Genomic DNA, 72,089 nt, shown 5'->3' on the forward strand with positions numbered 1-72,089 from the left:
GTTTTAAATGAGACTTGGCTGCATTTGCCACTAGTAGCTCACCAGAAGATTGGTCCTAAGGACCGTCATAGCTGCAAGGTGCAACAGGGTCCTCCACAAAGAGCAGGGCTGATGCCAGACGTGAAAGGGTAGCTAAGGCCACCCAGTCCTGCAGTAACTACCACCAGTGCAGCCCTTGGCTGAGCAGCGGGCCAGTGGATCGACCTTCTCCCTCAGCACATTAAACCTGCTCTGCAGCAGAAACAAATGGTGTAAAGAGTATCCCTTTTGTTTCCAAGAATGTACTTATGTTAATATGCAGGGGAGAAAATATCCTTGTATGGGTTCTCAGAGACGGTTCCACCATTTCAGAGCTGCATTTGATCCTGGGTTTTCATGACACACAGGTAGCAACACAGTTTCAGAGGCCAGTTTCCCTCTAAGTCTGCAGTATGCCGCAATGGCATCTACTATCTGTTGGTTTTGCAGATATGCTGAGATCTGTTCAAGCCAAATCCATGGAGAAAAAAATCAATTCTGTTTTAGACAAAGTCCTCCTGCCCAACAAACCTATTAACAACCAAGCAGCATCAGGAAGCTGAATGCTTGCATTGTACAGACTGGTTCAAAGGGTCTGCTCAGGTATTAGTAGTTTGATGTGTACTTTTAAGTGCCTATCACTGATTGATATTTTATTTCTGTGCCATCAATACTGATATTACAGATTTCTAAGGGGTAAGAAAACTAGTTAAGAAAGAAGTCTTTCAGGCACAAGCGATGTAAGTGTCAGTATATAGTATACACAGGATATAAACCATAAGGAAAATGTCTTTAGGAAGCAAAAGATCTGCAGGACTCCCACAAGTGGGTGGCTTAGGAAGAGCTAAGAAGCTCAAAGGCACAGAAGAAAATGCATCTTTTTACAAGTCTACAGCAGAAAATGAGCATTGGACAGAAAAGGATCTTCCCAGTTTCAAATCCACACTCCTCTTTGCAGTCATGTTGTACTCTCTTACTCAAGTGCCAAGATACTAGTTCATTTTAAAACAAGTAGGCAGCCACTGGCCTGGCTACTTCAAGAGCGAAATTAGAAATGCTAACTATGGCCTTTAGCTTTAGCAGTCAATGTATGTGATCTTACCTTGGGGGGCCACTGCTCAAGGAAGGGAGTTCAAATGAGAAGTTAACAGTATCGTGTCTGTCAAGAGTGGGAAAGCAATGCAAAGCACCTGCGGGTCAATGCAGAACATACGGTTGCACCAAAGCCACTGCCCTTCCTCTTGCAAGCAGAGTGTCAAAACACTTCATTAGTGTTTGCCAGAGTTTGCAGAAAGCCTGAAGAACTGTGTAAGTTACCGTGATCAGCAAAACACAGCAGCAGCTCCAGACCTTTCTGGGAAGTACCTCTGGCACCAAACAGAAAGCTAAGAAGTCCCAAAACATATTTGAGGACAAGAAGGATCTGCTTTAATCATTAAGTCCAACCTGTCATGTTCCCAGGCAACCAAGTCATACAATCCCGTTTCACAGGCTGAACAAGCATTCATCTTCAGATGAGCTGGAGCACTTGCCCCAAGGCCATTCCCAAATCTCTGTCGCCTGAGAATCTAAAAGGGGCTTCTGATGCCCAACCTCTCAGTCTGTGTGTCTCTGTGCTTGCAGCAGCTCGGTCCATTAAAGTTAAGCATTCTCATCCCTCTCCCAAGCAGCATATACACAACTAACAGTCACTCCCCTTTCAGCCTGTATCATGCTAGGATAACTCATCTCAGCTGAGCTCATCTCCTCTCGTCATCCTTGCCCCAAGTCGAAAACCCTTCCCTGCTCCTGTTCCCATCTGACTTCCCTGATCTCCAACCCAGCCAGTCTGCCAAAGCAAAAGGAGCTACAGAAAGGAGACTGTGTCTTCCACTACAGAGATGAAGTTGGGAGGTGGACAGACATCTACAAAGCCACCAGATGCTGGGGTGGTTACACCGGCCAATATAATCTTGGAGAAGTCCGTCCATCACAGAATATTTTAGCGTCACACAGTGCAGATAATTTCAGGAATTTTTCTCTTAAGCTGGGCCAGATGATTACTGCTCTCATCGCAGGCATTTTGGAAATGAGTTACACAAGCAGTCTGGATCTAGATTGCAGGGCATACATTTCTTTTGTACTTAATGTACAAAGCCCCAGCTAAAAGAGCTGTGCAGGTCAGCAGTTCAGGTTTCTTCTTTTCTTTCTTTTTTTTTTTTTTTTTTTTCTTTTTTCCTTCTCCTGTTTTTGTAATATTGGAGACATCAGTTAAAAATAACTATCTAAACCCACTGTGGCAAGTGAGTGTCCCTCACTCAGCACTTCCAGGTGAACCTCTAACATGCTCTATCCAAGTGTGTGCACCAAGCCTGCATGCGCATTGGGCCGCGTGTGCCCAGCCTGCTAACCTGAGCCGCCCCCCAGCACCGTTGAGCGCTGGGTTTGCAGGAAGGACAGCACACAAGGAGCTTCATGCAGGGCTTCACATAGTGCCAACAGCGGGTGGCAGAGCAGTGCTGTGCACCCAGGGGTGGCATGGCGACTAAGAGATTTTGCACAGGAACCCACCACTGGGGCCTATGTCTTGCCATCCAGAAGATCCCCTTCCTCACTCTGCTTTGACTAACAGCAACGCTTGGGTAATCAGTCTCGTTAGGCAGATACTAACCCTACTGAGCCCTTTCTCCTTCCCTGGGCCCCTAGATCAGTTCCCAAGGCTGGACAGGAATTTGTGGTGGAGTATAGAAATAAATACGGGCTTTCCAAGACCTAGATTGCCACCCTGCCTCCCTTTCTCCCCCAAGACTGCGGTTAATTAGCCAAAGGACTAGCGAGACAGGGCTGGCCCTCATGGATTCTCCTTTGAGAGAGTTTCCACAGGACAAAAACAGGATCCCTAGAAATGCAGGGGTTCAAATTAAGAAGGTGGCCAAGAATCCTTGCCCTTGGCTTTATTCCACTGCTACTTGAAGTACCTTTTGGAGGGATTTCAAACCCATTTATGCATTCGTGCTGGTTTGATTGCACTCAGGCATTTGCAATCAGTATTTATTCTAATTTGAACAAGCGTTTTTCTGAATGGTAGTAAGGCGAGATCACATCTCAGGTCGTCATCCTGCTTACAGAAAAATACATTTAAAAAACCCAAGATCAGCACTGAGTAGATTGTTTAGAAAATCATTTTTGGTTCAGAAGGTAATCATCTATATTGGATGCTACGTTTATTTGCTAAAAAGAAAATAAAATGGAGTTTGGGAGCTCTCGTGTCTATAAAAAGAATACTTTTCCTGGCATTTATAAATATTAATATGGAACACTGGTGGAGAACAATACATAACAATAATGAGAATCACCAAATCCCATCATTTTTGACATTGTCATATCAACAGCTTAAGGATTAGCAGGTGAACTTTAAACATATTGCTTCCAAATAATAATAATAACAGTAATGATAATAATATCAGAAAGGAAAAAAAAAACCTTACTGCATTATATATTCTTGATGGCTTTCTTCTTCTAATAGGGTTTACAGGATCATTGCTGTGAACGTTTGGATGACGTGCTTAAAAAATTAACCTGAGAAAGGAGGAGGTCTTCTTATCTCTTTCCATTCTTGCAAAGCTTTGCTTAGCCTAGTCTTTGTTTCCTGCTAACCCCTGGCATTGACAGTGTCAAAGGCCTATCAACTAATACCCTAATTTTGGCAGGATTTTATATATGCATATGTCTATTCACGTCTGCAAATGTTGCGTGTGCATGTGCACATATATGCATAAACTGAAGCAGTGTTTTAAAAGATAAAGTTACACCAGGTGTCAATTTTCACACCCCTTTGCTAAATACATATGGTAGGAAAGGATGCCACAATTTCATCGAAAATCCAAGCTATTCAGATCTAATCACTGCTTAAGCTGTGGCTTTATTCAAATCTGGATCACCAATAAGGCTCGAGATGTAAATGAAGTGCAAAGAGAAATAAAGCAAAGAGGGGGAAAAAAATCTATGATAGCCCTTTCCTTCAGCCATTTGATTCCCGGGTCTTATCAGGCAATTAATGCATACTAAAACTTTGGTGGCAGCCTCAGTTTCACAGACCTAAGAGCTACAGCAAGTCCCAAGCATTAGCCAAACAAAACACAGTTTCGGCAGCCTTAATATGAGTCTGAAAAAAGGTCAAAATAGACAGGCTTTACAGAATAAATCCTGAAGATCCATTCTAATTTCCACTCAAGGATCTTTTAAGCAGTTCTTGGATGCTCTTTATGGTACTTTGATCCAAGCATAGTTTCATTAAAACTTTGTGGCTTGGTATTTTTAAACCTGATAGCTTCACTAAACTAGTTCTCAAAATGTTAGCTAAGCCGCTATGCATAAAACTACTTTACTGTCATGGTGTCTTCTAATATCACCTAAGTACAGGCTGTTGCAATTTTGAAAATGAACCTTTTCTATATTCACTAGATCTCAGCTTGGGAATTTTTGCTTTTGCACTTGAAGGTTGTCTCACATTATAAAGGGAAGGTGCTGCCTTACCCCCTTTCCTCTCCCCCTCCTTGAAACCTAAAACTAAAATTAGCTGCTGTACCTTATTTGTTCTGGAAGCAAGTTACACACTACTTTTATCCACTGTGGTTTCCAATTGCAGGATTAACACTGGATGCTAAAAAAGCAGCCTAGAAAAATAACAAAACATTAAATGGTGGTTTAAAATCCAGTTTAATGATGGCAAGATAAATTCCCTAAAGACCCAGGAAAACAAATGTTACTTCCCACCTTCATAACGTGGCATGTTAATAAGTGGATAAAAAAAACCCTGTGTCTCCAGAGAATGTCCTTTGCTCCCTTGAAAATGGGGATGGCTGAAAGGTTAGGCGACAATTTTCTTCCTTTCGCCTGGCGTTCACAAAAGCCTTGATTTCTCGAGAAGCTTTTGTGGCGAGTTTGCATTGCAGTAGTTAAGAGAATTACAGAAAGATGGTTTCAGAAGAGGCTGGGCTCAGTTTTCAAGAGAAAATATAAACAAAGGATTATTTTTAAAAATAATAATAAAACCGAGGAGATGGGATTTGTGCCTTGCACAGGCGCTCTGTCCGGCTCCGCTCCAGTTCAAGTCAAGGGTCAAACTCCTACTAACTTTAACAGGAACCGTTTGGCCAGTGCTCAGTGCCTTGGAAACAACCCAGCAAAACTTGCAAGGGAGCCCAAGAAATATCTCCCTGGGGCTCCCAGGTAGGAGACCACTTCCGTGCATGGTGGACATCAAAGTGACGTTTACATTAACTCAGGGAGTTTATTCGTACGATCAGGCATGGGTGTGCAACTTCTGTTGGCTGCGTAGTCGCTCCGTATGTTGCAGGGGTACAAAACACCTTCACACTGAGATAAGTGAGCCAGCATCGTGGTCTGATGACAGTTTTAACCAGAGCCCTCGGGTGAGGACCCAAGGCCTTTCTAGGACAGTCTCATCCAGAGTCTCAGCCCAGGATCCCACCCTCCAACCTCCGGCCCTGATACCACCACCAAAAGAGGCAGAAGTGATAACACAGCATTAAACCTTTTAGGGTCCAAAACTCATGAGTTTGGGAAAAAAGAAATGTGCCATCTCCACTTCTTGGGCAAGACTGGCATTTGGCTACCTTAAGGGAAACACTGTAAGAAGACCACCAAATCTGTGCTCTTTCATTCTCCTAGGAGCTTGCTCAGAAAAAAGTCTTCGAATTACCCACTCAGTGAGCAGCCATTCCCCAAGAGTTTGGGGTCAGGCTGCCCCGCTCCTGCCTAGGTCTGCATCACCTGACAGCAACGTTTGGTTGCTTTCACTGCTTCACACACCTCCGACGGGTCAGAGAAAATCCTGTCAACTGAACGTCTGACAAAAGCATCCTGATGTCAGGTATAAAGAATGCCACCTACAGCTTAATGTCTGAAAAAAAACCCTCCGAGTTCGGGCAAACAATGAACGTTTTTGTCTTCTTAATGCCCAGTATGCAATCGAGTGGAAATGCTACTTCCATCCTTAATCTACAAATGAAATTAAAGTTGTTGAAAGACACATGATAAACCAGGATCCTTTGTTTCTTACAGAAGAGGGGAAAAAATTGAAACCACTAAATATTTTAGCAGATTTACTAAATTTCCAATTAAATCTGGAATTATGGCAGAGCCTATATCTCCCTCTCACTCCACCACACACATTTTCTATTCGAATAAAGTAGGTTAGACGCGGCGCTCCCTCCACCCACCCGTCAGAGCAGGAATATTAATGAAGCAGAGCCGTAGCCGGCGCGCTGGACCAGCGGGGATGCTCGGGCATCCATGGGCCCAAGCGGGTGGAACGGCCGGTTTATAGGGCAACGCAGCCCCGGTCATCCTGAGGGAGTCAGATACGCTAGGCAAGAGCACCCTCTGCCCGCTGGCAGGAGGGTCTGGCTCTGTGGATGTGCCCCCCTCCCTGCTCCAGCTCTCCCCCTTCTTCCCTTCGCGGAGGAAAGGTCACGGGAAGCAGCTTACAAGAGACAGATGAGGTGGAGAACAGCTCAGGACCAAGATTGCACGTCAGGGACTCAAAGGCAGGAGCAGAAGAACAGCGCATGGCTCTGCTGCATGCTTTCCCGCTGGTTTTTGTCTCTTGGCTGCATTGTCCCACAGAGCCTCATTCGCGTCAAATTAAAGATAACAGAGAGCCCCTCCCTCACCCCAAGCTCTCCAGCACATGTGGCCGACTTGGCCCAGACCTAGTCACGAAGGCTTGAGAGAGCAGCATGCGCCTGCAGCTCTCTCAAGCTGCTACAATGGATGACTGGTGCTGGCACAGGAGCCTCAAGCCGTGCCGGAGCACATCGCCTGCTTGGGGCTGGCATCCACGCGCGCTGGCCCAGCCTCCAGCAAAGGACACACGAGCCATTCAGCTCACTGGGGTTGGCCTGATCCTGATGGAAATTGGATAGAATTGGGGGATCTGGCAGCTGGCCTTCATGGGAGACTGAGCCATGTTGTGCCATTGCCCGCTCAAGGGAAAGATGGGGATTTCTTCTCACCACTGTTCAAATGATGAGGGACATGTGAACCCCAAGGGTATCACTGGCCCTCGAAGCTGCAACGCAGCAGTGTAACACCAGCTCTAAGAGCAACTGGTTGTACTGAGTCAGGTCATAGATCCACCAGCATGTTGTCCTACCTCCAACACCGGCCACACTTCAGAAATTAGGAGATGAAATAAGGTTAGCACGGAGTGTTTTTTCCCCAGCCATGTCTCAGCGCCCAACAGTTGGTGGTTTAGAGACACCACGAGCCAGGCTTCTCAGTTTAAGACCATATCCTCCTTTATATTTTGGCTCCTTGTCTCCTCTGACATCTCAGATGTTGTCAGCTCATAGACATATGAAAACTGAAGAGGTGAAGGGGGGTGATGGCAGGTACCACCAGCTGTGGTGAGGCTGGGCCATGGGTGTGCACTGTGCTGACGGCCATGCCGGTACTGCCGCTGGCTGCAAAGTCTGACTACAGAACAGAAAGACAGACCAGCCAGAGGACAGCAGTGCAGCTCCCCAAGCGACTTGTCCTTGCATTCCTTTGTGTTCCCTGCAGGCATCTGGGAGACCCAGGTGGTCCCTAGGAACATGGATTTGGGGGGCTGTGACTAACTCTGTCCTCTGTCACTTCACACCTTTTCTTCCCTGCAGCTGTGGGCGACATTGCCCATCATACAGGTAGCATGTGTCTGCACAAAGCTCTGCTCTACACCCCGTGTCCTCCAACATCTCTTTCCATCTGCAGCAACAGGTGAAGAATTTGTTGCAGGCTAAAGCTACATCAGTCCTTCTCCACCTCCCTCAGAAAATAACATGTAATTGTGAAAAATGTTTCCCATAACCTGGTGAAATCTGAGCTCTGGAGGAGACTGGAGGAAACCCACCAGGGTTTCCCCTCTAATTCATAGACTTTGGGGTGAACCAGGACATGGCACTCGCGTCTCCTGTGTATTTTGAGCCTAGTTGTGCTGCTGCCTGTGCCCGTCACTGCCCAGCCAGGCAGGCAGCACAGTGCAGAGGCGCTTCGTGTCCCCAACTCCTCGTGTGCAGTCTGAGCCCGTGGGCCCTCGATGCCCACCTTTTGCACCACTGATGCTTGGTCTCTGCTCTGACTGCGTGTCGTGACTCTAGGGGCAGGCACCCTGGGCTTTCTTCTGCACTCAGGTAGCACCTCGCACAGCAGGATGCAGTTTCTCACGGCCACTGAAACAAAATAATGGAGCAGAAGCTTGCTATTTGCCCTGAGGAGCAGCTAAACCCATGCAAAGTTATAACCAGGATTATTTGTGGCACAGCGCAGTTGAGAATATGGCCCGCAGAAAGAGGTAATCGCACTTATTTGCTTCACTTAAAAACAGTTCAATCGGTCCACTGCAACTTATTCCTGCTGTCTCTATTCATCTTTTCTTCTAGGCAGCCGCCAATTGATACTGCATGTTGTCTTTTAGTGGAATACTTAGCTTGGCTGAGCCCTGAAACATTGTTTTTTGATATTTCAATATTTAGTCTATACATAAGTCTGCATAAGGCCTAGTATTTCATAACTTTATATGCCAAGAGAGTTAAACAGTATTATTTGTTAGTGGTTGGAAAATGCAAATTGCAGCTGCAGAAGGGTTTGCCACCTTGTGTGGGATTTACTACACTGCAGGTGCCACATCTGAGCTGACACCTGCACTCCCTCCATCGCCGGCAGAGAGGAGGAGGCCTTCTGACAGCACGGTTCCTCTACCCTCCGCTCGATCGCTGCGTTAGATAAATCACATGCTGAGGTGCCTGCTGGGGAAACCCACACCTGGTGCCCTGCCAGGAGAGGCAAGGGACGAGACATCCCTTGGGCTGCTGGGGAGAAGGTGCCAAGCTGGAAAGGGGCTCTGCGGGGATGGATCTACAGAGGCATCTTCATGCCCTGCTGCTCCAGCCCACGGAGATGCAGCCAGGAGCCAAGGCTGGATATTGTCCCTGGGGACACTGTGGAGTTTCCTAGCAGACCTGTCCAATAAGGCATTTGGGGGGACTATGGGTTTGCAATGACTGAACGGAGATGAACCATGTTAGCAAAATCCTCATTCTCTCCATCATCTCCCAGCCTGGTGCCTGCAGCTCTGGAGAAGCCCATGAGGCAATTAAACTCATTGTTATTCTGCTTATATTGAATTTCTTTTCTCTAGTAATAAAGGGCAGAGAAGTATATCTACCTGCCCCAACAAGGACCTCAAATCTTATTTGTAGTGATGCATAAAGGTGTGGAACACACTTATGAATAGCCAGTACCTTAATCAAAAATAGTCCTAAGAAACCAAAACTGTTGCTGCATTCAAGCCAATTTTAGGAAATCTCAGTCAAAAGAAATGGGGCAGCATGAAAATTTGGGTGTCATTTGTTTTTAACAAAATATACATTTTGAGAAATGACAGTTTGTATTTTAAAAGGGAACTAACAGAAAAGACGACCAGGTACAAATAACCCAACAGAAAAGGTGACCTGGTCTAATCTATATTGACTTCCTTCCTGCACCCTTAGGTTTTCAACTTGGACATAAAAGAAATCATAATTTCAAGAATTCCCAGTGGGAATTCCTCCTCCTCACCACTGCGTGAGTGGTAGAAATACCCGGCACTGGCAGCCTGGCCTGGATACATTCACAGGAGATGGACAGCCCAAGACACCGGGGAATTCTCCCTGGTTAATGCCAGGGAAAGAGGGAACAAGCTGCAGAGCGAGAAGGTTAGTGCTATATAATGAGAGCCATTTGCCTGAGCAAGGACCCTTGCTCCACAGGCTCGTGGAGGGCAACCAAACTGTTCACACCCAGGGCAGTGGACACAAGCCCTTCTTGTGATGGGCTCAATCATCCTCCAGAGCTTTCACTCCCTCCTAAGAAAGGGATCACCTGCCAGCCAGCTCACACGGCTGGTACTTCTGCAAAATCCCAACACACTGGACGAAACGCCACCAAGGGAAGGGTGAGGACAGCCCCCCCTCCTCCTCAGACCCTCTGCCTCAAATTTCGGGAGTCTCAGGTCTGACCCAGTTTGCAAAGTGGCAACACTTGGCACGCTCCTTCGGGCTGCAGATGCCTGTGGGGCCTGGACACCCACAGCAGCAACCCTGCACATCACCAAGAAGAAGAACAGCCTCTTCCCTGGCATGCTGCCAGGAGCACCCAGCTGTGCTGCCCAGGCCAGAGAGAGGGACCAGCAATGACCTCGGCATGTTCCTCACCTCTGCCAAGTCAAAGATCCTGAGTATTCCTCTGCCCAGGCCTTCGAATATCTGGGCCTAGGAGTCAAGCTCCAAGTCTTACAACAGCAGAAGAGTAAAAACATCCCTCGCCTTTCCCACTCTCCTCCTCTGCCTCATTATAGTTGTGGGTTTCCACTTCTCGACAGTGGAAGTTTGGTAAAAGGTGTGGGAAGCATCTTGATGCATTTGGTGGTCTGGGCCAACCAGATGATGATCATGAAACAGCCTAGGACTGCAGGAGGTCTTGGCTGCTTCCTACTTGTAGCTCCAAGAAGATCTTGGGCCACAGCAGCCTGGCGACTCAAATGATCTTCTCCTACGTTCCTAAAAAAACAGGCCGACAGAGGGCCAAGAGGACTTGCTCCTGCAGATCTTGTAGGCACTACCATAGGTCATGTGATTAAACAGCAGCACGGAGTTTGCAAAGCTGTCAATCCCGTACCTTTCATCAGCAGTTAATTCACTTTAAAAAGGCACACCAACCCTTAAAAGCTTTGGGGCTGCATTTCTCATAGCTGCAATAATACTTACTTACAATATGGACTCTAGCTGCTTTTTATGTAACTGCCGCTCTTAATCAGCTCAGTATTAGCAGCTCTAACCTGCTCTTGCTTGGTTTATTTTTTTTTTCTAAAACAAACATAGTTTTACAATCTCTCTGATTTCCCAGCTTTTATGCTACTCCACTGAGGCGCTTTAAACATCTCATTTATCTCCCATACGTTGGAAAATTACAACCCCCTCCTCTCCAAAACAAACAAGCAAGCAAAAAAACCTCCAGCTAAAAATCTCCACGGTTGGAAAGTGTTGATTTAAACAATGCCCCTGAAACAAGATAGGGAGAAACTAGAACCTGAAACCAGAGTTTCTTCTTGCACAGATTGAACTCTAAGGCTGTTTGCATCAAATGTTGACTTGTTCCAAGGCAGTGCCTATTGCTAGGTTGTGCAACTGGAAGGAAGCAAAGCATAATGTATTTTACATCTTTTGGGGAAGACTGCTGTGGTGCAGCTACTACAGCACAAACTTCCCTCTCCTTCCCCCCTTGCTGCCCGCCTGCACATCTGCAGTCGCGCAAAGGGGGCTGGAGGCAATGCTAATAATTTGAAGTATCAGGCTTTCCCAAAGAGGTTTGGAAAGGAAGCTCCTGTGAGCATTTTTTACGACCTGTATCATTTATGGAAAAAAAAAAAAAAAAAAAAAAAAAAAAAAACACCCTAGTTTAATAGATGATTTAAGGACTATGTTTGTTGATAGTGTTTGCTGAATACAAAGGACTGTACTTAAGGAGAGCATCTACAGAGTCTGCACTAGTCAAAACAATGTTATGCATCAACATCCTATTCCGTTTTGCTAATTGCATAATTCATTGAATACAAATAGTGGCTTTTTTTTTTCTTTTGATATTTTGGGTTACTATGTCTTTTCTTTACCTCTTTCCTACCTAATTTAAGCACAGGTCAGCCCTATTTACGATATAGCATGCGGAACTACAACGGGAAACTTTTTCTTCCCAATTATTGTATATTGCGTTATGTGTAAATAAGCAACTCTCATTTTTGCCATGAATAAAAGGGACAACATATCCTTTCTTAGCATTATCTCCAACCTTTAGCTTTTTCACTCCGCAACGACATTTTTTCCCCCACAAAAGCCGGCGCGAAAACAGCACCAGAAGAAAACTGTACTACAAGACGCATCGCTTCCCTACGAGCGCTCAGTGAGTTTCAGTTTTGTAACTCAAGCTAACCTACAAATGCTGAAATAGTTCACTGTACTTCAACGATCAGACCCAGCGATTTAACACTTCTCACCGGAAAACGTAGAGCAGGCAAGACATGAAAGTCTCCTAGGTGCTGACGGGTGCGTGTTGGGGGGAATAGTTATAAATCTAAAGCCTCCGTTCCAAAATGCAAATAAACACGCATGTTGCTACGTATTTTTTACAGAAGCGATTACAGCCAGCCTTATCAGCGGCGCCGAAGTCGGCAGCGCACACATGACTTACCCGTTGTGCCCTCTGCTGGATGGAGTACACAAGGCAAGCAGTATTATTTCCAATTAATTTTTGGCATCACCACTTGGCATCTGCTTTCGGAATGCAAAGCGTGAAATTTGTAGTAGCAGGTTTAATATTTGATCCAGCCAAAAAAATATTTTTGCTACAAGGACTTACCTTTGGTAGTGTTTTCCTCCCCGCCTCCCCCCCTCGCCCGTGCCGTTTCCGTCGCTGCCGCCGAGCCCTGTTTACGGTCCAAACTGAAAAATCTGCCACCGAACACCATACGTGGCGGGAATAATTTCACGCTGGGCAAAATTTGCTTCATTGCGCATCCTGCAAGAATAATTACTTAGCATAATGCCGCTTAAACTGCATTTCTAGCCGCAAACATTAAGGAAACGGGAAAAGCCTAGCTCCTTTTGGGGGGGGGGGGGCGGGGAAGGGTTTTTTAGGGTCACTAGAGTTCCTCAAAACTAGTGAACACTGGGGATGGCCAGAGGAAAAGGTCCGGCCGCAAGGAGAGCGCTCGTCGCCCGCCCAGCCATCGAGCTGCGCAACCTCCAAGGGAGCCTCCGACCTCCCTTCTCAGCTCCCACAAGGAGAAGAGGAAAATCTTCTCCTGTTCATAGTCCGAATTATTTATATGCCGTTAGTCAGGTCAGTCTCACCTGTAAACCCAAACTTTGCTTACCTAGCAGAACCAAACTGCACTCACCAGTCAGACCCACGAAGAGCAAGAGCTGGTTGACTCAACTCCATTTTAAGGATGGAAACAACGACTAGGTGTGTTTTTTTTTCCCCCCCCAATCAATCTAGTTTTCTTGATTCCAAACCAACAGCTTGAAATCAAGGAGCAAATTTTTTACCTTTTCTCTCCCAAAGGTTGACAAGGAACTTACGAAGAGCCTCTCTTGGGAACCACCTTATTCCGCTCCTTTTTCTTTCGACAGCGCTAGTCGTGCCCCAAAGGATCCCGATGCTCCTCAAGGCCTTTGCGTCTCTTCCTCACCCACATCCGCTCTTCGCTGCATGGAGGAGATGTAGGATTTGAACACAAATTCCCTGATGACTGGTGTGGCGGGGCGGGGGGGGGGGGCAGTTTCGTTCAATCTGGCAAAAGGCAAAAATCTCAGATATGTCAGAAGTTGGAACCAGCAAGATCGCTGTCACAGCCCCCTACCTCGGAGCACACCTCCACCGACTCGAATAAAGTTATCCGCTTTATCCCTGTTCCTTGTTTTTGCCCCTTTTTGAGCTTGGCTTTATTGAAATGTCCAGTTTGAATATAACAGCAGCATCACGAGGCTGCAAGGCTATTCGCTTCAGAGAAAAATGATAAATTTTATGAGAAAATGGTGACAACTTGGACATGCAAGCCCTTCTCCTGGCCTGAAACAGAGGCGACAGATCCTCCCTGGGGAAGCTTTGTGAGCAGCGACGTTCTTCACATGCCATTTCTTTTTTTAAGTGGCTTTTCTGCTAAATCAAAGTCCGAGACAAAAAAGAGCAATAAACGGAAGGCCTCAAAAGCATCCAATGGAGGCAATGCTCCTCTTCCCCTTCTCCTTGCTCTTCCCAGTTCGGCAAGCTGAACCGGTCCCCTGAAGGGACGAGGACGCCGCACTAACGGAGGGAGCGCGGCCCCGGCGTGGCGCGCGGGAAGGTCCTCCTGGAGAGCGAGGCCACCTCAGCTCGAGTTTAACGGCGCCGGCAGCCCCGCGAGATGCTCGACCTCCTCGGCACGGTGATGCTCACAGCTTCCAGAGGAGCCACCAAAAGCAAAGCCAGTCTCGCTTGCGGGGGCTCAGCTAAACCTAAGAGAAAGCCAAAGACTACTTGGTGCCCCCCAAAAACGGTCATTTCTTGCAGAAACTCCCAGTTTACCGCGCCCTGGCAGGGGGAAGGCTGGTCTGGGGCTAGCACCCGCCTCAGCTCTGTCAGGCAGATCCAAATTAAACAGACTTTAGAGGGTACTGACAATGATGTCTTCATTTGATATCATGATCACTGCAGCAGCTTTAGCCGCGTGTTTGCTCATGTAATGATGTGCCAAGCCCTCGTCCTTCCAGCGCTCCCGGCATCCCCTGGAAACGGGACGTGGGCACTGGCGTGGGCTGGGCAGCCGTGAGTGCCAGGGGGCCCAGAAGGTTGTGCCGGCGTCGTGAGCGGGCACGCGGGCTGATCCAGGCGGGGGACCTCATCTGGCGACTTCCCCAACGTCGAGGCTGGGAAATGCGGCGAGAGGATTCAACGCTCTGAACCCCTGAACTAATGTTTTTCAGGCTGTGGTTGGCCATGAGGTTTTCACCTACCAAGCACGAAAGCCTCTTAGGACCTGGCAGAAGTTTTACTCTTTATTCAGCACGTGCAGAAGGGGCAGGAGGGGACAGAGAGCAACAGGTCCATTCAAATATGCGACAGTCAACAAAACCAAAAAGCAACCTACACGAGAACCTGCAAGTACCTCCACACCGAGATATATCCTGGTTATAAATCATTTCTCGCCACGTCCACGGATGAATTCAGGCAGGTCCCCAAGCCCAGGAATCGCCTCCAGGCGCAAGGAAAGCCCAGGACCTCTCTGCTCTGCACACGAGCGGTTGCAAATTGCCAAGAACAACTTTGTTCCCTCGCAAAACATCTTCCACCCTGCCTCTGGAAGACCGGCCCTCGGGTGGGTTTGGGTAACGCGCACACACGATTTCAACTCCGTCTCAGGACCGACTGCGTCGTTTGGAGCATGGCTCCATGATCCGCTCTTAAACAGCGAGTATGTCGCCAATATCTTTATGAAGGGCAAACCCAATTACTTACTGGTCGCCTAATTTTTTTCTTTTTCTTTCCTTTTTTTTTTTTTTTTTTTTTTTTTTAAAAACCACTGCATTGAATCCCGACAGGATTTTTTGGTTTTGTTTTAATGGCAAACCAAGAATTTGCTGATCCTCCCCGTGGCGAAGTTACTTTCAAGTCAGTGAAAGTTCTTGGCCCATGATTAAAAGTCTTTGCCAATTAGCACTCAACAACTTCAATTCATTTTTCCCCCCTGGTTCAAGATGAGTAGGAACCTAATAAGGCTGTGATAAAAGGGCAAAAGGCACCGAGTACCCAAAGGGGATTAATGGGCTCTTCCATTTATTTGTCTTCCTAACAGCTGAACTGTTACAACTATTGACAGTCTTCAAACGGCCCCGCGCTGAACCCTGCCCGCCGCTCCGGGCTCCAGTGGACATCTTCAGATCCCCAGACCCAAGGGGCAAGGGCTTCCCCCTGTGTGATGCCAAAACCAACAAAGCCCCGGGGATCAGGTAATGAAACTTCAGCTTTTCCCCCTTTGAGATTTATTTACTGGCAGCTGACAAGGGGCAAATTCAGCTCGGATTGTGTAGTCAAGGCCCTGTCAAGCCTTCAGAGGCACCCTTATGTCGAATCACCTTCCTGACTGGCATGTCGCTGAAAAGCCCTCGGCGCTGGTCCTTAACAGCTCCCCACATCACAAAGGACACTCCAGACAGATGCCTACATGGCATCCTGCAGCATTTTAAAAGAGAATTAGTGGTTTTAATTATGGTCGTCGGCTGAAAGGAAACCATGCAAGCTCCGCAGGAGACCTTTGATCAAACCCTTTTGCTAGCACAATGCCGCGGAACTGTGACTATTCCTAGCAAGGGGCCTTTTCTCGCTGAATGACTCACCAGTGATCTTTGAATGCAGACAAGTTCCTAGCCCTCCCTCTTCATTAGCGAGCATTTCTATACAGGCCCTATATAGTGTGCGGAGTCTAGGAGCTATACAATTGGGGGGAAAAAAGAATCCCTACAGATTCTGGCCTCTACTTAGGAAGTGCTGAAGGACTCTGAGTGACTTTATTCATTAAAACAGGTTGCTATTAATTAACTGTCATAATAAAATAAAGAACTATTATTTGCATTTCTTAGTGCACTCCCTTTAGTAATATGTATAAAAGATGCTTGTAACAAAAATGAATTTATAAGGGAGGGGGAAAAAACTCCTCAAACCTCTCTCTCTCTCTTTTTTTTTTTTTTTTTTTTAAGGTTTAGGCAGCAGGAGCCTGACTAATTATTAGGCCCGGTTCTGCAAGAGAACAAATAGAGGTAAAACACAAATATGAAAGTAATTAGGAAAATGCAAAATCCTGTTTACTTGGCAACCGATTCATGCAACTGAGACTAACGAAGAGCAAATCAGCTTTGCTTGTTTGATAAACTTAAGAGTGCCACCTAAGAGGAGCTGATAAAAATTAAACTTCTGCCAGCATCCCTCAGCACTGCCTTTCAGCGCACAGGCTTAGAAACATCCATGCAGCTGCTTCGTACAAAAGCACCAGCAAATCTAATTTGAACAGATTCACTGAGAGGAATTTCGTTAACTTCTGCCTCTGTTAAATATTTTCACCTTTGCAATCTGGCATCAGTGATATCTTCAACCTAAACACGCAACATCCCTCCCGCCTCCAATACACACATGTTAACACATCCACAATTCATCGGGACAGAGCGCGTGAATGGAACAAGTCCAACTGTATCTGCTTTCACCCCCTAAAAAGCATCACATTTCCACTACTGTTCACACCTGGGAATGCATTCGTCTGTGGGAAAATTCCTCCCCGGTTTGCATTGCTACGTACTACAAGATATTACGATACGTTACTTGAAGCAGACTGCAGGCTTAGATACTTTTGTGCAGCCCCTCTTTTCTCCCAAGTAGATAGTGGATTCCACAAAAGCTTCCAATTATTTCAAGACTATACAGCCAAGGAGGGGCATCTAATCAAGATAAAGAAAACCCTTGGCTCAGTATATTTGCTTGAATGGATTTTCAATAATGCAGGTAACAAAAGCATTCAAAAATTGGATTCCTAATGCTTTTCTGCTAGGCTGAAGGACCGATTCCGCGAAGGGAGAAGAAAGCCAGCCATGAGAAAGCCCCACGGAGGAATGTATGATATTCTCGCGCTCTGTACAAACACTTCTACAGGAACTGACAAAATGGAAGAGCTTTAAGCGAGGCACGGTCAACCTGAAATGTAGCCGATTACAAAACAAGGAGTTAAACTGACACCTCTGAACTGCTCCTCCTCATCCTCCCCCCTCTGTTTTAGGGGCTGCACAGCCCAGAACTCAGAGATTTAGCTCTTATTACGCATTTCCCATCCGCTATTTGTCTGAGAGTTGTTTACAAACAACCAGGGGAAAATTGCTCTGCAAATCATACTATGCAAATCAGAATGAGAGGAGAAAAATAAAGATCATTCTCTTGTAACCCAGAGACAGAGATTCCTAGACAGAAGCTTGACTTCCATAGAGAGCATCCAATGAAAGTCATTACGGGAGGGGACAAGAGGAGAATACAGATCTAGTGTTAAAGGGATCTATTAAGATTAATAACCAAGTGAGCCCAAATCTGCACGCACGTGGGCAAAGCAGAGATCATACGCGGTGCTCAAACCACAGGCTGACATCCACGTGACCGAGCACACAGATGTGACACCTTCCACTCCTGCACAAATTGTATTTCACTCTTCCAGGCGTCTGGTAACCTTCCAGGAGGTGCTCCTCTATCTTCATCTTCACAGAAGTACCTCTTTTTTTCTCTGAAAATTATACTAATCCAAATGAAATCCTGGATTGGCAGGAATTTTTCTCCTATTTAAAAAAAAAAAAAAAAAAAAAAACACACACAACAAAGAGGCTGAGAACTACAGCTCTAAGTATGAAAAATCTGACAATCACACATTGCCATTAATACTACGAAAGAAGAGTTTAATATCTGTTCTAAGCCTTTGAATGTCATGTCAATCAACAAAACATCTTGAAAGACAGACATGTTATTTCAGATCACCTGAAAATGGAATGGGCCAAATCTTGCACAATTAAGTTCATGGGAACTGAGTCTTCAGGATGGCTGGAAAAGCAGGATGGATACATGCCTTTTTTTTTTTTTTTTTTTTTTTTTTTTTTTTTTTTTTTTTTTTTAAGCCCCCTACAAGTTCTAGAAGTTCTAGAATTGAAGTTCTGACCTCTCCGCTACTGGACATGGCAAAGGAGAAGAGCATTACTGGCTTGCATACTAAGAGGCCACAGCATTGGCACTGTGAACCACACGGAAGCAATCCGCTGACCAAGCTGTTCTCCTTTCCCCAGCGCAGGACCTCAGCACCGCAGCCTCTCCGCCAGACTGATACAGCCCAGGAGATGCCGTACTACTGCCCATGGCATCACAGTGGTCTGCAAAGAAAAATGACAGCTGCTTTTCTGCTATAGGAAAACTGGTATTCTATGCTGGGATAAACTTCTTTGCAGCAACATAATGAAAACAACCTTCTCCACAAAGCAAACAAGACTGGAAGGGCTGGGTTTGCATCTACCCTACGATCTCATGCCATTGTCACTCCATCCATCCCCAGGCAGGTTGTGCCTGCAGCGGTCCCCTGGACAGGCGCAGCCAGGTGACACTGCGCACTCAGTAGAGCACCATGCCACACTTGACCTGATGCAAACCTACCTAACCACACACCACATGACCAGAAAAACACACAGGTAGAGTACCACCTGAAGAAAACATCTGCAGAAGATCTTGCTACTCAGTAACAAAAGAAACATTTAAAGGGTAAATGCATTTTTCACATCTATGAAGGAAGCTGTGTTTGTAAACAAAATTCAAATCTTCACAGTGTTACAGACTCAGCAGCTTTTTTAAAAGGAAAACTTTCCTTTTTTAAACCCGGTAGTTTATTTTGTGAAGCACTTTCCCCATACAAAACAATATAAAATGTTCATTTTGCAATGACAGTCAAAGAACAACAGTATGTTTTTAGGAAGATGATCGCACTTGATTTCTTCTTTGCTGTTATTTCTGCTGCCTTTTAAAGTCATTCTCATATTGTTAATGACTAATTCAATTTTATCTCCCAATTTCAAAATCTTGATGCTTCAGAAAGCATGTCAAACAGGCTCTCTACAGCTTGCTGCTTCAGATCTTTTTTTTCATTTTCCTCAGCACCTGCAGTTCTTTCTTCAGGTGTTCTACAGCCTGCAGAATATCCTGCTGCTGGGGATCATCCTCTGCTTTCTCAGTGTACAGAAGGAAATGTTTAACAGTTTCAGAGAGCAATGCTTCTGGATCCATATCCACCTGGTGGAGACGCAACATCCTTTCGCAAGCTATTGCATAGTTTTTGTGCCAGTTCACTGGATGTTTTGGATGAGAGCTGATAATTTCTTTGTATGACTGTTAAAGGACAAAAGGAAAAAGAAAGGACATGTAAAAAAAGGACAGTTAAATGGAGAGGAAAACAGATCTTAATCGTACTTCAAAACTGTCTGTAGTTTTTAAAAAGACAGATGTTATTCAGATAGTCAAATCCAGAGTCAGAACATTTCTGAAACTCCATGTTTGGAAAGCAGTGTGCAATAGTGTGAATCCAAATCTCAACAGGGGACTAAAATGTTTCTAAACAAATAGCTGCTCCAGGAAACGAAATGTTGCAGGTGATCAAGATAACCTCACTGCACATTATGCACTTCTCCAAGACAGATGTTATACTCGACAAGGGAAAAGAGATCTCACTGCAGTGCATGGGAAGACATTTACTCAGTATTTCAGGAGACCAGGATGTCTTCTGCAGGACTTAAGCAGTCTGTTGACTTCAGAGGGAATATTCATAAGCTCAACATCAGGCACGAGCCTGTGAACTTTGCTGAACAGAACAGCAAAAATCACTTCAAAGTAGGCAAGAATTTAAAGGCAAATATTTGTTGACTGTTTGCTGGGATATAAAATATTCTTCCTCTCTGCTGACATGCACTGATCATTTTGTGCATCCATTGGCATCTCTGACAGTGTGATATTTCCAGAGATACCTACACTAGCCTGTGTGCGCCATTCTCTGGTGTGAAATGCAGCAGAATTAATCTGCAGTGAGAAGACTGTCGGATTTTACACTTGCTGGCTCAGATGCACGACTATATAATGACAGAGGGGACAAGTGCATAGAGGGGAAGTCAGGACAAGCAATCTCTTGGCATGGGTTTAGAGCCCAACACAGACAACATAATTATAGCAAAAGCAGAGTGTTGACTGGTTAGCTTTTGGCATCCTCCGTGACCGAGAGGGCAAGTGGGGATGGATAAAAGCCCTGAACAAATCTCATTGAATCTGATATGCTCCTGGTTTGGATGAATGAGGGAGAATGCAGATTACAGAGCTGCCTACCTATGTGGAAACACCATGACATTTCTGTGGAGCCAAGAAATTTAAAAGATGGATGGAGATTGCAAGGAGAATTCATAACCAAAATATATGACTTACAGTGTATGCAAATGTGTAAAGTTGTGATTTCATTTCTGCAGTCACATTGGCAGTTTCTGCAAGGTCAAATATAAAGAAAGCTGTTTTCATCCTAGGAAAAGAAGAAAAACACCCATTATAACAACTCCTTAGCCTGACTAGTTCACATCATATCATTACACACATCTTCAACGTGTCCATTAAGCTGTTCAATCATATAGATTATACAAGCTGTGTGTCTGTTTAAGTCTGCAGCAAAACAAATTCATTTACATGATGTATCTTCTCACTCCATATCCAAAGTACCCTCTGCTTCTTCAAGACACTCTGAGCAGAACAGACCAGTTAAAATAACCGCCACCTGCCAGAAGGATCTACTGGAGGCAACGCACTGCTGATTTCATTCCGCCAACGTTCTCCTTCTAAAGCTTGGCACATTTCGATCCAATACATCAATGCTCCATCAATGCCCACTTTGATGTGTATCCCACGCCAGTGAGCTGGCGTTGCTCATTGGCTGCTGAGGGGAAGCAAAGGATCATCACCTGGCTTGCCACATCTCCTCATTCGCGACAGCTTCCCAGGAAGAAGGCTTGAATCTAAACAGGAATTAAAATAAAAATCAACCACTGAATCCGTGTTACTGAATTTCACCCATCGTACAACCATCCCTTCTAACTCCAGCAGCTACAGACCCCCAGTCTGAAAAAAATCTGTCATGAAGCCTATGGCTCTGACAGCAAGGAATTCAGCTGATCCTTAGTCACTCATGAAATTTTTTTCTTCTTCCTGGCTAGGAGGAGTCTATGGTATGTTATGTGTCTCACAGCAGCCCTGCTACTCTCTAACTGGGAGAGATGCTTTTTACCATCCATCCAGTTCATTTCATCACACAAAGTTTTGGATGTCCCATGTCCTCAATATCTTTTTGGTCTCTGACAACAGGGAAAATTGATCAAGTTTTAAGATCAGAATTGGACCCAATATTTGACTAGAAACGCCCTCTCTACTTTAATACTAACCAGAACACCACACGCAGATTTCTTTTATTACATACTTAAAACCACAAAAACTAGCACTACAGCTTATGCTTAATTTTTCAAAAGAAAAGAGTTACTTCGTTTTAAATTTGGCTGCAATTCCCTTAAGCACTTTCACCTATACCTCAGAAACACCCTTACTCAGCAAGGTATTCATTTACATTCACAAATCCAATGAATACACTGGCATTTGTGAAGGCCTCCAAGTCCCCCAGAACAGAATCAGCCCTAGCACGTGTGCTAGAACATCCTGCTGAATCAGGACCATGAAACTCAGAGAAAAAAGGACCAACCACTCTACTTGTGGACAAGACAACTGTTAAGAGTCCCGACCTAGTCATGTCCATGTCCAAGCAAAACTGGATAAGCCAACAGAGTTGCACAGACCCCAGCAGCTGCTATTCCACCAGCCCTGGAGGAGAAGGCTTAGGTGCAGTATTCCTGCAGTGGATGTGGTTACGCTGCTGCCAAAAGAATTCTGAGGAAAAAGGAACAGGGTTGTGCCTGTGCTGCCTCGTACCTTCCATAGTCTTCAGTCCAGTTATAGAGATTTCTTGTAAGACGAATCCACTCTCCTGGGTCAAAAACAATTTCAGAAGGAACCAACTTTTCACAAGTACCCCATGGCCAAAGCAAATAGCTCTTTCTCCAGGTTGAGTCCCCTTCATGAAGACCTATGCAGACAAACACTTCCTTCCTGCCAAAAAAAAAAAAAACAAAAAACAGAGGGAGCAAATGTGAAGCCAGGCCACAGCTCCTGGCCAACACTGTGTACTAGAGCACGCCAATCACTCCATGTTGGTGAACAGGACAGGTCTTAAGCAGCAAAACATGTTTGGTGGCAGATACTCACCCAGAGCATTTCACCTCAGAAAGTGCACGTTCTCAGGTCAGTCCACAGAACAGCTCTCCTGCTACTAGTAAAGACCCCAGCTGGCACTGCATACTTATTGCAGCCCACACAGCAGCTACCATGAGAAGAGACATCCTCTCCCCTGCGCTGGACCACATGATCATGCTTGAAGCACTAACAAGACCACCGTTTTTTTCTGCCTGCACCTGGCAATCCTCTTCTGCCTACCAACACTTGCAAGGTTTACGCTGGCTAGTCTAAATGCAGATGCTATTCTTATTCATGCGAGTATCTAATCCTTTCTCCACTCCTACTAAGCTATTTTTATATGATGATTATTCCTGGAATACATTCATTCTATGCTAATAAGTTGGCCACAATGTTCATGAAGGAGAAGCAGCAGCAATTTGCACTCCAACCATAGTCATTCAGAGTGCAAAGGAACATTCCTTTTTTGTGATGAACGGCATCAACAACAACAACAAAAAAAAAAACAGTAAATTTTCTCTGCCAATTACCTTCTTAGTTTTCGTTGCTAAAAAACCAAAGCAGTCTCCAAACAAGAAGAAATATATCCGGATGGAGTTACTTCTGCATAGATATTCACTTTAATTGCAGAAATAATCTCACCACTGGGGAGGAAGTCAGTGGAGAAAATTCATCTTTTGGATGCAGTACCAAGCTGTTCCATAAACAATTTTAGGAAAAAAGGTTGAAGATTTTAGAAAAGCTGTTACATATGAAAGAAATGCTTACTGTTTATTTACTTTGAGGAAACGATGGAGATTAAAAGCAAGTGTTCCATCGGGTAATACTCCTTCCACAGGATTCCACCGGTTCCCAGGAAAATAAATGCCAGGTAAATGCTTTGCCAGCTTTGGTAAATACCACTCATAAGTCATCATCTATCACCAAAATATTAGCATAATTAAAACAAGAAACAAAGTTTTCATCTATTTTACATCCAGAAGCATAGCAAACTGTTTTTGCACAAGTAGTAAGTCCATTTGTTCATTAAGGGTCACTTCCCACTTTAGCAACTGTCCGGGATCACACCGCCGGACCAGGTTAGCAGTGGTTCCTGACTAGAGGCACACAGTCTTCCCCTTTCCACCTAAGGAAACACGGAGCAGCTACTGCTCATATAAGAGACAGTGGGACTTTCATTTGGTTAAATATGATGGGTTTGGTTTTGCCAAAATTGCACAAACCCTTGTTGCAAAGCCATGTCCAAGCACTGGTGTGGCAGTGAAAGGACAAGCTTTGGAAGTTTGAAGGAAGTCTCCACACTGCACCCCATCTCCCAGTCTGGATTCTCCCAGCAGAACCAGGACTACCCATGACCATTTACAAACCAATTTTATTTCAGTACCATGATTTTTATTTCAACAAAGCCCCAAGAAGAGAAGGAAGCAACTGAACTTTTGTTTCCTGTCTTTTAAATCTGTCCGTTACCTCTTTCAGGGTGACTTATTGAACCTACCTCCTGGTCCACTAATGTGATATCTGGCCTCATCCCTTCACAGTAATGAATGTAACGAAGAGCATTTCCAGGTAAGTCTCCTCTTAGCAAGATCACCGCACCCATCGGCATCGAGGACAGCAGATTTCTTGCAAAGTTATCAATAACGTAATTGCCGCTTTGATCACAAGCACTTAACAGAATAGATGAAAAACAGTATCTTAAAACAGATATTTTGATGGCTTTGAATTTCTTCAGAACAATTTTATGCAGTAGGCATCCACTGGAAAATATAGCAAGTCCTTTGCCCCCGGTTAGACTGTTGAACAGCATCAATGCCATTACCAAGAAACCAAGATACCAAAATGAAACATTTAGACTGAAGTCCCCCAGAAACCAGCAACAGAGACATTAGCCACTACTTTTGACAAAATACACTCATTGCACACCTTCATCTCAATTCTGATTTTTTCTTGACCTAAACCTACCAGCTTATTAGTGCCAGTATAATGTATTAAAAAAGCCAAGTTTTTGCATGATCAGATAGAAGTAGATTTGCATCATTTGAGATTAGACCCCTCTTGTTACACAGTTGTGTGTATGCACCCGCTCACCAATTCCTGTGTTTTCCAGTATGCACAAGCTCCAGGTCATGGTATGGACCCAAGAACAGGAGGTTACATGACTGGCTCAGGGCACCTACAGACAGGCCTTTGTGAAAAGATTTGCATGAAGGAAGGATTCATGCACAAGAAGTCTACGTGCTCTACACTTCACCAGTTGGCGAACCTCTCTCTACCTGAGCACTCCTACCACTACACTGAGTTCTGTCCAAACCCCTGGAGAGTCTTTACTGTGGCTATGGGATAAGGAAGCCCTACACTACAGATCTAGCTCCTCAAAAAGAAAAAAAAATAAAGAAAAAAATCCCAGGGCACATGGAAAACTGAGGTAAAGCAATGGAAAGAGAAGGTGACTGTTTAGGTCAAACGAATTCTGTAAACCCTAGCAAATAAAGCACAGACTTATAGCTTTCTTTCACGAAAAGTTTATAGATCTACATGTTTTTCTCCTTCAACCTGTAAGATAGCCTAATTTACAGCCTTGGTGATAACAGAGGAAACTAAACAAGGGAGTAGGGCCAACTTCATTCCTGCAAGCTTAGATGAGAGCCATGATTCATGCCATCAAGAGATCAGGGAATACCAGTGAGGCAGGAAGAGACGGGATCAGAGGGCTTTTTTTTCCATGGCTCAAGGAAAGGTTATCAATTAGACCTGCTTATAGACATGATCTGAGGTCACTCTGGTCCTGGCTGAGGGAATACAAGAGCCTGCCTCAAAGCCTGCTGTCCCCCTCCTTAGAGACTTCAGCTCCTTTGTTTCCTGCTGGCTTTGCCAGTGGGAGAATGACCCTCTGTCCTGCAACCCCTGGCCCTGTGCCCCCAAAATGCCTTTTCCTTTAGAGACAGAAACTCAAGAAGCAGAAGAAGGGGTTTAAAATAGCGTCTGAACTGCACTTCACCCCGCAGATCAGGGAAGTCACAGCACTGCACGCTCCCAGGGTATCCGTTACCTGTAATTGGCACAAACTTGACAAGTAACAAGAACGATAGCAGAAAGCCACTCCAGACACTGCAGCGCCCGGCTGTTCTTCAGCACAGCATTTCCAACAGAGATAAGCCAGGCCAGTCCCAGACCCGCTAGCACAGCGACTGCTGCGTTGCTCTGCATCCAAAATCGTTCCACCTAAGAAACAATGTACACAGAGGATGTATCCAAGTGACAGGCATGACATTGATGTTTGTTTATTTAGGACATGGGTCCACATTTTCAGGACAGGATGGTTTCTGGGCTGAAAAGCTCACAGTCTAAGGGCAGGCAGAGATTAAAGAAGGGGAACAGACAGGGGATGTTTTTTAAGCACATTTTAATCACGTATCACATTTCCAAATTCGCATATTTCTGCTTCCCCAGTTATAAGCGAACAGAATATACGACTGTATTTTTGTCCCTTACGCAGCACCAAGACGACCACCTTCTCATGACTGTCAGGGGCAACAGTAGCCAACTAAGCAAAAAAGAGGCTTCTTCCAAAAATTAACGCTCCAGAGCAATTTTTAGAACGAAACTCACCACACCCAGAAACAGAGGTTTGGTAATATCCAGATTTGCCCTCCAAGCAAAGAACAGTGAATAAACACAGAGCATTCCAATGAAGAGCCAAATCACGGGCAATTTCTGCTGCTTCGTCCTACAAAAACAACATAATGTTCTAGTGGCATGATTAAAAAGGAGACAGATGTTATATGCACTTGAAAACAATCACCTCTGTGTACCTCAGTACTAGATTAGATCCATTTTGGCATAAGGCAGAGAAAGCACCCCAAAAAGATCACTATTCAGTCAGTAAGGAAGTGCATATTGGAGCAAATGTCTCCTCCAACTTACGGCAGGGCTGCACTTAAACAGGCCACGAGCGCCAGGGTGAGGACAGCAAGGGAGAGCTCAGACTTCATCTGTGTCAGCTGAAAACTGTGAAGAAATTAATGCACATCTGCTTCATCCTCAAATCACCCTGGCACCAAATTAAAGTGTCAAGAGAAGCAGAGCATAAGCACAACATAACATATTCCACTCTGCTGTGATTAAGTCTACTGGAAAAGGGGAACAAATGCGTTTTTTAAATTCAAATTTTTAAATGAAAGATCACTGGGGAGAGGGAAACTAGCATTTTGACTTCAACAGAGAAGTCCGCTGGACATGGGTACGTTGTGCCATTGCTGGACGTGCACAGCCCATTCCTCCCTCATTTCAGGCACCTGGCCCTGAAAAAAAGCCAAAGTGACTACAGGAAAGGAGCTGTCTTGACAAAAGCAATAGGGATAGCAACAGGTTTCTCTCATCTAGAAGGTGCAATGAAAATTTTACTCACAGCAGTATTTCTCTCATACTGGATCCCGTCTCTGCTTTGGCCTAGATTAAAAAGAAAGAAAACCTGTGAGAAATCCACACACTGACTGATGTACCACTGGGGAATATCTTTTTGTTGTGTTTGCAGGGCCCCAGGCACAAGGGGCTCCTCCACAACCCCTCCAGGTGGTACCACAAAGTTGCCACAAGAAACAGTTATTGCCTAAATGAAAAAGCCAAAAAACTCTACTCAGACCTTCACTGCAAAAGATTCTCCTCCAGGGTTTTGTTTTCACTCATGAAAGTCTGCAGGATTTACTGAATATATTAAAAATATCTTATTTCAGGTACTACAAAATTATTTCCCTCTAACCCAAAAACGTTGTACAGTTTAGCTATGATCTCCACTATATTGGCATAGTTTTTCCTGGGACTTCCAGCAGTCTGAGATGAACACATGGGCCTCAATTCCTGCTTGCTAACCAGAGTCGCTTGTGCCCCCTCTGCCCTGCCAGAACCAGAGCTGCATGGACGCACGGCCGTTTTTCATTGCAGAGACGGACAGTCCCTGGCACAAGTCTGGGAAACAAGACATGCTCAGTGGAGATGAGGCTCTAGCTTTGCAAGGGCTTGGTGGAAAAGCCATGGCCACCAGAGAAAAGATACTTGGCAAGGTGGCCCAGGAGGTCTAGAAGGAATCTCGGTAAAAATGAAATTGTTAATTAAAACGGAAGGAAATTCAGCCCACAGGCCGCTACGTGCCACCACTATCCTGAGCCTCTTGCCTTCCATCTCATAGGTTTTTATTTCTTGCACAAGCTCCATCCTGCTGGCACCGGAGGGCAGCTGTGGCAGCTTCTGGCCCCAGACACGTCCCTTGCAAGAAAAGGGGTTGTTGACTCTCAGCCTCTAGGTCGAGGCTTCAGCAGTTCAACCCATAAAGCCAGAGTCAGTGTTGCACAACCTTTGTGCTTCCACCAGGAACAGGCCAACAGGGATCTCAGGAGAGGAGTGTCCTCTCCAACATCCCATCTTCTCTCCGGTTTTCTGACCTGTACTTAAAACGGAGCTTTCTCTGGGACTCAAAGGCTGTCTGTCCATCCAGGCAGGCAGGGCTCAACCGTTACCTCAACTGGAATAGGGACCAAACATTTCCATTTTGCTGCATTTATTGCTACCACCTAACACAAGCTCTACTCCAGAGAATCCTCCTTGGGAATACGGAAGTAAATGTGATTTATGATACAGAACTATATGCCATCTGTAAGCCTCCTGAATATCAACCTGAATTCGCCACCTCTGATTGCTTGGCCCAAAGGAGTCTAATTCTCAGAAGACAGCTGGGAATAGGACAACAGGCGAAATCTCAGAAGTCCTTCAGAGGGTGGATCGTATCTCTCTAGGAGTTTTGGAAAGATGAGAAGTGCCAGCAGCAAGAATTATCACATCTTTTGCCTCAAATACTACAGCACACGGCTCTTGGAGAAGGCTCTAAGAGCATGTATTGAAATGCCAACTATGCTTGCTGGGTAGCAAAGGCTGGATGCACTGCTGCATGCACAGGACATAATTTTCAAGGATGTGAAGACCAATGATCCAGATGAATGAGATTGTTCTATATTTTTTCCCACCCCTATACAATGAATTCCCTGAAACAGGATGGAAAGAAGGGCCTTGGGTAGCTGGAAGACAGAAGTCTACATTAGGGCTGGAGAAGACAAATGCAAACCACATGCTCAGCAAACGGCCACATAATACCTCCCTCCACTTGCAAGAGCACAGACTAGTCAGAATAATTCAGATCAGAGGATTCTGAGACCCCCAAACCTATCATTCCTTTCAACAAAACATTACCAAGGAGTTAGAGGAATCCTTTTTTAAGGTAAAACAATAAAAATTGCTTGTGACCTTTTAAAATAGCTGAGTTTAAAATAATCAAAAAAGGACAATCATTTATCAAGAGAAAAATACGAAATTGATGTTATCACCTCTCTCTAGTACAGCTTGCCCTTTGGGCTATTATGAATACAAAACATCTGTACAGTTGCCAATAAATAATACAGCTCATCCCATAAAGGTAAAGAGAATGATTTCTGTAGTTTACCAGCCATCTGATCCACCACCAGAAAACCTGACAGATCAGTAGGTCAAAATCATAAATGCTAAAACAGCAACGCCCTCAGTTTCTTCCCCTACAACCCATTAAATATTATGAATGGAAAAGTTCTACTATAGCATAACTTCAGAAGAAATTCTTTTAGAAAATGACCCTTATTTACCAGACTGAACGTCCCATATTCTTCCCTGAGAAAGTGGGTCAAAAATCCTTGCAAAGTCGTCTGGTCTCCCCAAGTCCAACGGGCTCGACTGAGGTAGGATGAAACCGGCAGATAGAGATAAGGCAGCAAACCAGCCAAGAAGCATAAACCCAACTTCAGCAAATGGCCTAGGGACAATTCCTGCACCAAAATATGTCATATTGCATAACAATGTTTATTTTAGTTTAATCACGCTGGAACTTCAAGAACAGATAAAGAAAAAACATCAAATATATTTACACAGAGCTGATCTCTCAATTTATAGTAAGTCCCTACAAAATGCTATGTTAAACCTTACAATTTTGTGGATTACCAGGAAACTGCATCAAACTGATCTCCTTTGCATGGCAGGGTGAAATTTAAGTGAAGCAAATAATATTAGCTAGGACTCATGAGTATCATACTCATTGCATCTTTCACATTTAAATCATGGCATGACATGCATAGATGGCTGAAGCACTGCAAGGCTGAGATAACCCACTTTGCAGTGATTAAGAGTTGGCTGGTATTCCATCTGGCAAAAAAAATGCTGCTCTAGTACAACTACACACATCATCACCATCATCAGGAGTCATTTTGCCATTTACTTTATCATGATGGTTAAATGGCTAAATTGGATAGGCCAACTTTTGGGGTGGGATTTTCAAGACTGCCTAAGGGGTCAGGAAGACAAGACTTTCAAAGGGACTTCTGTGCCTAACTCCTTTAAGTGCTTTGAAAAATCCCACCCTAGAATATTGCACGCTTGCTTTATCATTAGCCACTGTCCTGTCAATCAAAGTACTTCCTTTAGTGTCTGGGGTTATGTGGAAGAGACACCATTCAAAGTGGCAATCTACAAAGCAGAAAAAGTAGCTTGATAAAGTTGGCTGCAGTTCCTTTAGGAGGAAGGCTTGTATTTTTTAAAGAAAGGTACCACATTCAATCAAATATCCATCGTATTAGATGGCTTTCTGCAGCAGACACTACCGGCCTATCTGAAGCGTTTCCAAGGAACATTACACTGGCACAGCACTCTTCTCACAGCAACTCACAGCAGTCTCTCTGGACCACTCCAGTTGAAAAAAGGCTCCGTTTAAAGAGCACAAATATATTGTAGATGTGCATCATCATGATGTCAAATGAAATTCATAGTCAAGAACGGTTTTGGTGACCTGAAGATTTTGGATCAAGCTTGTCTGAGCTGTATCTCATCTCTTGCAGCTCGTGTACTTCACCCTGGGCTTAGTTATAATCTGTACTGTTGCCCAGAAACATGGCTGATTTATCAGGTTGAGGGTGGAGAAATACAGGCAGAACTGAAACAGTAGAAGCCTGAACTGCTGTCACCTTCAGGGACAGAGAGAGAGGAAAGGTGGAGCTTTCTCAGTGCCGCTTGTAAAGTCATCAGATCATGCATGTCTTCGAGGTAAGCAGCCATTTGCAGGGCAAACTAGAGTTCCTGCAGCACATCGGCAGCCAGCTGGACACAGGAAGTTACAGCAGGTCACTTCAGTAGGTAAGAGCATTGTATGACCTCCGAATGGGACTGTGGAGCCTAATCCAAACAGAAGTACAGCACTTCAGTGAGCCAGACATTCAAAGAGGCTGTTTTCACCTTGTTATCCAATGAATAAGCTTAATAAAGAGGTCTAAAATGATGTTCAGCACCAGCTGGACATCCTGAGAAGATGATCTCTGGTGGGAGATAAAAGGCTCCTTTATTGCCGTGCTGTTCACTCTGGCTGCATCTTCGACTGTCAACAGCCTGAGTAGGTGCACGATGCTGTGCAGTAGGAGCAGATGCTTCTGTTCGCTACCACGAGGAAATCAACGTACCGAAACTCACCTTGAGAGTCATGAGAAACCCTGCACTGTCAGCTGGGGGAAGCAGAGTCCTGATGGCTCATACCTGTGACTTCTCACCAGCACAACCCTCTGCGTGTTCACCTACTTTCCTGTTTGTGGTAGGTCACCGAACAACACTCTTGTTTCTTACACACAAACCAGTTTCCAGCTCTGTCAGTGTCACGACAGTATACTTGGAAGTTGTGAACAGCTGGGACCAGAGTCCTGTGCCAGGATGAACGGACAGGTCGCAGACTGCTTGAGCGAGTGACAGCTCCAAAGCCCCTAAATTACAATCTGCAGCTCTGATGTCAGACTGATGGACTGTAACTTCAGTGGATTATGACTGACTAGTTTAGACAGACCATTAACTGTCACTGTTCATACATCAACATAGAAGTGATATAAGAGCTTGGAAAGAAGAATTGCTAACTGCTTTAAAACAATCTGCAAGAGGTATGAATCAGCAAAAGATAAAATACCTACCATTTTTCTGAAAAGCCGGAAGAGAACCCAAGGCACAATACAAACAATATAAAGCACTATCGTATGCTGATTGCACAAACTTAGCCCACAGCAAAAGGCACCGAATTTGGAGATCTGGAAGGAAGAGAAAAGAACCCACAATTAGAGTATGCAAAAACATCCAGAGACCAAAACAGCTTCAACACACTCACAGCACACTCGCAGAAGAAAGGCAAATATACCACTGGGCACTAGCCAACTGCAACACAGACGACATTAGTTATTTTAGATTATTTGCAGAAAGATGGTATTTGTTTAACAGAAAACACATTTAAGAAATGTTAGGCTGAACAGCTGAGTGGTTACTTCTCAGTGTACACAGAGATCGTAAGTAGCATTATCATGCTGTAACGATGCAGTCTACAAATTCAAATTCACAGTAATAAGGCTCAACTGATATAAGGAACTGCACAGGCCATGGGAAGTCAACCACTTTATTGACCTGCCACATGCTGGGCAGACTCCTAGTGTCTCCAGACTCTCCCATGTTAGACAAGCTTTTCTTCCAAATGTGAAATTTTCCCTAGAGCTGTCATAGCCTGCCTCCAGGGTACTGCTGCCCCTATCCCCCACCTGAACCATGAAAACAGGAATTCAGTACTGCTGGGAAGGGGAGATTGCCAGGCAGTTGCTCCAAATGTTTCAGAAATAATACCCCAAGATAATACCATTATTATGTACAGAGACATCATTTTAAATAACAAACATGATTTTTTCCTCTTCCTCAGGCACAGAAGACTGAAGTCAAGGCTACAGAAACTTCCTAGGCAAAGGAAAATTACATGCAACAGATCTCACTAGTCTGAAAACTTCTTTTAGAGTATCTCTAAAAGAGTTTACTGATAAAACAGGTAGTATACCCAGGCTATGCATCATGGTGCAGCGTATTTCTGGTACCCATTTCAGGATTATTCACGGCTTCATCACTGGTAACATGGCCATCCCTGGCTGACACTAATAAAAGCCTCTTCCCAACCTATGTTGCCATATGCTCTGCTCAGCCCCCAGCCATACCAGTGCTGAGTCCTCTTCATTCAGGTGGGCTAGGACCAGGCTACCACAAGAGCTAAACCAAATATAAATCCTGGGTCTACGCTACTTTCACCACCAGACACCACCTCTCCTCTGAATTTCCTGCTGCCTCCTCTATCACTAGCCATCTGCTCCATGCTATACCCTCCAACCAGGCTCTACCATGCCCAGGGCAGCTTCTTGCTGGCAAAAAGCTATCAGTGTCCCACAGGAGTCAGTGGACAGAAGCCAGCAAGCCATCCTCACCTCCCCAGCCATCCCCTGGGAGGATGGGCATTTTTAACTCTCATTAGAGCATGCCCTCCTTCCTTCAGTCATCAGCAAGGAAAACATGCAAGATGCAAGCACCTGCCTTTGACTGCATGAATGGATCAGATGGCACTTTTTACTGACCAGCTGGTATTCAACACTGGATGCTGCTTTGCCACCAAAACATTCACCATAATTTCAGGACTACACTCATGGGCTTCAGACCTGTCCTGTGGGACTCAGGACAACCAGACAAAATTTTCAAGTGTATTCATAAGTTCTAAGTGTCCCCTGAAGATGTCTGCAAAAAGGCCTGATTTCTGACAAGTGTTGAGAACTTGCTCTTGAAACCTGGCCTCTACTCTTCAAGGTGTAGGAAGCAGGACACCCAAAAAGCTGAAACAAACTCATTAACTGCTTTTGAAAATCTCCTTTGAAAATCTCATTGGAAACCCGGCGCATAAATCATGGATGCAGCTTCGAAAATGCCCAACTCCATCTTTGTGGAGTTCAGGAGTTAGGGGATCTTGGGAAAGGACTGATCAGAAAATGAAAAGCATCAAATGATAAAAGAAGCCATTTATAGCCAACAATAAAACACGTTATTTGCGAATTCACTAAGCTGAGTAAACTACCACTCCGGACTCCTGAAATTCTAGGGTATCCCTACAAAAATCATTTTATTCACACAATTCATAGAAGTCACAGCAGGCAAGTCTGCAACAGAGGAGATCAGATATTCAAGCAAACAGGAATACAAAGAACACAATCAGTGAGTATCCTAAAATCAAAATATCATTTGAATGCACAGTCTTTTTATAAGGTAGAGAAGGTAGCATGACATTTAATGTCTCTATATTTAATAATGCCATTATTTTAGGGGCACATTTAATTTCGAAAGACTATGCATTGAACTGCATAGAACTGATTGAAAATTTGGTCTTCTCTGTTTTTCAGCAGAAACTTGGGTTTCTAACTAGATGAAGATTTCTGTAAGATGCATCTGTTTACCCTCAGGAAATATATCAGTTCTTAAAATAAAAACTCGAACACTCACAGCTTACTTTGCATCTCTGATGCAGGAAACTAAACTTTGCACCAAAACATTCAGATGAAAATGATTTTTGTTTTCCTCTTTCCACTACACGTGTATGTAAAACAACAACAAAATCCCACCCAACAAATCCTAACTCCATTCTTAAATGGCATGGACAGATTTTTTAAAATGTTTAGCACTTTCAAAAACCCAGGCAGGTCAGGAATAAACATCACTGAGAAGAGGTGCTGAACACAGCCCCAGAATCTGGCCTTACCTGTTTAAATAAAGGTAAATTAATGTTAAGGGAATAAGAAATTAAACATGTATGATGCATGATAACTAACTGAAAGAAAATAAAGAACTATTCACTTTGCTTGAGATGTTTACCTTTGATCTCTCTTTCGCAGTGGATGCCTCCTCAAAATGCGCGGTGAGAGCCATAAGCAGCCCCACAAACAGATTGTTTAAGCTAAAAACCTCTGCTGCGATGGACCACTGCCATGTTAGACGAGAAAATGAAAACACCCCCGCAGCAAGGATTCCTCCAGCATATGAGCCAGAAAGCCTGCAAACACAGATAACATGAAATCTTCTTTTCCAACAAAAAAAGCCTACTTTATTGTCCTTTTTTTTAAAACATACTGTAGCAGCAGAAATTATGACTGCCACCCAGCACCCTTCCAAAACATTATATGGTTAATATCTTCTTAATAATTTCCTTACATAAAATTACAATTAGCAAGCCATTCTGCGTTTCTGCAAACCACTGAACGCAGCCCCTCAATACCAAATGGCCAGCGAGCCAGACAGTTTTTTTCTTTCAAGCATTATGAAAACTTCCAGTTTTGAAGTCAGTTCAGAAACCCTGATGAGCAATGACATAGTGGGTCATGGTATACCAAGCCAGAGAGTCATGCTTTTAACGGGATACTCTCAGCTAGAGGAAATATGAGCAACTGTGCAACCTTAAATTCATCAAGACACTGAATAGAGTGGATTAGAGCTATTCATGATGGACAGCATTAGGAGAGCTTTCCCATAGAAGAGGTTTTAGTTTCTTGGGGGTGGGCGAGGTTTGGAGCGCTGAGAGCCCCAGAAGGGAAATGTGCCCGCTGGAGCTAGGAGCGAGGCCAAGGGGAAGAGAAAACAGGGGTCAGCTCCAGCAAGCAAAAGACGCAAAGGAAGAGGTATGAAGCACCCGCCGCTTGGACGTCTGCAAGCTCCCCTGGCAAAGCTAGCCCCGCTGCAGCAGTCGTCGCCTTTGTGACTCCCAGATTGGATTACGGCACATGCTCCCCACGGAGCCACTTTCCCATACCGGCTGGATGCTGCAGCTGGCGCAGAGAGCCCATGAGGTGGGATTTAGCCCAAGAAATCTATTACACCAGGTCTTCAATAGCAGCGCTGGCTGCTGGTCATGTTAAGGGGCAGCCCAAGTTCTCTACTTCGAACTCTGTTGAAACTTGGCTGTTTGGGGTGACCTCTCCCTCATGAAGTCACCTTGAAAAGATGCCACATAGAGTACCACAACTACAATTATGTCTCACTCAAAAACATGCATCGTTGGGGCTACAGTCAGGGCTCCTCTCCAAAAATTCATCCAACCTGTGAGACTAAACCAGGTTTTACTACGACCCAGATATTTTTCTAGTCTGAGGCGCAATCTGCCCCTCCCCATTATATACTCTTCCGTTTAGACTTCGTATTTTCAAAAATAATTTACATTTCTAAGAAAGTTTAAAATAAAATTATTATAAGCTAACCAACCTGTTTCAAACTACCTGTATAAGTTGCTCCTAAATACTGACTATATTCTCTGCCACATTCAGAGTGAAGTCCCAAGGTTACTCAGCCTGGCTGGCAATGCCCATCAAGGAACCTGAACAGTGGTTATCCACCTAAGATTTGCTTATGAGGTTCTTCACAAGTCATAACTTTATCAGAGATAAATGAAGACCAAGAAAACAAAACCTGTAGCCCCTGTGAAGAAAAATGAGCAAGGAGCTGGTAGACTACTGGCTAGAAAGCGCTCATCCTTGTTTATCCTTTTTTTTTTTTTTTTTTTTTTTTTTTTTTTTTTTTTTTTAACTTCTCAGGAACAACCTAAGCTCCATCAGTCTCTCAAGCACACTGAAAAGCCAATATAACACAGATGATGTTAGAGAAGGGTGTGTAGGGTTAGAATTGGAATTTTCAGTCCACTAAAAAAAATAGGAGGCAGCCTTCATGGGGAAGAGAGGATGGCATAAAGACTTGGGAAGACCAGATCTTCATTCCAAGTAGATATTATTTGCTGACAGGAACGAAACCCAAATACAAAGTCTAAATCATTCACAAAAATATTGCACCGAAGAACAATTCCCAACCTCTCCTATCCTCTGGACTTGCCAGGAAAGATCTAAAAACAGTTAAAAAATATACTGCCTCACCATGCAACCCAGGATAGGTGCCAAGAAAGGACCTGAGAAAGCACAGCACGATGTTGTTGTACACAAGGATGACTAAAATAAACAAATCCTGCTTCCAGTAGTACCCTAGCAACTCCAACTTCTTCCAGACATGCAGTTGATTGAAGAACCATCCCCAATTATAGCCCAATTCCCCAGAATTAGATTTGACTTCATTACAATGCCTCTAGTCCCAAAGGCTACACCCAGGTGAAAGTAGGGCAATGCTCCCTTTCCAAAGGCAAAAAACGGTGCTGATAATTGCTATATGAGGGGTTTCTTGCCTCTCTGACAGGTAGCAGCTCCCAGTCCCCAAACTCACAAGCCAGTGGGAGCAAGCAACTGGGAACCACCTGGCTCTCAGAGGTATCTGCCTCGATTTGAAAGTTCCTAGCCTTCTGCTCCTGATGTTTGCAGGTATCTTGGCTGTGGGTTGCTGACACCAAGTCTAATCTGCACAGGAGACACAAAATAGGGTCATAAATAAAAACAGGCCTAAATGTGACTTCTTATTTGTAGAAAGAGCAGCAGATCAAGATGTTGTAGGAAGATAAGTCAGAAGTCCTGATGCCAGAGTGAGGAAACCTCAGGGTAACACAATGTTTCTGCATCAATACTGTAGGAAGGCATCTTGTAAATCAACAGGAGGGAAAAAGCTTGAGAATTCCCAAAATGACACCAGGTGCAACTGTCAAGACCAAAACTCTTCTAGACCAAATCTGATCCTGCAAAGAATCCTGTAAGTTTTTGAATAAAGAGGATACAGAACCTTTTCGAAAAAAAAAATATATATATATCTATAAATCATACATCATACAAAAATTCATAATCAAAGTATCTTCTGTTGCCAGCTAAAAAGCTTGGGTGTGCTGGACTGACTGTTCCTGACCCTGCCACAGAGGACACTCAAACTCAGCCCTGTCACTCACACCTTTCTACACAATAATTGGATCATAGGATTATTTCTTCGTGGTGAACACTAACATGCCTATAAAATGAGCTGTTACATCCTTATCTAAGTCCACAGGGTAGCAAGGCCTCATTTAAACTGAAGCTCCCAGTCCACAGTCATGGGCAGTAAAAAGGGCAGTGTGCATTCCCTCAGTTAGCCCCTTTCTCCACTCTTATTCAAGCCTGCTCCAGCCACGATGGCTGCAACACCAACACGGGTTCACGAATCAACATTTGCCATACAAATTCACCTATGCTGAAGAAGAGTTGTGCTTTCCGTAGCATCCAGGTAGCTTTGAGGCTTAACCTCTGGGTGACTCCAACACAGCCCTGGTGATTTGACTCATACTGGTGTTTCTGACTGCCCCATCAGAACTGGGAGAGGAGTCCAAGGAATTTAGTAACTAAAGTGACTATTAATACACCCCTGATCCTTCAGGATTTCCTCTCATCTCCCTTCTGCTCACTGATGTTTCACCACTGCAGTGGACTCCGTAGGACTAGGTCTTTTCTGATCCATAAACATCTCCGCAGTTCAACACCAATCTGGGCATTTGGCAAGAAATTCTTCAGAACAGGGCCTGATGCTATCCAAAATAAAACCCTCAAGCAAAATAAATGTGAAACAACCCCCACCCCAAAAAGGGGCCTTGAGAACGCAGGTTTTGCTTTCCTCCTTTCAGTCAGTAGAAAGATGCAGTACTCCAACAGAAAAAGGAAAGATGAAGGGAGTTTACAGGAATTAACACAAGTAATGTTTCCTACTCCTAAAAAAAAGCAGCAGGAAATGACAGCAAGGCCATGTATATTTAAAAACTAAAGGAAGGAAAGATCCCCTTAAACTCAAACCTCACTACACAACATCCCTAAGTTTTTGCTAAATCCTTTCAACAATCCCATTGAGAGCACAAACTTTTAGTTTTAAAAAACAACATTCTAAATCCCTTTGGAATTCTTGTAGGAAAAATAAGAGAGAGAAGGTAACACAACTTTCCCAAACACTTCTGGATGAAAACAGCACTTAAAACAAACCTCCCAATCATTTACCAATTCCTTCTCACCTTTTCCAGAAAAGTCACCAGCATATTATCAGAGTTCAAATGAGATTAAAGAACTCCTTTCTTATTGATAGAAAGCCTCAAACCTGTGATGCAAGTTTTATGAAATAAGTAAGACTTATACAAAAACTACTAAACCAAAAGCTTCAAGATTTATCACAACTATGTGGGGCAGGAGACATCTCTGCTAACCATGCAGTGCCTGAGCAATGCAAGGTGAGGATCCAGAACAGAGTAGGGGCTGTAGCTATTCTTGTGCAAAGAACTAGCATCAGCATGATCTTTTGTTTCCTGCTCTGAAGCTCATAGTTGGAGATCTGGAACAGACTCTATTTTCATAATCAGAACCAAGCCATGACATGCTTCACTGTCTAAATAAGCCCAGCTCTTACTTCAGATCATAGCTGGCTGGGAAAGCAGGGCATCAGAGACCTCAGCAGAGACCCCTCATCTGTGTTGGAAGAAGAAAAGTAGCTCATCCTGTCTGAGAAAAGTCCCCACTATTTTGAACAAGTGGGAATGAGGCAGGTTCTCCAGTAACTCTACCAGAAGCAAGCGTAGCTCAGTCTTGATTATTCTTTTTTTGTTTTCACAGTTCCTATCACAAAGTGACACTCTTGGAAAAGTCATGTGGTATGCATGCAACACTCAGTTCCTGCAAGTACAGTGGATGCTAAAAATTAAACTGAAATGTGTTGCATTCTTGAAGAACATCAAGACAGTAGCTTTGGGAAAATGAGTTACACACCAAGATGAAAACATTTCATCTTGAAAACAAAGATGGTTTTTTGTTTTTTTTCTCTTTTCTTTTTTTAAATATACTCTGCTACCAGCAATAGAAATGATGGACTTAAAAGCTTATTGACCCAGAAGAATATACTCTGGGAAGAGGAAGTGATGAGAGCAGGAATCCTCAGATGAAGATGGGACCTACCTGGCAGAAAAAAACATCAAGCAAGTCTATACAGTATAACAGCTGGTGGTGCAAAGTAGCACCAGAAGGCCCAAGAGAAATGAATGATGGGTCCAAACTAAACCAGACTTGCTGAGAGGCTGGGCTAACATGGTTATACTGTTCATTTCAATTCAGAAAGAGGATCTTCACATACCATTGCACTGTGTAACCCGACAGTCCTTTGGGCTTCTCTAGAACAGTGTGATTGTGTCACTGCTGCCTTAGTGCCAACAGGCTGCTCATCCCCATAAAACCAGACACTGTTCAAGGAGGCAACAAAGCAACTCAGGCATAGACAATACAGATAAGCCATGGCAACATTCTGGACCAAAGAACAATTTTTAGGTGGAAAAGATACTTGCAAGCATTCAGTCATATACAGTAAAAAGACCTGAAAGACTGGAAGAGGCACAAAGATGAGAATGAAAGAGAATGAAAGAATTGAAAGACCACAGAGATAAGGGAAAGATCTGAACCTGAGGACAAGAAGCTTGAAACCGGTGGAGAAAGACAGGATGAAAGGATCTGCAAAGTAGGGCAGTGCTGTCCACAACTGAAGATGCTGTTAGCAGCAATGCGTTGTGTAAGGACAGATAGAGCAAGCAGGACACCAGGGAGCCAAAAGGAAATGGCTGCTTTAGTTACAGATACAGATAGTATTTTAGTGGTCAAGACAGAGTATGTTATTGTGCAAGAAGATGAAAATGAGAAGTAAAGGAGACATCCTGGAACTACAGCAAAAGCTCAGCAACAACTCAGTTATCAATGCTGAGACAGGGAATGGAACAAGGCAAAGAACTCATTCGTTGTGTGGATGTAAGACAGGAATTTTTCATGGTGCTTAGAAACATGCTTTAGAAAAGCAAATAGCTTGACACCAGAAACAAACACCACGTCTATCATAAGCACTGCAAATAATTTTAGAAAGGAGCCTTGCCAGACAAGAACACAAGTACACAGCCCCAGGCCTCTGCCATCCAGGCTGGAGACCCACATTGTTTCATCTATATTTGGCAGTAAATGCACTGCTGTCAGGTGAAGGAAACAGTTGTTTTTTTCCCGAAAATATCTTTTCTTCAAATGCCTTGCATGCCAAAGACCCATTCACACCTGGATCCCCAAGTGGCCTCATGTAAAAGCAACATCTAGATGGTCTTTATTCCATTGCTTTCGGGGAGTGAGGAAAAATAGCTAAGAAGGAAGGTAGCTTTGGGCTTACCCAAAGCCAGCATATTACCCCCAAATCTTTTAAATTATTATAATAAAACTCAGCTGACAAACAAGATGCTCAAGGGTTTGCTAGTAATTAAGTCATGGTGCCTGTAATAACCATCCTGTGTTCATCTGTCAACACAACATAGGAACAAAGCAACCGTCCAGACACTCTTCCAGGAAGAGAGATGCTATAAAGAGTAGAAAACGGGCAAAACCCCACCACAAGGCTCTATCTGGGAGGGTATTCTGGGCTTGAGGTAGGTAAAGCAAATCTCTTGGAGAGGAAGCCTGGGCTCCTCAGAAGAAAGCATCGAAAGGTGGTAATAAACTGCCTTTGGAATGGCCTCAGCAACACAGAAATCAGTTTTTGAAATAAGAAAAGATTTTCAGCCAACACAGCAATGGGCAAGTCTTCACAAATTCTCCTGGGGATATCAAAGCTAACATTGTCAGGCCCACTTTGATAAGAATTTAAACTCTGAGCTTGAATAAAGCACGCCTTCTAGGCTTGTTTATCTTGCATGGACGAAAAGCCAAGGGAACAGCCTGTACTTTTGATTTTGCAAAATAACTAGATTTGGGCAAGACCTGCTCAGAACATGTGCAGTATCTCCTAAAAACAAAAAACAAAAAAAAAAAAAAAAAAAAAAAGGAGGGAGAAGGTTCCTTCCTATCAGTCAACTATATAAAATCTTCTGAACATGGGCATATATTCCTATATGCATACATACATATATAATTATTTTCTTTTCCTTTTCAGATAACAAAGAGTAAAAAATGTGTGGCTGGGCCTCAACTCCAAGGAGGCAGACAGTAAAATCTTCTTTTAATCTGGAATATTTTAGCTGCAGGTTTTTACTAAGAGTTAAATCAACAGGCAGGAAAACTGATCGAAATAAGGTATTTTATGTGGCTGTGCATTAATATTTCTAGCTTCTCATTTCTTGTTACCTGAAACATATCAATTTGCAATTTTAAATTTAGCCTTTATCCTAAGTTTGAGACACTTTTTTGCTAACCAAAACCATAGGTACATCTATATGAATTTAAGTAATGAATTATTTAACTTTAATGTTATTTATCATCATTTTAACTTTATGTTAGAAAATAATGGCTGGCATTTTCTATTTAAAAATTTGCAAAAGATTTGTCTAAAGCTATATACAGATGGAAACTGGAATGTAATTAGAGTATTTTATTTAAAAACAACTATCTTAAGTGTACTAGATTTACCAGGAAGAAAAGAGAGCTAATCAGAAACATGCTTTATATTTGAACCTGATGTATTAAACATTGGAAATACTTATTTGTATCCATCAAAATAAACTGGTTATTTCTGCCTTCTGTTTCCTCCAAAGCTTTAAAACTAGCAGATCTCAGTCTTGCATCCTTTTCACTCAGAGTGGAAGAAGAAACAAGCTCTCCTGCTTTTTAAACTCTTCACTGGTATTCCAGCTTTGAATCAACTAATGGACTGATTCTTTTTCATTTCAGTTTCTTTCTGCATGTGCGGAAGATGATCCTGCTGCCAACGGTTCCCTTAACACTTCCACAGGTTCTGACCCTAGAGTCATCACAAACAACTTCTACTTCTGCACTGCTGGGACTTAGCTTTTCCATAGCAATCATTTTAATTATATTTAATAGCATTGTTATAATATACTAGCACATTAAAGATTCAACGTTTCAAATTAACTTAGAACAGAGTTCACTTGTTTGGTTTATAAAAATATATTTTTTTTGACCTAGGGCTGAAAAGAAATGGGACCTAGAAGACTCAACAACAAAACTTTTGCCAGACTTACTTTAAACATGTACATGCACTGGTGCTAAAGAACTATATTTAAAAACAAGTTAACAAAAAAAAATCAAACATGAAGATAGGACTAAACCAATAATAATTATCCCAAAACCCCAAGCCCTCTTGGTTCGCCTGCCTCTTCCACACAATCTCTTAGTCACAACCACTTAAGGGACAAAAGCCGATTTCTCCTGCTCTCAGCACTGAAGAGCCACCGCAGGTACTACAGGGAATAGCAAACTAGCTTGTATTCTTCCTCAAGGATCTTCACTTGAATAGCCACTTAAGTCCTGCCTGCAGAACCTGCTCGCTGCTCGAGGAAGGAGAAAAGAGCATGGCGTGGTTCTCCGACCCCCAGATGAGCCTTCAGTGCTACACGGAGAAGAAAAGACGGTAATAAAAACCAAGTAAATGAGCACGACCAAAGGAACGGGCACTATTGTCATAACTGACTGCAGCCGCTCACTTCAAAAGGGGACTTTTTACATCACACAACTTCAGCAATTCAAGCAGGCAAGTAATAGCCCTGCAGAGATAGGAGAGTGGCCCTCAGTGCTTCCTCCCCACCCTCTACGGGGATCGAACGTCTCTTCTGCTTGATACACCCTTACATTCAGCTAAGCACTGCAGCCACTTACTCGCCCTCCTTCTTCTTAGGGCGACTCCCAACTTGAAAAAAGGACTGTCAGCATTGGAGTATTTAGCTAGTGAGGAGTTTGGCCCTGCGCCACAACGCTCTCACATATGTCCTCCTGTCAGCAACCCTGGGCTTGACTGAAGTTTCCAGTAAGGACACAGCTACTATGACTCTTTATTCCCGAAATCAAGTCTCTGCCCGTCCCCTCGGTAATTACGGGCCTGTGAACATCATCAGTTTGTGCAAGAGGTATCCTGCACACCATGAGCAGAAGCTCTCAGGACTGAATGGCTTCACTCAGGATTTTCCCCCCTCTGCCCAAATCAAGGTGAGTTTGGATTCTGGAATAAACCCTTAGCTCAGCTTGTCTCCAAAGGAGGCCTTTGAAAAGTGAGATGACCTGTAGAACTAGACCTCAATGGGCCTTCACCTCGTCCAAAACAAAAAACTCCTCATTGCAGGCCCTTCCACCCTCTCCCAGCAGGGTCTGTGGGCAGAGCAACCGGTCGCCTCTGTGGCAAGGTTACGGCCTCCGAGCTGCTGCTGCAATATTAAATCCTAAACCTTCTCACGAGCACGCTGAGCCTGAAATTAGTGCGTGTAACCCAGCTGTATCAATATGCCATGGTAAACGGGATTTACAGCAATGTTAAGGGTGACTTGACACAAGTGGTCTCCACCAGACTCTTTTAGCAAGGACGAGATGTAACAGCACCACCACTGCCACCAGCCCTGCAACCGGGGGGACTGGGAGACCCCCAAGAAAAACGCCGTTGCAGGCGCCCCGCGCCTACGGCCACGTGCCCGACGTTGGGGCAGATGGACGCAGGTGCACGCAGAGTGCCGGTGCCCAGCTCCGTGCACATCCTTGCACAGCGAGCCGACACGGAGGCTCCGGCTGACGCTAAACTTCTCGTGCTGCCAGGGCCCGTCACGACAAGGGCCTCTGAAGCACACTGTCTGCAAGAGCAACTTTCCGAGAAAGCTGGGAAGTTAAAAGCCCGTGGCGCAAGCTATGCTACAGTAGAGCAGTTAATGAGTAGCACTAAGTTTAATAAAACGCATATACAGCTGAGCACTTAAGAAACCTCTCTGTACTATCATTGCTCTAGCAAGGCTAATTATAAAAATGGTGCTTTCAGCCACTAAAAATGCAAGGGTACTTCTCTCTGTCTTTGTAAACAGAGAAGGTATAGCAGTTAAGATTCATTAGTTGATTCATAAACTAACAATAATAAAAAAAAAATCTTTAGAAAGCAGGTGGGCGTTTATCACGGTGCCCGTAACAAACGGGTGCCTGCTTCCAGTGGCAAAAACTCCGTAGGAACCAGCTTTAGCAATTGCAATGTTTTATAAGTTTTTTCTCTCTCTCTTTTTTTTTTTTTTTTTGGTAATTGAAGAAACTTTTCATAATCTGACATTTGTTAAAACCACTTATTAGAAATTATGCGGCACAGTAGCTGTGGAAAAATGAGCTCGCTTCACAATTATAAAGTCAGCCTATGCAGCCCTCCGCTATTGTATGGAGTGGCATAAACCCCACGGCGGCCTATCAGCTAACTGGCAGGCAGGGGGCTGCGCTATTCAAAGCGAGAGATACAAGCTGCAGGGCAAAAACCTGGCAGCTCCCATCTGACCCCACAATCCCCTACTGGTGACAGCTCCAAGCTCCATAGCAAATTAGGCCTTCTCATATTACAATTGGAGAAGACAGATTCCATTAGCAGTATCTGAAATTGAGTGGAGAGCTGCTCCGTTATCAGACTTGACTCATAAGCGCTGCTATTAATCAGAGCTATGATAGCATTTATATATTTCAAGCTATCTGCTGCCGCTGTGATATTCCGCTACAAAGGGTTGATGGGACTTAGGGAAGTGAACAATAGAGCTTTCTGGGAAAAGCAGAGTAAATCAAGAAAGTCTATGACTTCCGCACATTCTGAAGGGATTGCGGTTTACATAAATTTTCTCCCAATTGGAGATTGAGCTCTTCCTCATCTTACACATGGGATTTAGTTGTCACTCAATGGTAACAGCTGTGAAAAGGTGAAGCGGCCCACCGCTCAGAATATTGCCTTCGCTTTTAAAGCAATTAACCCATGAACAGGAGGATACCTGGTGATATCAAAGGGATTAAGCCAGGCAGTGCATTATTAACATTTCCTTGAACTAATTCTAACTCTGACTAGCTGTCAGAAAAGACTCTTCAGTCTTTAAAAAGAAAAAAAAAAAAAAAAAGGAGAGTTTTTGCCCTGCTTTTTTTCTTCAAAATGAAGCACAGTTATTTCAGCCTAATGTGCCTACTTTATAGAAAAATGCAAATGAACAGATTTGTTAATGTCTTTAAACAGACTGAACTCAATGCCATTTTATTATGAGTATGAGGAAAAAAAAATGTATGATCAATTAGCCAGAGGTCATGGTAGATATTCTTCTAAAAGAAAATTAATACTTGAGTACCTTCCATTCTCCTTTTCCTCCTAAAACTTTGTAACTACTTGTTACTTACGCATAGCTGCTTTTGAAACTGTGAAGATCTTCATATTGTGCTACAACGGCAATAATCTAAAATAATCTGTAATCTGGAAAATCCAAATATGCTCTATAAGAAGATTCCTTATTCTCTAAAGCACAGTATTTTAGTTTGCTGTTCTTTGGCAAATGCAGCAACGGTCAAGCGTGTATCAAAAAGAATATATTCTCTACTTGGGGTAACGTATTCCTCCCTTGCTTTGGATTCATAACACTCATTTCCGTAATCTAGCTCTTGGAACATTCAAAATTGCCCCAAATCCCCCTACATCACCCACTGCGAAGAGGCTCTCGAGCTGATCTGCCTGAGAAGCAACGCAATCAGAACACGAACGTGTAAAGCACTCTGAAGTGTAATTTCATCAGCTCACTGCACTGTGGGGACAACACGTTAAATTAACCATTATCTCCCTGCGCTACGTGCAACTGCCTAGTTTCTCTGCTTTTGGTTCAAGTCTGACGTACAAGCTGGGAACGCTTCTTTCTCACACTTAGTCTTCTTCAGACCTGGCCAAAAAAACCATCCACTATTCAGTGACTACTTTTGCTACTGCAAACTGGTGCATCTGAGGGACATGGTGTATTTCTTCAGCAGTCACACAGAGCAGAAAACTTTTTCCAGCATTGGGTCATTTCACGGAAGCAACACATTCTGACGGCCAGCGAACCACAAGTTTCACGCTCAGTTTTGCCTCCGCTGCCTCCTCCCTTGAACCACGAGCTCACTCTCGAGAGTGCAACACAGGCAGCAGATCTTCCTAACGCTCCAGCACGCTTGATTCACGGGGCCCTTCCCAAAGAGCACAAGGACATAAATAACTGAAGCGATAAACCTCAGATCAGTCAATATATTAAAGTGCCACTTCCAAAACACCCTGACGATTTCATTATAAAATGTTATTACCACTCCTTTTTGTTACCAGTGGGAGAAGACTTGGCTCCAGTTTTCATCTACATCCACAGCTCCTTGCACACCGCATTGGTGTGAGGGGAAAAACGGTATGTATCTGCTAGTCTAAAACTTGACGCAATACCTAGAGCGCCAGCTGAAAAGATGTGAACCGCTCAATTTAATGCATATCCTCCCCTTTCAACAGTCTGTGTGCAACACACTCAAAATAAAGCTGCTGAACGCTTACAAGAAGTATTTATAAAATCATACCTTCTGCTTTACTACTGCACCTGCAATAAGCTAGTTATACACATACTGCAAAACACTCAAACTATGAAAGGTAAGCCCTGAAAAAAAATGCACTTAAAGTAATAAGCACACAATTTCTTTTTTCAACAGAAAATGCAAAGAACGCATCATCTGTGCAGAAAATTACACTTTGGCAATCATATTATAAGAACATAATTGGTTTACTTTGTAAACTTGCTATGCTTTGCCTCCCGCAGTAAAACAAACAAATATTTGTTTAAAGAAACAATCATATAGTCGCACTTTCTGCGTCCTAAAAACACAATGCAGCTCCTCTGCCTTTCAGAGCAAAGATGAATTATTTGCATCAGTTACAAGCAGTCTAAGAAAACTCTTTGTAAATGCCATTTTACGATAATTACAAGCAATTTATTAAGACCGTGTGGAGGGGAAAAACATATTTGATAACTAATTCAACAGAGTAAAATGCTTATTGAGTGATGGTCCGGATTACTGACAAAAGAGCTTTTTGCTTGAATGCAGTTCAACAGAACTTTGTTTTAAGATGCAAAATCCATGTTTAAGGGGGGGAAAAAAAAACAACACAGAGGCAGGGGTTTCCTTCCATCGATCCCAGCACTGCCTGCACAGAGCATCCTCCAAACAACTACCTGGGAGAGGAGAGATCTGTTTAGAGAACAAGCGTCCTGAACACAATTCGATCCCAGTCCCGCATGCACTGCAACATCCCCCTAAATCGGTACGAGCGCCGCTACCGAGGGCATCAAAACCCCTGCGTTACGCAGCAAAACAAACTGTCCCGACCCGCCGGCGAATAAACTTGGAAAACAGCTCTTAATCAAACGCCCCGCAAAAGGGTAAATCTGCCACAGGGAGGGTATTTACTGTACGTGCAACGCTGCAAACCACAGCAACCCCCCGCTGCCTGGCGGTAACGGTAAACGGCAGCGTGCCCGGCTGGTGGGTTCGCGCCGACAGAAGGAAGGTTTTCGAGGTTAAGTTCAGGTCACGCGACAAATGAAATTGTAACAACCCAGCTGACATTGTGTAATGTCTTCTTCCACCCGATCAATAGGGCGCTGTTAGCCCCAGCGCCGGAGCGCCGGCTTCCTCCCTGCCGACGGGCGCCTATTGTCTGCCGGCAGGGATTTGCCGCTCGAACCGCGCCGCTCCCAGAGGACGTGTACTTCATCAATTATTTGTGCTCCTAACATCTACATATTTTCATATTAACGTCGCCGGCTTTCTTAGGGCAGAACGAGCCGTCGCTGCTTCTTTTTTTTTTTTTCCCCCTTTGGTACCGAAGGGCTTTCGGGGGTTGCCTCGTTGGCCGAATTTTAATTAAAACGCCAAAATGCGGCGGGATGGGATGGATTGGTTTAGGTCCTTTGCGAGGGTGGGGAATGCTGCTTAAAAACAGAACGCAGTGCCTTAATATTTCAGGCTTTCAAGCTGGCAGTGTCAATAAACACACGCTTTCAGAAAGATTTTTTTTTTAAGTATATAGCAAAAAAAAGAAAAAACTTTTTTTGCTAAATGAATGTCTTTTTAAAAAGAAATCAATTTCAAGGTGTTTAAAAGGAAAAGCATGACACTGTATTTCATAAATATACCTGACCCATAATACCATACAATTGATTTCAAAAAAATACATATATATATATACACACACATATATATATATATATATATACACATACACATACATATCAATCACTGCTAGTCTTAATAATCGACTCTGTCAGTTAGGGCTTTATATCTATGAAATAATTTTTTGTAAGCGTTAATAGTCTCTATCACCTCTCATTTCTACGTTTTCTATTCTTTCATGCAAGTTTTAAATTTGGCAGAATCTGTATCTTCCAAATCCAATTAAACAACAAAAAAGGAAACCTCTAGAAGTGTAAAAAAATTTCCAAACTTAGCTTGTCATTTTCCTATTGCATTTCCTAATTCTCTAAAGCAAAGAAAAATTTCACATGATTTCATATACACAAAATGACCACGTGAGGAATTGTCATGTTTGAGTTAAAGCTAAAAGTCTGGGCAGACCTTCACAACTGTAACAGTAAGAACAACTAATTTAAAAAGAAATCAAACCTCAATACTCACAAACATTTAGCAGCTCCTTTGAGGAGTTTTTAATACAATCAAAATGAAGTGTGCTCTGACACTGCAGATAGCAATGTATGTGAGAGGGTAACACTACTTCCAATACTCCAAAATACGCTTTAGTATACAGAATATTAAGTTAAAAGACACTGATTTAATTACACATATCAAACAGTAAAAATAATTGCTTTAAATGCATTAGTCTGCAAAAATATTTAGGAATTACTCAAGCAAATTCAGTATGTTTGCATACACACTTTGGAGATCAGGACAAAATAGGCATTAAGATCCACTGCTATGTGCACGATGTTACACAGTCAAATAGCAATTCCTCTTTAACAGAGGAATATTGTCGGGACAGATAAATCCTGTGGAGCCTTGGGCATTTCTCACTCCCCTCGAAGTTTAGGAGAGTTCAGGGAGTTCAGGGCTCTCAGGCTCTACAGGATCTGGCCCGCTGTTTATTCCTGATTTTATTTCTAGGTTGCACACGGTTTCAGGGAAGCTTTACCCAAGGGGTAAAGTAGGTCTATTAACTGTTTGAAGAAAACTGCTTTGTCAAAATAATCTCAGTTATAAAGCACCGCATTTTGTCCCTCCATTCAAAGTATGTATCAACAATTCTGATATAATTTCAGATTTCACTAATGTTTTCAGTCTAGCAATGTGCCCTATTTTCCCCATAAAAGAACATTAGAAATTGTTTGTATTGGTTGCGATAATCCTCTCAAATATGGGTCAGGCTAAGGTTAAGACCAGAAAGAACTTCCACATCAAAGACAACGAGGGTTAACAAAATCCCAAACCACGTGCAACTCCGATTCTTCCCTTTTTTGCAGGTTAGAGGTCTGGACAAACGGATGGGTTACGGCAGGTCTCCTGCAGAAGGCAACATCTACGCCGGGGGAAAAGCCGCAAGCCAGTGAAATAGGTGGAAGCAGCCGATATTGATCTTTGCTATTCATATTACCCTGTCTGCAAGTACTCAGCTGCAGGCTGAATTTTTGCTGCAGCACTGGCAAGCAGGGAGATGACACGGGCGTGCAAAGAGAGCAGGTACCACGGGCAGGCAACTGCCCATCCACGTCCTCGAATGGGAGCAATTAAATTAAGTTCACGGTTTACCAATAGGTGAAGCTCATCTTGTTAATTTAAACAGGCCATCTGCATCTTTATATAATGACAAACTTCATTAGTTCTGGTTAGTTAAACTGAGCAGTGAGTTGTGATAACGAGACCAAACAACCTGTCACGTCTTTGTAAGGCAAAGGGTGCACTTTTTGTTATTGTTATTATAATTATTAAATAATAATAATAAAAAAAAAATCTTTTGTGCAGGAAAGAAGGTCAAATTCAGATTAAACTACTGTTAGTTTAATCGAAGGAACTGTTTACGGCTTGACACATAGGGGGAAAACACTAGTTAAAAGGCCGGAGGGGAACAGAGGGTGCTCTAAGAAACATCCCGAGATGCCGTGGAAGCAGCCTAGCAGAATCACGACAAGAAGAAAACACCGACAATGACTTTACCTGAAAACCGTGTAAAAAAGCAAAGACGCTGCAGCTGCTCCCAACAAGCCGCAGAGCAGATTTACTCGGTACGCAACGGACCCGAAGGGGCACAGCCCAATTACCAGTTTGGCCAGCAGCGTGAACAAAGGGTAGCCGGGAGGGTGGGCGACCTACGGACAGATCGATACGTGCTTCACAAAGTTGCCACACAGCTGCAATCAAACGACAACGGCACCGGAGCCCGGAGCGAGCTCTCCTATTAGCTTGATACCGCGCGCCGGGGTCTAGCGCCAGTAACGAGGGTCTTTGAACAGCAGCTTTTCTGTAACAATCGTTTCGTGCCAATTTTAACTTAGCAAATATTTTCTTTAGTGGATTTGGCTACACACATCACCCATAATAATGAATCGCTGAGAAAAGAGGTGACACATTTCATTATCATTCCTTAAACTGCTTGTTGTTTGGGTTCACAGTATATTAGGGTCATTCAAAAGGCTGTTTTTAAAAAGCAGATTCTGAACTATTTTATTGGTTAGCAAGTTGAAAGACCACACTGCTATCGGATTACCACCACGCTGACAGTCCTAAGGTCTTGCCTAAAGGGATCATGCACCATAATAAAGTTTATTAAATAATAAAACTTATTAAAATTGTTAACCCGATTTATTTTATTCTCCCCAGCTTATACAAAATTTGGGTTGATAATAAGCCAGCTACTGTATATACAGTAAAGCCTTTGCTTTATAATTTAGTTTAATTGGATTTAAAACTTGAAGTAAATTGTCGCGTGCTGTACTTATAAGTTAGTAAAAACTGTGGTTTGAAAATAAATTAATCTACTTTACTCCATGCTTAATTAAACTTCCTTAATTCCTAAAACTGTTAATGAGAGCATTGATTAAACAATAAAACTAATACTTACTCCAAGCTCATATGCGGCTGTGATCAGCTCCCCTGTGAAAAAATAATGTAAAACCAATAATTACTATTAGGAAATGACACTCCTCCAAAGTTTTCAAAATCCAAATGCTTGCATTGGGGTTTTGCATTAATTTGACTGGATAAAACTGTAAATCTGTAGAGATTTAACAGCATGAAATTTTCTAAGAATATTTTCTCCCTCTGATGTCATTGCACAAAATATCTTTTGTATGTTTTCACAAGACTTTTATGAACAGATAAGTGAAGGTATAGGTAGGCTCTGTTAAAGAATGGCCTGAATATTCAAGTTACAGGCATTATTGCCTCTGTGTGTGTGCGCGTGTGTTTGTGTGTGTGTATTTTTAATTTAAAAGAAAGAACGTTTGATTCAATAATTTTCAAGCATTAGAGCCGGGAGAGCTTACATTGCATTGTCTCTTAACATCCTGGTTGCGTCTCATTAAAAAACACAGCTTTATATTTTTTAAAAGGGGAAAAAAAATCACTGTGCATGCAAATCTACAACCATGTATCTGGAAACATAGCTATTCCCTGATGCTAGAGGAATTCTTGAAACATCTGCTTCAAAAGTAACTCTTTTACCTGTCAGCGGATACTACATGCAAATGCTGTTCTCATTATGTAATACCATTTAGATTTTGCATTTCATTTGTATTTTACGCCAGGATGAATAACTGCCACAAAAAGATTCATGTTAGCATAATACTTGGCATTTTTAGAGCACTTTACATTGAAGCATTTTGCAACGCTACTGAACTGCATATATTAAATATATTCAACGCGCACAAATACATTAAAGGACGATGGGCACAACAAAGGAGCAACTAAATTAAAAATTATGGTTGGTATTCGGTCACTATGCAGAACAGAAAGGATGTGAGATACCTTGCAGCATTTGTTACCTCTGCCATGCTAAAAGAGAAAATCCTCCCCACCCTTTCTTTTACTTTTCCCCTTCAAATTGAGCGATTCAATCTTCTTACCGCACAGTCTGGTTACTGCTAATTTCCAGAGTGCCAAGGCTGAGGTTTCTTTGCCCCATTATTACACAGTAAAGATACCGAATAAAGTGCAAATGCTAAATAAACAGTGTTTTATTTCTGCACATTATTACTTCGTTACCATCCAAAGTAAGGGTTAAGGATTATAAAAATGGCAGGGTTAACTTTAAATCTTGACAGTTACAGTAAACAATGTATTTTAAAAGGTAGATGCAAGTCAACCTATAATTGCTGTTCGTTACTGCTGTAAAATTACAGCTATCATCTAGAGCATGCAAGAAGCCCAAGGGACAGCCCTTGCTATTCTATCTTTAAAAAGTTTCAATCTACCGCAAGATTGACAAAAAGAAAGCCGATGCAACTGGAAACGTGTCCATCCCAAGTTTGCTCATTTACTTCACAGCAGTTCTGACATTTCCAAAGCACCGCGAAGCCAGGAGGATGCACAGCTCAATTCTGCACAGGCAGAAACAACTCAGAGGCACTCAGCATATTCCCCAGCCCAAAGCGCTCTCCTGAGGCTATCTGCATCACCTTGCTCAGCAGAGCCAGGTTTAATCTCCCCTACTCACACTAAAAGCAGCACATGGCACTGGAAGCCTCAGCCCCGATGACACCGAGCAGAGCTTTGCTCCTGATTTCACAAGCACCATCGCTTCACTTCTGCTCCTTGAAGAGCCGCTGTGCCCGTTTAGGGACTTGGGGGAGTCTGTGCTGCCAGCAAGGGACAAGGGACCCCAGCACGGAGCAGCTCCCTGAAGATCCATGCTCCGTAACAAAGCTAGGAAACTGTGGAAAGTGCACTGCAAACCCCGAAGTGAGCCATTTCGGGAGCCAGCCATAATCCCAGCCCGCACCCTGGGACGGCAGCAAGGCAGGCTTTGGGAACGTGCTCTGAATCGTGCCCCCGCGCTGCCTCCTGTCTTCCTGGTGCAGCCTTGGTTTTCCTAGCAAAAAGCCTCAGGTTCGTTGTCAGGAAGGTGCAAATACCTGCAAGGCATCATGCTCGGGCAGGTGGAGCTACCAGGAGCTGAGCAACTAATTACCCTGCACGCAGCAAAAAGGTCATGCTAATAAAGGAAACCCTAAATTAGGCTTCCAGGGACTTTCCCAGCATGCTGGCAATTGCTCTTCTGTGCAGTTGCTAAGCAAGGTGAATTACCCATAGCCCAACGCGCTGTATGAACAGCAGGTAAAGACGGGCTTGGGGCTCCCGGCAACATTTTCCCCCAGCCCAGCCAGAGCACCACAGCCTCATGAGCGAGACACCGCCACAGACTCAGCTAGGTCCTTCTTGGATAGAAAAATATTTGAGTTTAAAATGCCTACTATTGACTCGAAAGATTATGCCCTATTAGTTTAATACATATTGCTATGATATTGATCCAAATCATGAGCAAGAACAACATCAGAGGAATACACATACACACCAACCAGAAAGCTGGGGGGTGGGGGGGGGAGAGGGGGAGTGTCCAGTGCATGCTATTACTAAGCTTTGAAAGCAAAACAACACAGGTTTACCTAGCAAGAATTAAGGAAACGAATAACAAAACCTCCTACATCCCTTCCCAAGCTGCAGGCCCACTGTCTTCCACTGGACAAATGAAAGGGAGTGCATAACGTGGGAGGAAAAGGGCTGGCCAGCCCTCCAGTTAGTAGAGATAAAGACTCTACAGGTCCTCTATCCAGGACAGGGAGCTGGGACGCTATCGAGACTCTGCTTTTGCATCCTCCTGTCCCCTTGGGTAAATCAACAACTGCTTAGCCTCTTTCCCTAGAAGCTTTATATGGGCTATTTAAGTGCTGAGCATTATCTTACATAACAAAACCTGCACAGGAAGAACAAAGCACCAATGTTTTGTCAAAAATTGGTTTCAATACACTCCCCATGAAAGAAAATGATCTGGGGTGTCTTCAGACACAGACTCAAACTGAAGAGTTTACTCCTGCACAGTCTTTGTATAAATATACTTCTGACTGTCCAACTTGATTCCCCAGAAAAGGTGTTCAGGCAGCAGACCTAACAGTGGCTGAAAATGGACTTGTCCCCAGCAAGGTTGGGAGCAGATGTCTAAAACATCAGAAAGAAGCCTTCTTTTTTTTTTTTTTTTTTTTTGGGGGGGGGGGGGAACTTGAGTTTATTTGAACCCCCTTTAAGATGTTTTAACATGTGTGGATGTTTTCAAATTAACACTGAAATTCATTCTCTCATTTCTTTATTATAACACTAAGTAACATCTGAAAACTGCCAATGAAAATGTCTATTGACTTTTAAATTATGGGATTACTGAAAATTTCAGGAACTATTAAAAATATATGGATACTTAAAAGAAAATAACAGGTTCTGTGCATGAAAGCAAATCCTTAAAAACCTCTTTACTCACACAAATACCTTCAGTGGTACTGATGGAGTAACTTTCAGATATAACGCCCTAGCATAGGCAAGTTAAGTGCCCCAGGCAATGCTGTTGCCGATACCTCTCTGCTGACTCCAACCAGGCTGGCTCATGAACAGGAGGTGATACAGCTGAATTACCACGGCGCTACATATGGGCTACTAAGTCTATGAGAAATGAAGTGAATAATCCGAAAAAATCATCACAACAAGACGGTGTGGCAGCTTCTGGGACTCAGGCAAGTATCTTTACATGCACCGGGGAGTAAGAACAGCTTGGCTGGAAAGCTTGCCTGGAAACCTTGAAAACATACTGAATTGTGTTCTCCAAGACTATTTCAGTTTTTGCCAGGACATATCCCGTTTAGGAGGGTTCAGAAGAACATCTACATTGATTTTCAAATCCAGCTCTACAGAAATCTGTTCTTCTATTAAAGTTGGTTATCTTCCTCTCGAGGAGGAGCAACAATGCTGCCTGCAACCCCTAACTCCCTTCCATCAAGTGCTGCCGGACTCTGAAAACCCAGCTCTCCCTAGCACACATAGATCGGGCTGTGCCCCATGTACACCGCAGGCCTTAAGCTTTCCAAACCACAGCTGAAATGTGTGCGCTCCCCTGGGACAGTTGGTTGGGACAAGTACAAGAGGAAGGAGAAAACAGCTGGGATGAGACTGAAGTTCCAGTAAACAAAAGTAATTCAGGCAGCAAAGACTTGGAAGAAAATGCAAAAAGATAAGGGATGGGAGATCATCAGGAACAAGCAGGGTCAGAGCAGCCAGGGGATATTCTGCAGAGAACCTCTCAGGTGACATCCTCACATTGGTGGGGTGTCGTCACTAGCAACCATGGGCACTTCAGCATCTCCAACACCAACTGACACAAAACACATTGAAGCACCATCCTCTGCCTTACATCTCACCTCAACCAGAGTTTAATTTCAAAAGCCCTTTTCTAATTCCTCTACAAGTATACCAAAGACACCAGTTGATGGTTAACCATCAACGCAACCCACCTTTACCAAATTTGCTATTCAGTACCACCTCTGATGGCTGCTCCTGCACAGCCTTTGCTCTCTTCCTATCTGTGTTGCTTCCCACCTCCATCATGTCCAGCACCCAAACCAATGTACATGAGGCCATGATGAGCAATCCACAATGTCAGCTCCTTCCCAGTATGGCCTTGAGGACAGAGATGCACCAAGAAGTTCCCCCAAAGGTGCACTCTCCCTCCCCTCCCAGTTACCTTGCCCAGCTGAATGGATTAGAGTTTTTGAACCCACTCTGGAGTGGCAGGAGCCAGTACCCAGGGTGGTATCTACGCAGACACCTAGCAAAAGACTGGGGTTAGAGGCAACAAGTGACTCCTCTTATGTAATTCATTGATGTGAATTTCTTGAAACCTACTAACATGTGAACTAGCAGGCTTGTCCCTCAGTCTGGCCACTAACAGGGTCTCTCTCCAAAAGGGAAAAAGGGGGAAACAAAAACAGGAACACAGTCCCCTGTTTTCAGGAGGCAAGTATTCGGTAACTTTGACACCTCTGTCAGAAGTTGTTAACAGAGGACTGATGTACAATACATATGTGCATTTCTATATACACACATGCTGTGCTGGGAGGTGCCCTGGAGCCTTCAGAAATTAAGGTAAAAGCAAGTCTTCTCCCTCCCCAATCCAAAGAAAGGGGATAAAGTGAATGCAATAACCCAAGGAAAATGGGCCAACCTGTTTGGCTAGGTCTGTGCTGCTTTTGCTGTTTGGCTACTGACTATCTAGTGGGATAATTTACACTAAGCAAAGAATGAATTCCAGTGTCAATTCATCATCTAATCAGGAGTAACTGTATCGCACTTTGTTACGTTTATAATGGTTTTTTGCATCCTGGAGGCAAAAATCAAGCTCAAGTACAATTAAAAAACAGGTTCCAGGAGCTTATCACAGAACTAACAGCTCTGAGCAAAGGCATCATGCACATTAATAGATGTTCACTTCCCACCAGGGAGCACTTTAGAAGACAAAATGGTAATAATTGAAAATATATTGATCATCACATGTTAAATAATAAAAGCAGAATAAGCAAAGACAGCCTTTTATAAACTTTGGAGTAGAAGCAAAAGGCACCAGGCAGCACACTAGCCAGCCTACCAAGGGGCATATTTGCATGTCTTGTCTAGAGTGTGGGATGCAAGTTCTTTGGAGAGGGGATTTAAAAATAAAATCCTTTAATATTTGGCAGCTCTGACTAGCACTACAGGATCCCTCTGATCTAGGCTGGAGCTGACAAACATGCGTATACTAAAAACGAATAATGCAAAGTTGCATGCGTGTCTATCTGCAGGCCAAAACGAACACTCTGAGCCAAATAACTAGGAAGAGTTTTGTGTAATGAAATCAAGAGCTGCTTTCTATTATCTTTAAATCAAATAATCCTCTCTTGAATCACTACTCAACTTTATGTTTGTATGTGAAGAGCTATGTTCTTCACATGCTGCCTTAAATATGGTTATACAAAGAGTACCCTAAATCTATCAGGTAATGCTGTCTTTCATGTAACTGTAAACAAAAACTAAGAGCAAAACTTTAAATGTAGTCAAAATATGTGTGTATACACACACACACATACACTTGTGTTCATAGCAAGCTATAAATGTATGTATCCACTAAAAGCCCATTCATTAATAAGGAATTTTACATGCAGCTTAGATCTAAAAGCAGAGATGGTCAAGAGGCACAGTCGGACATACCCACTCAACACTTTTTTAGAAGATGAGAAATAAAAAGTACATCTGGGTACTTAATCCATGAAAAAAAGAATCAAAGCAATAAAAGCCCACCTGTCCCCAAATCACAGCTAGACACGTACTACAAAAAGCAAGAAATTTAAGCAAGAGCAGGCTATAATAGCAAAACCAGAAAGGCACCAAATGGGTGAATTTTTTTTTCCAGTCCAATCAGCAGAATAAAAAATAAAGCAACAGATAGTTTGTACATCACTGTCAGCAAACTGTACTTTCAGCAAGACAAATCCATAAACCTTACTGTTGTTTCAGCTGTAGCTACATGCACCGAAGAAAGCAAGGGCCCAAGGAAACACGTTTCATGATGCCACATTTGGTGTGATGGCACATCTGACCCTCTGATGCCAGCGACTGCCCTCAAAGCCTCTTTCTAGATCTCTCACTGAAAGGCTCAAATAACATTTGCTATAAAGCCCTTGTACCTGGTACCTAAAGTGCCTTGAGGAATCAGTGTGATTTGGGGTACAGGGGAGAGGATCAGATCTGAACAAAAAATCACTTTTCAAATAAGGCATCTCAACCGTGGCAAAGGAGAGCCCTGTGACAGCAAGGTCCATCCACACGGTAGCAGGGATGACCCCCTGGTAGCTTAAGGTGCCTCCAGCTCCCTCCCTGCTTGCTCACTCCAAAACGTGCAGGGTCAGAGCTGGTTTGTACAGATTTGGCCTGGATTCAACTCAATTTTCACTGGATTGTAGGAAGCGACCTCAGAACTTCTCTAGTCCAACTCCTGCTCAAGGTAGGCTCAGCTGTGGTCACACCAGGTTGCTCAGGGTCCAGGCTAGACTAGAAAACCTCCAAAGATGGAGGCTGCACAACCACACTGGGAAACCCACTCCAATGCTTGATTGCCCTCACGGTTAAGGAGTGTCCCTGATACCAGTCTGAACCTCCCTTTGCACGCACTAAACCAAGCATCTCTCCCCCTTCGAACTCCTGGAGGGACCAGGCTGCCACAGGGCAAGGACTCAGGCAAGGCTCTGCCCCACACTGCAGAATGCACTGGGGTTACCAGGTGCCACGGTGACCTAAGAGGGTGACCACACAGCCCCCACAGGAGCTACTGCCCCAAGGGATGACCATCACAGACCCACTGCAACAGGGTGACTATCCACATGGGGCGGCCACAATGCACCAATCTTAGCAGGACAAGCACCAGGCACTAATCCCAGCAGACTACAAAGCAATACCCCAGTGGGGCCAGCAACTCTATGGGGCAACTACAACGCAACAACCTTGGTGGCACGATCACACTGCGCTGACCCTATGGGGTGACCACCAAGCATCTATGAAGAACAAGATCCAAGGGGACAAGCACCTCTCTAGGGTGACTGCAATGCACCTGCCTCTATGGGGTGAGCAGCCCTACAGCGTAACCAGATACGCCATCTCCTATGGGGCGAGTGTCCCTGTGGGGCAACTGCGATACACCAGCCCATATGGGGCGAGTACTCCCATGGCCAGCTGTGATGCACCAGCTCCTATGCAGCCCTACAGGGTGACTATGCTATTCCAGTCTCTATGGGGCAAGTACCCCTAAGGGGTGACTACCCAGTTGAGGCAACCCTTGCGCACTTCCACCACCAATGGGGTGAGTGGCCCTATGGGATGACCCCTAAGCCCCCACCCCCATGGAGTGAGCCCTCCTATGAGGTGGGTGCCCCTATGGGGCGACCCCTACAACCCTACAAGGTGGTGCCCCTAAAGAACGGATGCTCCTATGGCATGACCGCCCTGATGAGACCACCCCTATGCACCGACCCCAATGGGGTGCCCCAATGCTCTCATCCCCACAAGGGGGTACCCCGATGGAGAGGACACCCCTATGGGTTGCCCCCAGCCCCACGGGGCGGTGCCCCTACAGGGTGACCGCCCCTATGGGCTGCCCCCCACCCCCAGCCCCATGGGGCAGTGCCCCTATGGGGTGACCGCCCCCATGGGCTGCACCCCACAGGGTGGTGCCCCTATGGGGTGACCGCCCCTATGGGCTGCCCCCCAGCCCCAGCCCCAGCCCCACGGGGCGGTGCCCCTATGGGGTGACCGCCCCTATGGGCTGCCCCCCACCCCCAGCCCCACGGGGCGGTGCCCCTATGGGGTGACCGCCCCTATGGGCTGCCCCCCAGCCCCAGCCCCACGGGGCGGTGCCCCTATGGGGTGACCGCCCCTATGGGCTGCCCTCCCCCCCACCTCCCCCCGGCCGGCACCGCCCGCCCCTTCGCCCAGGGCGGCCCCGGCGCGGGCGGCCCGGCGGCGCTGGGTACGTTACCCGCGTCCCCGCCGGGCAGGGCGGGCGGCAGCGTGGCCGCGTACAGAGCCGCCACGGCCGCGCCGAGCGCCCCGGCGGCGCCGCCCGCCCCCGCCCCAGCCGCGGCCGCGGCCCCCATGCGCGCCCGCTCCTTCCGCGTGCGGCGGCCGGGCCGCACCATCCCGCCGTCCCGCGGCGGGGGGCGGGGGCGCCCCGCCCCGCTGCGCTTCCCGCCCCCTTCGAGCCGCCTCCCGGCAGCGGCCGCCCTCAAGACCGAAGCGTAAAGACAGGGCAGCGGCTGCCGCCTCGGCGGGGTGAGCTGGCGGTGCCACCCGCCCTGTGCCCCCCCCTCCCGCCGGGAGGAGTTGGTACATTCCGGGGGCGGGGGAGCCCGCGGTGAGGGTGCTCCGGCACCCCCTGCGGTGAGGAGCGGTAGTGCAGGAGGGCGAGACCACCGCGGGGGGGGGGGACACGGGTGAAACCATTGCGGAGAAGCGGAGGGGGGGGGGCGCGACGGGAAACGGACCGCTGAGGGATTGGGGGTGCCTCTGACATGGCGGTGTGAGGCCGCCTGTGCCAGGGCGGGCAGCTGCCCACAGCAGAGCGGCTCCCAGCTTGTCCTCCCCAGCCGGGGTGGGCTTTGAACCAGCTGGAAGCCCAACATGGGCTGCCCCAAGGCTTCTCTCCCCACAGGCGGGCTCCGGGGAGAGGTGTCCCAATGGTGTCAAGCCTCCACTCGCACCCTCAAAGCACGATGTGTCCCACCAGTGTCCAGGGGGAGACGTGTCCCACTGATGTCCATCTGTCCTCCACCTGCGCCCTCAGGGCAAGACGTCCCACTGGTGTCCAGCCTCTGCCCACACCCTGAGAGCAGACACATCCCACTGATGTCCAAGGGGAGACATGTCCCACTAGTGTCCAGCCTCCGCCTGTGCCTTCAGGGCGAGACATGTCCCACGGGTGTCCTGGGGAAGACATGTCCCACCAGTGTCTGGGGGAAGGCATGTCCCACCAGTGCCCAGCCTGCACCCCACAATTCAGGTCGAACTGCATTGTGGTTCTTGGACGAGAACAGCAGCGCCTCCCAGCCAGAACCCCAGGCCTGGGCCTCCTCACCCCGACCACCATACCAGCATCACTGCTCTTCACTGCTTCCCCAATCTAAGCACATTTTCTTCTATTTTTCAGAAATATTTCAAAGCTCGGATTCAGTGCCCATGCACTAGGCTTGTTTTTCCTCTTGCAGACCCTCCATCCTTCCCTTTTTACTCTCTCTTTCTCCTTTCTGTCTTGTCCTCTTTCCTCAAACCAATTTCAAGCCTGGTTTTATGATGCCTTTAATATGGAGGCAGACTCTCAAGCAGCATGTGTAAGAGCATCTGTCACTCTCATTAACCACTCAACTTTAACCGCTGCGTTTTAAACATCACACTCTGAACACTGCACATCGCTCGACTTGTCATACGTACTGCTTGCAACTGCAGGCTGAAGCAAATGGCTCCTCTATTGCTACTTAAACAGATATAAATCTGGAGAAAAGGCAAATTTGGGTTCTGCTTGTGTGAGGAGTTACAACCCAAAGCCTAACAGCAAAGGCTGTGGTACATGTTGCTTTGTTTTAAACGTCTTACTTATAGTAAAGCTTGAAGTACAAATGTGATATTGTATACAAACAATAAAGATTTACACCCTGAATGAGGAAACATGAAACACTAATGAAGGAAAGGACTGAAGGTGACAGTATAGAGAATATTAAAAACACCAATTCGCGCTGAGGGAGTAGTTAAAGAACACAGATAGAATCCTGAGACCTATTGATAGAGGACTAAAACACATCCACAGAAATAATTTTGGGATTGTACAAAAGACTAGCGAGGCCATACCTAGAGAATTGAGACAGATTAAAGAGAGGCTTTTGAATACAAATGAAAAAGGTATAGAAGAGGATAACTGGGATAATAAACAGCCTTATGGATTAGATCTAAGTGGAAACGTTAGAAAATTAGGTTTGCATTTATTAAAAAAAGAGCAGGATTAAGGGTTGACATGACTGAAAAACTACGTATCAGATTCTGAGGAATGGAGAAGCTGATTCTGCAGGACCACTTTGAAACGTAACTGGCACAAAAAAGGAAAAAAGGGGCATGAACTGAAACTGAGAAAGGTATTAAGGGAATTTAGGGAAGATTTCTTTACACAGTCTAGCTGCAGCAAAAGAAACTGCAGTTGTGATCCACTCTGAAGTTAATCAGTTAATCAGGTTCCTAGAAGAAACTGGTATTTCAGGGTTTAAATGCTGGCTGAATAATGGCTGGGCCCAAATGGCTGCCTTCCATGCAGAAGGCAACTGCTTGGCTCTGGGGTGACCAAGTGAGCTTCAATATACTCAACTTGTTGGCAGGTTTCAAATGTTATTGGCTGACGTTCATCAGGGAGAAGAAAAAGATATGTTGCAATCCTCAGCCAGCCATTGTCACTATGGTAATGAGAGGGGTCATTGTTCCTGCACCCGTTGGGGCTGCTAAAATGTAATTTTAGCAGCAAAGTGCACAGTCTGTTTATGAATGCAGGCTGGTGGCGAGGCTCTTTATCCGAAGCGTGGCTCTTTTCTTTGCAGCGTTTTTCTTTCTTTGTATTTAACTTGGAAAAGGCATCCAAAGACAATGTTAAGCGTGACTGATTACAATTATATTGATGGGGGAGGTAGCAATTTAAACGTGAATGTCAAAATGTGGAACAGTAACTGGTAATAATATGGTAAGGACAAACTATTCTTTAATTGTCCTGCAAGTTGTTTTATATCTTTGTGTTGCAGAAACTGGAACTTTTAGGGTGCCAGTGACAAAGTACTTTGCTCTAATATGGTAGGGCAGGTTTACAACAGCTTTTATCTTATTGAATAACAACTACCCTTTCAAAGGCCAGGATTATAGACACACTTTATGTTGGCACAAACACTTCACAGAGTGCATTTTTCTTCTGCAAGCAGAAATCTTTTAATTCATGAGATTTGACTTCCCATTCTTCCCCAGGCATAAACCAGAGGGCTGACCAAGACAGGAAGTACAAGTGAGCCCCCTTTTTGTATGTAGCAAGGGTGTGAGCCAGGCAGATATTTTAACTGTTTTCACTGATGTTCTAAAAGCAAAGAGTTGTCCAAACTCAAGTTAAATTTACCTCACTACAAGCAATTTACACCAGCCCTCTGGACTTTGGCAAAGCCTAGAGGATGGGTCCTACAGGAGTAAAAAAGCCGTACTCCTGAGAAAGCAGTATGGTAAGTGAAAAGCTTTGGAAACGTAGCCTTGTGCTATGCACGTTGATTTATATTAAAGAAAAAAAAAAAAAAAAAAAAGGAACTTGTAGCACGAGAGCATACTCTAGTGGTAAGTAAGCAAAGAAAGTGCTTCTGGTTTATGCAGTCTAAGTGCTGTGTATTGATAATGAGACGCCTCCCACCTTTTAATAGGAGGCTAATTCTCTCCTATCTCCTGTTGGAAGAGAGTGCTGCTTGTACTCCACTCGCAGCCTGTAAGGAAATACCCAAGGCAGGCAAAGAAAATAAACAGGAACTTTTAAAGTAATTTAAAAATACAGCTTGAGAACATATCTCCAAAAATTGCTGTGTACTTAGGGAGTTGTCTTTTTAGTAGGCTCTATTGCAGTTTTACTCCTGAGAAACACAGTTTAAAGGAGGCAGGAGATAGGAAAAAGGAGAATAATACTTAAAGCAAATTCTGTTCACCCATGGCAGTGTCATTACAAACTTGAATGAGCACAGTTATTGCAAATAAATAAAAACAATAGACCAGAACCAGTTTTACATAAGAAAATACTGAAATACTGTTCAATTAGTCCTAAGCTGTGTTTAAACCCTTTCTTTTGCCCATCAGGTGATAAGGATAATACAGAAAGCACTCATCTGCTGTACTTGTGTAACAACAGTCAGCATCCATTTAATGAACTTGCATGTATACACATTTAGCAAAGCTTCAATATTGTCAGCACTGGACTGGTGCAGAATTTTAATAGTGAGGTAGCCAGTCTTGGTCTTAATCATAAATATTCTTATGTAATAAAAGCATGTACTCATGGGAAACATTAACAATACAAACAAGCACCATTTCTGTATTTAAACAAGAAGTTTGGTAGTATTTTCACTGATGAAATATGCCTGCTTGCAAAGCACAAAGAGGCAGATCGCCTTAGTTTTGTTTGTTTTTAAGTATCTTCAGTAAGTTGCATTTTTTACTTCTTTTCCTGAAGAGAAGGAGACTACCAGGCTCAAACTGCACATCTATAACAGAATAACTGAAATATCTAGACATAGTGCAGAAAGTACTTCCATGTGGATGAACTAGTACCCTTGCTCCAGCAAGCATCCCTCCATCCCCATGCACAGGGCTCTCCCTGTGCCTTGTCCCACACACCTGAGCAAGCACACGTGTCTACAGCTCTGAAGTCTGTGGACTCTGGCTGCATCTAATCTGGCTGTGGAATTGACCCAGGCTGGTGGGTCAGCAATAGGTTCAGATGTGGCCAGTCACTCAAGCATGTGGACACCCATGTGCCTGGATACACCACATGGGTTAATACACTGCCAAGCACTTGCACCCAGGATGTTTACAAAGTTGGAGATGTCAAGCAAAAGACGGAGTGCACTGCCTCTATACCTAAGCTAGGAATTGCTTTTTCAAAATAGCATAAATGTAGTCACATTCTTCCTCAGAACAGAGAGCTGTGATCCAATATACTCAACCAGCCAACAGGGCCATGGCTCATTGTATTTACTCTGACCACCTAAAGAGAGAAGCTTCATGCGATTACACTGTTACGTCCAAACTGACACTCACCAGTGACTTCTGAACCCATGCCCAATTAAATCAAATTTAAAAGAGAGAAAAAGGTCTCCCAGATGTTATTATATTCCTGGATATTTCATGCAAAGCAGTAGCTGAGCAGAGGTTAGATACCAAAAATCAGTGTTACCAGTGGGAGAAAGAAGGAACTCGACTGCTACCTGGTCTGCTTGGCAGCAACTGGCTGGCCAGACAATCTGCCCAGCGTAGCTGATAGCATCACGCTGTCTTTTGTTTGGCATGAGGAAGAGATCCTAGGGTTATTGTGGCTGAAGGGCTGAGAGAATTGAGGGGGTCAAATCCAAGGGAAACTAGACTCTGTTGGTTCCACCATTCACAGGACAGCTTGCTCTTTATTTCAAAAATCAGTTTCATTTTGTTCCCAAGGTAAAAAAAATAGACTAAACTAATTTCCCCATGCTTATTTTCCATGATTTTGCAGCTTTACAAAACATACTTTATTATCTTGCAAAAGAAAACAAATGCCTGCTAGCCACAGCTCTTAGCAATCTTTCAGCTGATTTTCTGACACATTGAACAGTCATAGATCCTATTTGTCTCAGCTGGTTTTCCCAGAACTCTCATAATCAGTTCTGTGTTTTCACACCTGATTTCCTTACACTTATTTATTTGACTACAAGCTGTATTGGTAGAGTCAGATCTGCTGTTGCACAGTGGCTCCACAAAGACACAAAAGCTGTCCAGAGACCATCTTCTTAAGAGTGCAAGTGATGTACCACATGAGGGCCCCATTCCCTTGGTGCCCAAACCATTGAATTGTGATTATTATTTGCAGGAAAAGGACACTGAAAACACTCCTTCCCACTACAAAACACATTTAAATAGTATTCATCCTTCTTTTCAATTACATGTGTTAGAGATCAATTGCCATCTTATTACTTGGCCTCCAAACTCAGCAGCCTCGCTTGAGATAAGTCCAGACTGAACATGTAGCTGAAGATCTGCAATAGCAGACGATACCTAACACTTCAGAGATATCCAGTTGACCAAACTCTCCTTACTTCACCTATGTGCCCCATGCCAGTAAAACTCATCAAATAGCCCACAGGTAAGAAATTTTCACAATACACTCAGTCCTCTCTGTTTCGTTCACATCTGCTAAGCTGTGATCAGTTTGTACCAGCTGAGTTCATGCTCAAGGAATTTTACATTATGTTCAGCATAGACATAGACAGTATTTTTCCAGCAAGCCCTATTTCGCTACAAAGATAGATTTCCCCTTACGCAAAGATACAATCGATCACATGTGCACTCACAAGACGGTGAGGGATAATATAGGATGTAAATGGTGTCTAGTCCACACATTGACACTGTGTACAAAAGATGAGTGTCAAGCAGGACAAGAATTGCACTTTCCCCCAAATCACTCTCCTTACTTGGGTTTACTGGTGTCCATCACATCTTTCTCTGCCCAAACCAAATATATCTTCATTCTGTTCTTGCAGTGAACAAATCCAAAATGATGCTGCTATTGGTAGCTCAAGCTACTACAAGTTTTCTTTAATCTAGTTAGAAACTGATGGAGCTCCAGAGTCAGTTCAAAAATCTTTGCTCTTCCATAAAGACATTATATGAGTTTGTGGTAAGATTATAGTAGGAATCTTTTCTCCTTCGAGCTATTCTACTAAGGCGAAGTTCCTGTCCAGGATGGTGATGAGTTGCTATATGGCCAATGTTTCCACAGAAGATGCCGATCAACAGCAGGTAGTGTATTACAACAGGAAAAAACGTGATCTAGGATACACTTCAGCCAGGGACATCTTCTTTTCCTCATAAGACTGCTCCACGGAGAGGAGATTCTTGTCCCTTTGGCAGACATATGCCTACTAATAGAAGGCGATCCGTAAATACAGGCAGAGGCTGGCATGTAACCAGACCTATTTTTCTGATTCACATCGTCAGTAGCTCAGCACCCTTATAGCCATAACATTGTGTGAGCAGTCCACGCTCAAGCTAGCTGCAAATGGCAGCTGCCCTGTGCAAAATGATGCAGGAAGGATCCCAGATTCGATTTATCTGCTGCATGGGAGCTATGGGACATCACCACAAAGGCCCATGGCCAACAAAGCAAAAGATCAAGTCAGCACACTTTGCCCAGGCTGTTTGCATCACAAGTAAAGGAACAGTTGAGTACACACTAAAACATAACTCAAACTTGAGCATGAACTAGTGATACTTCAGCCTTGCCATGAGGTGAGCTGGAGTATGCGCCCAAGTTCAAATACAAGTTACAACTCCCCCACAGGCACTGTCAGAGCTTTTCCTACTGGGACCAAAGCAGAAGGATGCACTGACTCCTGATGTCAGGCTCCCGAGAGTTAGGAAACACTGAGAAAGATGCTGGTGGCTATTGAAGAGGCTGATATGAAGGGCTGCAGACTGTGCTAGTGAAGTGGGGGCTGGCAGCAGAGCCCTAGGAAACTGCCATGTCAATGAGGTTTTTCAGAGAGCTAACTGGGAGAGTTGGATTGGTCCCATCATGACAGAAAACTTCCAGTATGGCACTACCTAATCTTGGATTTGAGGTAGAGCAATCCTGATCTGAGCATCCTCAGCACAGTGCAAAGGCTCTTCTGCATCTCCAAATAGGTGTTGGCAATCACATCAAAACAAAATTTAAGTTAGAGACCAAGACCTTTGCAGGAGATTACATTAGTTTCTTAGAACTGTTATTTCAAGTGTGGACAAAAGGAGAAAACATTTTGGATTGTCTGTAAGTAAGTAGCTCAGTTTCTGAGACCTTCCAAACTTCCATGTTACATTAATTGAAAGGAAACGGCTTCTACAACTTCCTCCTCCCCACTCTTGCATCTGAGAGCCCAGGAGAGGGTGGCTACAGTAGTATACAACTCATTCGTCACTACAAAGTCAGATTTTATGCTAATACACCTGACATTGCCACCACTTATAAGCCTCAGACTTCACCTCCTCTGCTTTTTGTGGCCTGTCATTTTCAGGCTCCTCTCAAGCCAAAATGGATCTTATTTTTCAAAGGCAAGAACTCCTGGTGCAGAAAATAAGCAAGTGCTAGGGACAGAACTCTGCTCTTGCTTACACTAGGATAAATCAAGCATCAGTTGCTGGCTTCAGTTGATTTACTCCAGATTTGGCGTAACATAGAGCAGAATTTGGCTCTTTTTTGGTTCTGTTATTAAGGTCTTTAAAGGAATTTCAACAGAATATTTAGCCACAAACAAAATCTCCTGTCTTCCACAAATTTATCTGAACTTACACAGTAAAAGGAAATGCAGAGGAACCGAAGCCTATTACAAAGAAATGAGGTATTTTCCATCAGAGTCTAACGTGTGTATATTTGCATACAAAATTAGATGGAAGAAAGACCAAGTGGGTGCATTATGAACCAAGCTGGTCCAACCACTCTGTGCTGTCATTACTACTGGGGTCCAAGATGTTGCTGGTTGGTGACTTGGTAAGCATTATCAGTAATAGCTAAATCAGCACAAATAATTCTTCTGCAATGTATGAGATAATGCCTTAAAGGAACTTTGTGGGATTTTTTACTCAAAAATACGAGACAACGCCATAAAACTTGACCTCCTCAAACAAAGCTTTTGCAGAAGGTAGTATAAAATCCACTAGTTGTTCATGAATATAGTTATCAGCTTATGTAGGCTGTTTTTTCCCCCTACTGAAGTTGACTGAATAGAAAAAAACACAGGAAGAACTGCAAGAGAAACCTTTAAAAATGCATTTAACTTCATACATGTGAATCAAAACCTTCAGGTTATGACTTTAATGGTGAATTGACATTATTTTCTGCAGATAGAAGGAGCTCATTGTTGACAATATTTGGATGCATCTGTTCTGCTATAGCAGAACTGTCCGTCACAGAACTTAACTTTCATTGGCAAATGCCAATTTTTTGGTTAAGAAATCACTTCTTATTTCTGAGGAGATATCAAGGGCAGGATGGAGACATCTGCAGAGCCATATCTTTCATCTTCTCAGGAGAGGCCCAGCTCTGCAGCACTTCTAGGGATGGCAGCTACCATAACGCTTGCATAACCTATCCTGCACCTGGCATTTTCTTGCCCTACTTTGGCAAAAATCAGATCTCTGACAGGAGAGACAGATGAGACACTGTTTAGACAGCCTCCTCGGATTTGTAAAAGGGCATAGCAGACATGGAAGAAGGCAGGACAGTCTGTGGACCCCAGCATAGATGCCTTGAACTGGCGTGTTACTCTGGCACACCAGACGAGATGTGTCAGAAGTCCAGATTGGGAGGTGGGGTATAGCCTATCTCCCACCTCCTTTGGCTCTCTTGAATTTCTCCTGTCATGGACCAGCTGGAATTAAAATAAAGAGTCCAGATCATGTACTGCCAAATTCCGTCGGTTGTCATCAAACAGAAATAGCTGCCCATCTCCACCCCAGACTCAATTGTTTGTGCCTGCGATAGCTGGATTTCCCAGCTGGTCTCCTATCCTAGGACCTGCTTAATTCCAGCGAGCAAACAGGTCTAGTGGAATTCAGTCCAACCAGACAGGTGCAGCGGCTGGATAGCTTGTGGATTTCCCTTCTGCTGTGAAACTGTTACTGCACATATGTTGCAAAGAGAGCATTCTTTGCTCTGGGTACAGGAGCAGCCGGAGACTCGCTGCAATTTGGGAAGGTTGTTCTTGAAGAGATTCAAGAGCAAAAGATGCATTTGAGAATAAATGAGAGTGTTGTCTCGCTAGTGGAGGAATAAAAGAGAAAGTATTCTGGCCTCAGCATCCTGCAATCAATGAGGGCATGGTTCCCCAGCGAGCATGGGTATGGGATTACATCTGCATACAGCATCATCAGGACCATTTCTGAAATATTAGGCTCAGATTAGGCTTCCCAAGAAGACTTGCTAATATATAGGTGAGTTCTAAAATTTACTTTAAACACCAGTAGGGGTGGAAAAAATTTTTCAAAGTTACATTTAGCAATCTACTTAGCTTACCGAAGAGAAAGGTAGGTGGTAACTTGACCATGGTCTGCAAGTACCACGTGAGGAGAAGATTTCTGACAGTGGAACATTGGTTATTTTAGCAGACAAAGGCATAATGATCTTGAAGTGCTAAACGCTGCAATTAGATAAACTACACCTAGAAATAAAGTGAGTGGTCCTTCCAACACTGGAAGGATTTACCTAGGACTGCAATGGATTCATCATGCTGCTGGTAGCCTTGCAATCAAGACTAGATTTTCCCCCTTAAGGAGCCAAATCTGCCACAGCATTAACATCTGCTTTTGGGGAGGGAGTGAACAGAGCCAGAGGAAATTAATCATTCTCCCTTGGTGAAGGCAGAAAGAGTTGGGATTTATTGTGTTTCTGTATTTGCTGGAGAAAGATGAGACGTTCTAGTATGAAAACCCAATTGCAGAACGGGACAGATCTTCCTTAGTGTTTCATGACACAGTCCTCTTCCATGGTACTCCCTCATTACTTCAAAAAAACCTCCGCATCATCTAGCTATGCTTCCCCTCCCCGCAGCCAATCTCCTACTAGCCTTCTGGTTCATCCTTCCCAGTCTCAAAGATCTAATTTAGTCCTTTCTGCTAAACCTTTCTCCATAGAAATGCACCACTGTAGGCATCAGAGGCCTCTTCTGTCCCAGAGGGATGGACTGTGACAGATGTTAGCTAAAGAGCATTGTTTGCTGAGCACGAAGTGTAGAATCTCTTCTCAAAGCTCTGGAGGTTTCTAGTTGGCTTCTCAGTGCGTTGGTGATGGCCACACATCACTTTCTCCCCTCTACATTCCCTGCTTCTCTTCCAGCTCCCTTTTATCTTTTCCAGATGCTGTAAGGAACATTAGGGCTAGAGATAACGCCCCATGACTCAAATGTACACTGCCAAACCATGCGTGGAGACAGAGGCAGGAACAAATGGGCCCACAGAAATTTCAGGCCAGCAGGGTTCGATATTAACACACTAGGATACCCCCATTCCCAGACCAATCTCCTTTACAGTATTTGGCCCCACACCATCAGGGAAAATTAAAGGTGCTCTGTGTTTCACTGAAATGGGTTCCTATATCACTGCAACAATAAACCGGCCCCATAGCAGCAGGCAGGTCATGACGATGAAGAAAGGACAGAGTTAGTTCTTCTAGAAAACCTTTGTCAAAGAGAAACCGCAACAGTGCAATGCTTCACTTTCTGGTGAAGCATCTCTCGTTTTTTGAGAATAGAGCTCCGTATTTCTTCCCCTGTTCCATGCAATGTTTCCGATGGACTGAGACAGGGAGATGGTCCAACCCCACACGTAATAGGTATCCTTCAGGTGATCTCTATATTTGACCAGTGTCACCACCCATTGACATCAGCCTTGTTCTACTCCATAAAGCAGCATCCACTCCTGGAAGTCCACGGAGCTCCAGAAGGCCAACACCAGCCAAACTGGAAGGAGAATAAGACCTCTTGTTTCTAACAGCCTCTAATCCCTGCCCTCCATAATCAGTTTTAAAATGGCCATCAAATCTTCCCTCTGCCACTAATTGAAAAAGTGATGTCAGCAATAATCTGCTGCCCCAATTTATCCTCGTATATTTGGGCAGTTTGGGCTAATGCATTGTTTTGTAAACATATGTTTTAATGCATCCATGTGCGCGCGCACACACACACACACACACACACACAAAGAAAAAGCTTTGAACACACTGTACTAGTTACGGACACTAATGCTTTAAATATTACTTTTAGTACTAATGTCAGATTATTAAAAACATAATCCATTCTCCTGATTGGACCTAATGTAAGCAGGAGGATAAGAGGGCTTCTATCCATGCATTAACACATTTCATGGAGTGTAAAGCCACTTTCTTCCTCTTAAAACATAAGGTCATGAACTAATAGAATCTGCACTTCAAGTGTTTTTTTTAAAAAAACACATATTACATGGAAAGTTTAGTGAAAGTTAATCTGTTGATAAGTGTTGGCTGGAGCTGTATGGGTAAACAAGAAATAAACGTAATTCACATGCAATTTTTGCTATTAAAGGCCTATCTGTGCACTTTAAAACATTTATGTTTAAATAGAACAGAGACCGGCACTAAGAAGCACTCAACCCAAAGCAGCTTTATCTAAATGTGTCGTAAGGGACTCAAATAAAGTAAGCTACCTAAATCTCCCAAAGATAAAGGGAGAAGGGCTCTGACCTTGGGTGGATTGTCCCCCCATCCTGAACGTGTGCGGCTTCTGTTTTTCATTCCCTTTCTTCCTTCTCGTGCATCTCTCTAAGTGGCGACGTTCCCCTTCTCCCTCGAGGCTACCTCGTACATCTGCTTCTTGCCCAGTGCATGCCAGCTCTGAGGGTCAGTTTGGCAGCGGGGGCTGTGGGGCAGCACTCTTGGCACCCTCATCCTAACAAGTGAATTTGTCATCTCTCCATTTCACTCAGCCTCTGCCAGCCTCCTGCTTGCCAACTTCAGGGCCTCCTCAGCCCCAGTTATTCTCCTTGTTCCCACTGCAGTAAGCTGTGCTGTTTCCAGAGGTGGCCCCATTCTCCCTCTTCATTTGTCCGGCCACTGGGAAATGACTTGGAAAGCCAGAGCCGGACGCTGAAGCAAAGACAATGTCCAGGAAGGGCTGATTTTGCACCAGACCCGTA

The 72,089-nt window shown here is 44.2% G+C and overlaps 1 protein-coding gene across 6 annotated transcripts; it reads right to left on the minus strand.

The window, feature by feature from the left end:
• Nucleotides 1–18,015: 18,015 nt before the first annotated feature.
• TMEM260 (transmembrane protein 260) lies at nucleotides 18,016–59,743 on the minus strand. Of its 6 annotated transcripts, none has more exons than XM_062577530.1 (16): nucleotides 59,626–59,743; nucleotides 51,148–51,179; nucleotides 50,244–50,395; nucleotides 34,231–34,408; nucleotides 31,485–31,598; nucleotides 29,133–29,312; nucleotides 26,876–26,916; nucleotides 26,392–26,475; nucleotides 26,077–26,194; nucleotides 25,517–25,689; nucleotides 23,963–24,134; nucleotides 23,236–23,384; nucleotides 22,147–22,323; nucleotides 21,132–21,185; nucleotides 20,608–20,698; nucleotides 18,016–19,527 (listed from the first exon to the last, which is right to left on the minus strand). In XM_062577530.1, the coding sequence occupies exons 1-16, from the start codon at nucleotides 59,741–59,743 to the stop codon at nucleotides 19,270–19,272; spliced, it is 2,091 nt and encodes a 696-aa protein (XP_062433514.1). In that variant the 3' UTR covers nucleotides 18,016–19,269. The 6 variants fall into 6 exon arrangements, with proteins under 6 accessions (XP_062433514.1, XP_062433516.1, XP_062433517.1 ...); XM_062577532.1 differs by having other exon boundaries at nucleotides 18,017–19,527; nucleotides 50,348–50,395; nucleotides 59,626–59,679; XM_062577533.1 differs by lacking the exon at nucleotides 59,626–59,743 and adding an exon at nucleotides 57,601–57,628 and having other exon boundaries at nucleotides 18,017–19,527; nucleotides 50,348–50,395.
• Nucleotides 59,744–72,089: the final 12,346 nt, after the last annotated feature.

This window comes from Rhea pennata, chromosome 5 (assembly GCF_028389875.1).
Source record: "Rhea pennata isolate bPtePen1 chromosome 5, bPtePen1.pri, whole genome shotgun sequence".
Lineage (NCBI taxonomy): Eukaryota > Metazoa > Chordata > Aves > Rheiformes > Rheidae > Rhea > Rhea pennata.

Excerpts from the sequence above, each read along its gene's own strand:
- TMEM260 (XM_062577530.1), bottom strand. The coding sequence starts at position 59,743 with ATGGGGGCCGCGGCCGCGGCTGGGGCGGGGGCGGGCGGCGCCGCCGGG. Across the intron at positions 51,180-59,625 it reads CCTGCCCGGCGGGGACGCGG|GGGAGCTGATCACAGCCGCA; the intron begins GTAACGTACCCA and ends ATTTTTTCACAG. Across the intron at positions 23,385-23,962 it reads TCACATTAGTGGACCAGGAG|ATGATGACTTATGAGTGGTA; the intron begins GTAGGTTCAATA and ends TTTTGGTGATAG.